This window comes from Equus przewalskii, chromosome 20 (assembly GCF_037783145.1).
Source record: "Equus przewalskii isolate Varuska chromosome 20, EquPr2, whole genome shotgun sequence".
Taxonomy (NCBI): domain Eukaryota; kingdom Metazoa; phylum Chordata; class Mammalia; order Perissodactyla; family Equidae; genus Equus; species Equus przewalskii.
The window spans coordinates 4413348-4474210 of record NC_091850.1 but is presented as its reverse complement, the minus strand read 5'-3'; the positions used below and the strand labels follow the sequence as shown (position 1 = coordinate 4474210).

At 44.7% G+C, this 60863-nt stretch overlaps 1 protein-coding gene and 2 non-coding genes across 3 annotated transcripts; 1 reads left to right on the top strand and 2 right to left on the bottom strand.

The window, feature by feature from the left end:
• Positions 1-33816: 33816 nt before the first annotated feature.
• Positions 33817-41369, top strand: LOC103567078 (L-amino-acid oxidase-like). The gene is made up of 7 exons (XM_008543678.2): positions 33817-33951; positions 34841-35070; positions 35295-35407; positions 36737-36938; positions 37375-37443; positions 38929-39065; positions 40297-41369. Exons 2-7 carry the CDS (start codon positions 34843-34845, stop codon positions 41138-41140), a joined length of 1593 nt encoding a protein of 530 aa, XP_008541900.2. The 5' UTR covers positions 33817-33951; positions 34841-34842; the 3' UTR covers positions 41141-41369.
• Positions 41370-46150: 4781 nt separating this feature from the next.
• On the bottom strand, positions 46151-46222 carry TRNAE-CUC (transfer RNA glutamic acid (anticodon CUC)). The gene has a single exon. It is a non-coding gene; the product is annotated as a tRNA-Glu (tRNA).
• A 270-nt stretch (positions 46223-46492) lies between these two features.
• TRNAL-CAA (transfer RNA leucine (anticodon CAA)) lies at positions 46493-46598 on the bottom strand. The gene is made up of 2 exons: positions 46561-46598; positions 46493-46538 (listed from the first exon to the last, which is right to left on the bottom strand). It is a non-coding gene; the product is annotated as a tRNA-Leu (tRNA).
• Between the last annotated feature and the right edge of the window lie 14265 nt (positions 46599-60863).

Below are 60863 nucleotides of genomic sequence, written 5' to 3'. Positions count from 1 at the left end.
CTTCAACAAATGGTGCTGGGAAAACTGGACAGCCACCTGCAAAAGATTGAAAATTGACCATTCTTTTTCGCCACACACCAAAATAAACTCAAAATGGATCAAAGACCTAAAGATTAGGCCTGAGACAATAAGTCTTTTGGAAGAGAATATAGGCAGTACACTCTTTGACATCAGTTTCAAAAGAATCTTTTCGGACACTATAACTCCTCAGTTGAGGGAAACAACAGAAAGAATAAACAAATGGGACTTCATCAGACTAAAGAGCTTCTTCAAGGCAAGGGAAAACAGGATTGAAACAAAAAAACAGCTCACTAATTGGGAAAAAATATTTACAAGCCACTTATCTGACAAAGGGTTAATCTCCATAATATACAAAGAACTCACACTGATTAACAACAAAAAAACAAACAACCCGATCAAAAAATGGGCAGAGGACATGAACAGACATTTCTCAAAAGAAGATATGAATATGGCCAATAGACACATGAAAAGATGTTCATCATCGCTAATCATCAGGGAAATGCAAATCAAAACTACACTAAGATATCACCTTACACCCGTTAGATTGGCAAAAACATCCAAAACCAAGAGTGACAAATGTTGGAGAGGTTGTGGAGAAAAAGGAACCCTCATACACTGTTGGTGGGAATGCAAACTGGTACAGCCACTATGGAAAACAGTATGGAGATTTCTCAAAAAGTTAAAAATAGAAATACCCTATGACCCAGCCATCCCATTACTGGGTATCTATCCTAAGAACCTGATATCAGAAATCTCAAGAGTCCGTTGCACCCCTATGTTCATCGCAGCATTATTTACAATAGCCAAGACGTGGAACCAGCCTACATGCCCAGAAACTGATGATTGGATAAAGAAGATGTGGTATATATACACAATGGAATACTACTCAGCCATAAAAAAAGACAAAATTGGCCCATTCACAACAACGTGGATGGACCTCGAGGGTATTATGTTAAGCGAAATAAGCCAGTCAGAGAAAGACGAACTCTATATGACTCCACTCATAGGTGGAAGTTAGTATATTGATAAGGAGATCTGATCGGTGGTTACCAGGGAAAAGGGGGGATGGGGGGAGGGCACAGAGGGGGAAGTGGTGTACCCACAACATGACTAACAAAAATGTACAACTGAAATCTCACAAGGTTGTAATCTATCATAACATTAATAAAAAAATATATTAAAATTGACTTTATTATCTTGTGAGTAAATTTCATATAAGCCTTATGATAGCTTATTTATAAATACTGTCTTGCTTTTAAGGGGTTGACAAAATTTTTTTAAAAAGGTGCTTATAAAAATGCAGTTAGAGGTATTTAAGGAGCAAAAGGGGTTTGGGTAATTAAACTTATACCTTTATTTATTTATCTATGCCATGATTTTGTTTATTTCGTGTGTGCATGTATGTGTACATGTGTACATGTGTATATGTGGGGTGAAATTTTATGTATAAAAATTCTCATGTCCATCAAGCATTGGCTAAATAACACTTTATGGTTGATGATATTTGTAATATTCAATTAAACCTCCGATATAAGTTACTTTTTTTTTAAGATTGGCACCTGAGCTAACAACCGTTGCCAATTTTTTTTCCTTTTCTGCTTTTTCTCCCCAAATCCCCCCAGTACACAGTTGTATATCTTAGTTGTGGGTCCTTCTAGTTGTGGCATGTGGGATGCTGCCCCAGAATGGCCTGATGAGTGGTGCCATGTATGCGCCCAGGATCCGAACCAGTGAAACCCCAGGCCGCCAAAGCGGTGCCCACAAACTTAACCACTCGGCCACGGTGCTGGCCACTGATATGTTTCTTGACTACATCAAGGCCTTTGACAGCCATAAACAAAATCGCAATCTATCTAATAATTAAGACTGCCACATGCATGACACTACAATTGTGTGGGATTATGAGCATATTAGTCATCTGTTCATTGAGATGTCTTACTTATGGGAATGAGAGGAGATTTTAGGTGAGATGGCTCTGAAGAAAGAACTAGATGCCAAATAGAGTGTCAGGCTAGGGGCTTCTGCTATGAATGGGCTCAGGGCAAGAAGAGGGACATCAATGAAGAGGCTGCTGGTTTCTCAAAGCTTGCTTGTTAAGGAATGATACTGGAGGTGAGATGCATGCTGACAAGAGTTGAATTGATTGGATGCACTACATACAATTAAGGATTTAATGTCTTATATAAAGTTAAGAATTACAATCCGTAAAGAATATCTGTGGGGACAATAAATGTATGCATGACTAAACATAATATGTATTATCTAATATCAAGAATACAATGTACATGCTTATATTAATGTACTCCATGATATTTATGTACAATAATACACAGTATATACTGTGTAAAATTAAAAATATAAAGTATTGATACAAATATAAATGGGGAAAGGTACTGAAATGCAGTGTTCAAAGGAGTAAATTATTCATTTCCATGTCTTCAATACAGACATCAAAGAGTTGCAATGACTATAAAGAACTCATTCCTTTGATTTTTTTTAGTATATGTCGCTTATATCAAAAGAACATTCATTATCCAAAATTCAAATTGGGAGTCCTACAACCCATAGTATACAGTGCTCTTACCTTTAGGTAAAGATGTGAAGGAAACAGGATCTCCAGCTGCTGTGTTGACACTAGACAGAGAAAGACAGTAGATGCATGGAGAGAAGGAGAGAAGCTGGAAGGCTATGGAGATATCCAGAAAAGTGAGGAAGGTAGATGGGACCAGGGTGGGAGCAATGGAGGTGCTACCAAGTGGTGGGTTTAAGTTACATTTTGAAGGTAGAGAAATTGCTGATGTAAGTGCAAGAGAGGTATTCAGGGTGACCCTCCAGGTTTTGTCTTGAGCAAGTAGAAATGTGGAGGTAGCATTAGTTAAGAGCAGGAAGATGGTAATGGGAGGAGCATGTCAGGGCTGGGGTGGGAGAGATCAGGGGTTCAGTTTGACCTCTTCCACGTGAGGTGCCTGTTAGACGTGCCAATAGACCCATCTAGAGGTCAGGGAGGAGATCCTTCCTAGAGAGAGAAATTGGCCAGAACATAAATGGTATTTAAAGCTGCAAGGCTGGATGAGAGCATCAGCCATGAGGGTGAGTGGATTGGTTTGCAGGGAGGAGTGGAGCCCCTTCCAGGCTGCCTGTCCTCCCCACTAGGGTGGCTGAACTAGGTAAATCTGGATCCCTAAGCCAGCTCATGCATGCAGCCGGATCTCCACTGCCAAGCTGGAGAGGACAAGACACAAACCTCCTAACCTGGCCTGGGAGCCCAGGCAATTCAGACAAATCTCAAGGAAGGAGCACAGAGTTCTGTATTCAACTCAAGTTTCTGTTACACGGAGATAAGACAGAAACTTCTGGTTGAACTCTTCCTGAAACACATTAATCTGTTTAGAGTACAGTGACTATCAGTAAGTTACTTTTGAATAATTTATTTTTAATATAACAGGGCCCTTGAACTTGGACCCCCTCAATGGAAGCCAGGCTGCCTCAGGCTACAGTTCCCTAATCCCTAAATTAGCCCATTTCCCTGTAATTTAACTCCCTGTTCCCAGAGGAATATCAGAAAGCAATTTACCAATTAGTTGAGAGTTCCGATTAATGGAGTTCTGAGAAAGCAAGCCTTGACTTTGTTTCTCCTGGTCCACCAAGGGCAGAGCAGAGCCTTTCTCTGCCCTTGTCCCTATGCTCCTGTGTCTCTCTCAGCTGCTTTCTTGGGGTCAGAGCTCTTCAGTCATGATGTCCCTAAAGGCAGTCTTGCCACAACTTGGCTCCCTTGAGTAGCAGACCCCTGCCTGCTCACACTCACCTCCTCATTGCCCCAGTATGTATCCAGCTGGGCTAGTGGTGTGGACTCCACGTTTATGGGGGCCACTAATCACCATGGAGTAGGCCTAACTGCATAGGCAGAACTGACATCCATGGAGGCAAGGCAAAACCAGACAGCAGCCATGGTCACATTCCTCTTAATTCTTTCTGTTTGTTAAGTTCCCAAACATTGGCCTATTAGGGGGGTTCCCAAGACCACCCTAAGTTTCTTTTTTTTTTCCACCATAAGTTTCAATAGAAGGACTCATAAAACTCTGAAAAGCTGTTATACTCAAGGTTATGGTCTGTTACAGTGAAAGGATTCAGATTAAAATCAGCAAGGGTAAAATATACACGGTCCAGGAAAGACCAGGTGCAGGCTTCCAATTGTTCTCTCCCAGAGGAGTCATACTGACAGCACTTAGTTCTCCCAGTGCTGATGTGTGATCAACACACACGGAGTACTCTCAGTCAAGGAAGTTCACCTGAGCCTTGGTGTGCAGGGTGTTTATTGAGAGCCAGTCACATGCATATGACTGACTGCCTGGGTAGCCGACCGTAGTCTCCAGTCCCTCCAGAGGTAAAGCTGATTCCACATGGCTCAAGGCCTCCAAGATGAGTCAAATTGTTGGCATAGACTATCTGGGGTGGCCCAAGCTGTGGGTAAACAAAGACACTCTTATCAGGCAGGATATTCAAGGGCTTATAGATTATTTCCCAGGAGCCAGGCAAAGCCTTTTTTGGAATGTGCAGGGTTTGGACACTCCAGACCTGCTGAGTCAACTCTCTGCTACAAAGACCTCACAAAGGGCTTAGGAATTTTCATTTTGTTGGTCATTGCTTAGAAAAGTACAAATTAGCTATAAAGACTTTGGTTACAAGGGATTGGACTTTTCTTCAAAACATTTTTTAGAGGTATCTTAGGCCATCCTCCTGTGACTCTCCATCCAAGTACATATTTCTTATTAAGCAAAAGAGATGATAAATCACTGAATCAAGCATCTTCAAAACTTACATGGGGAAATTCAAAAAGTGTAACCCATGTTCCACACTCATAATTGCAGATTTTCTCAAACTTGTCTGTGGCACAGCTAGTCCACACTGTCCTCATCATCGGGGTCCCTCTGCTATCTTGCCCCATGTTGACACATAAAGTAGAAGATAGTGTGAGCATCTCTCAGGCTAGTGGGGTGCAGGCAGGGTTTTCCCACCTTTTAGCAAATGATTCATATAGCAGCAAAGTCTAGCCTTTGTAAATGAAATGGAAGAAAACTCAAAATTTCTGTCACACCTGGTGCAAGTTTTGTTTCAGTTCTGTGACTATGTGAGTGTGTGTAACTGTGGATGTGACTGGTTTTGTAAGTGTGTGTGAGAGAGTGTGGTTGTGTGTGTGTGGTGTGTGTATGGTATGTGTAGTGTGTGGTGTGTGTGGTGTATTTGAGTGGACTAGGTCTTTTCACGACATAGATTACTCTTACGGTCTTTCAGCTGATTGGAGGCAGTATAGTGTGTGGTGAAGGGTCAAACTCTAGGGCCCAGTGGCCTGGACTCAGATCCTGGTCCTCCCTCTTAGGAGCTTTGTGACCTTGGGCAAATTTCTGATCTCATTGGGTCTCAATTTCTTTATGTAAGAATTATGAACATAATAATACTACCTACCACATAAAGTTGTCATAAGAAGTGAATAAAAAATATTAAATGTAAAACATTTAGTACCATGCCTGGCTCAGTAAGTGTCATTTATTTTGTTATTGTCATCATTCTTGTTATTGTTGTTATTATAGGTCATGGTCAAACATTTGAGAACACTAACTTAAAGGACAGGATTCGTGAAGCCAAAGTCACTGCCTTCCATCATTCTTTAGCCCCTGAAGAAAGGATGGTGGTTTTGCGCAGCCTAGGCCCTACAGAAGGAAATCCTCTTAAGGTGTAAGGCCCCTGCTGGCAGTGAGTGGACAGACACCTCCCAAAGCAATGGCCAGCCACTTTTCCAGTCTGGAACATTCTGCTTGTTGTTACGTGTTTTTCTCCTACCATCTCCCAGCTCAAAACTTGTCTTTGCTAATCAAGCTTAACATCATCATTAACCAGACAGATTGACATCAGGTATTCCCTGGTATGATGCTCTGGGTAAGACACAAAATCCCTTCTGTGGCATTCTTGCCAAAAATGCATGACCTCCATCTAATAATGAGAAAACAGCCAACAAACCCAAGCCGAAGGCCATTCAGCAAGACAATTGAGTGGTACTCTCAACATGTATCAAAGTTAGAAAAGATTGGGGCACCGTCAGAGATGGAAAGAGACCAAGAGGACATAGCAATCAAACGCAATATGAGATCCTGGCTGGACATCAGTGAAAAAGTACGTGAAATTTGAGTAAGCCCTACCCATAGTTTACTTAATTTCCTGGTTTTGATAATTGTACTATGCTTCTGTAAAATGTTAGCATTAGTAGAAGTTGGGTGAAGGATATACTCCTTTTACTATTTTTGTAACTTTTCTGTAAGTATAAAGTACATTCTAAATAAATAGTAAACGTGTGTATACATACATACATATATATATATGTCTGCATATAAACATAATAAATATGATCTATCTTGAGTGAATTGGCTGCCAGCAAGCCGCGGGGTTTTACCCTCCTGAGATTTTCTGATTTGCCTGCTCCTTGAAAAAGTATGATTCTTCCACTCTAAGGTCCCTGCTGACTGCTTTCATTTTCTCAGAAAAGTAGGCATCCTTTTTTTTTTTAAGTTTCCTACTGAACCCTCCAGGGAGGACTCCAAGCTGCACTGGTAAACGAGGACTTATTCTCATTTTCCCTCAGCCCCTCCCAACATTCCCTGTCCCCAGAAGGCCAGGCTCAGGCCACACAGCCACACCTCCTTTCACGAAGCGCTGCCTCCCCAAGGAGAGGAAGTGGGTGGGAAGAGGTGAGGATGGGCCTGCAGGAAGCTGGGCACTTTTTAACTCCATGAATACACTTCCCCAACACGGGCACCAGATCCTTCAACCCCCATCTCCCATCCCAACACCTGAGAAGACAGTTTTCCTCTCTTTAGTTGCTCTGTTTGTTCAACACCTGAGTCTGTATAACTTGTGACAAATAAAAAATAGCAAGCAATAGGATATATTGGAGTATATGAGGAAGCCATTTGGTATAAACCTAATTCAGCCTGACTTTGTTTTTTCCAAAAGGGCCTGACTGTAGCCATTGAGCATGCATTGTATATCTTCTTAGACATTTTGAGATAAAAATGCAACTTCTCTCCCCCTCCCAACGTTGGCATCTCCTTAAAGATTAAGCATCTTTCCTTAGACTGAGAACTGATTGCAGCACTCATCTGTGACCACCCAGCTCGAGGCAACACACCTGCCACCCTGCGATGTTCACCGAGACAGCAGACCTGTCTGCCGTTTCCATCAATTGCTGTGCCGACAGAGCAGCCTCGTGACTATTGTAAAAGGGACATTTCAATCATATGTGAAGCACCCTCTTCGAGGGTATATAACCATCCTGTATACCCCCACTTCTTTGGAGTGCTCTGTTCCTTTGTGGAAAGACTCTCCCGGGTTATAATCCTCACATTTTAGCTCAGAATAAACTCACCCAAGTTTTCATTTATAGATTGGTTATGGATTATTTTCATTGACACTTGAATTCAAAGAGATAAAACTTTCAGAGGAAGCAGAAACAATCCCTGAGGGATCCCTGACAATAATGAATCCCTTGGTACTAAATCAAGAGCCACCCTCATTTCTCAGCACAAAAGATTAGTCCCGGAGGTGAGAGCTCATTTAGGTGATCACATTAGGGTTGATAGAGACAACACTATTGCTTTTTGCTTTCCTTTTTTTTTTTTTTTTTGAGGAAGATTTGCCCCAAGCTAACATTTGCCACCCATCCTCCTCTTTTTGCTGAGGAAGACTGGCCCTGAGCTAACAACCATGCCCATCTTCCTCTACTTTATATGTGGGATGCCTGCCACAGTATAGCTTGACAAGTGGTGTGTAGGACCACACTCGGGATCTGGGATCCGAACCAGTGAACCCCAGCCTGCCAAAGCAGAACGTGCGAACTTAACCACTGTGCCACTGGACTGGCCCCAACACTATTTCTATTTAACAGAAGTACATTCACCTATCAGGCTGATATTGATAATAATAATCCATACATGCATATTATTGAAAACTCTATGTCTTTTATATTTATGCTAATAAACTGTAAGCACTCCTAAAGAAACCTGGCACATGGCAGCTGCCATGAGCTCTGTCTTCATTGCTTTGCCAGTTTGGACATGGGGCAAGTTGGTACAAACTGGAGGTAACCTCAGCAAGACCTTTTACAACCATTGTCTGCACAAAATACCTTAAGACAGATTATCAAAGAGGACGCATTAATCTCGATGTACACATACAGGATAGCAAAGCTTGCTGGGAAGAGATCAGTTTCTAAGAAAAATTAAGAACAGAAGCTTCATGGGGACCTGACAAGAAGAACTTGTGACACTACTTGCTGAGCAAGGACTTTGCACAATGGAGAAAATGTGCTCTAATGGGAGATCTGATATATAGAAGAGTCTCAAGGGTGGCACATGTTTATGTAGCAACTATTATTTTCATCTATAGCAGGATATTAAAAGAGATTCTTTCTGCTTCAATTTGAACTGAGTTACTAATCTGAGAGACATCAGATACCACACTGATTGTAAGACAGATCTCTGAATGCAGAATCTAGGAAAGGAGAAGTCAGGAAATTGGTCCCTGACACTTCTCTCTTTTCATCAGCTTCAAATATACAATGATTGGGGTGGGGATAGGTGCACCAGGACTGCCGAGATTGTCATAGTCAAGCACTGTTGCTCCCTGAGAGTCCCACACTCACATCCCAAAATGGGGAGGAATGTGGTGGGGTGCCTTCATTAGTCCCAAGTCTAATAATGTGAAAGGGGTTTGTTTCTGAACTGAGGCTAGGTTTGGGAATTCAAACGATGGTAGGCCTGTCAGCTACTGTATTGATTTTCTATTGCTGCTGTAACAAATTAACATAAATCTAGTGAGTTAAAACAACATGAATTTTTTTTAATGAGAAAAAATTTTCCTTTCTTTTTTAAAGAGTGGCCCTGAGCTAACACCTGTTGCCAATCTTCTTCTTCTTCTTCTTCTTCTTCTTCTTCTTCTTCTTCTTCTTCTTCTTCTTCTTCTTCTTCTTCTTCTTCTTCTTCTTCCTTCCTTCCTCTTCTTCTTCCTCTTCTTCTTCCTCTTCTTCTTCCTCTTCTTCTTCCTCCTCTTCTTCTTCCTCTTCCTCTTCCTCTTCTTCTCCTCCTTCTCCTTCTCCCCCTCCTCCTCCTCCTCCTCCTCCCCAAAGCTGGCCAGTACATAGTTGCATGTTCTAGTTGGGAGTGCCTCTGGTTGTGCTACGTGGGACACCGCTTCAGCATGGCCTGATGCGTCCAGGATCTGAACAAACAAAACCCTGGGCCGCCGGAGTGCAGTGCACGAACTTAATCACTTGGCCATGGGGCCAGCCCTGAATTTTTTATCTTACCACTCTACAAGTCAGAAGTCTGACACAGCTCTCGCTAGGCTAAAGCCAAGATGCTGGCAGGACTGTGTTCCTTTTGGAGTCTCTAAGGGGCAATATGTTTTCCTGCCTTTTCCAACTTCTTAAAGGCCATCTGCATTCCTTGGCTCATGGTTCCTTCCTCCATGTTCAAAGGGTCAACATTGAATGGAGTCCTTTTCACACTGCATCACTCTAAGCTGCTCTTCTGCCTCCTTCCACATTTAAGAATCCTTGTTATTACATTGGGCTCACCCAGATAATCCAGGATAGTCTCCCTATTGTAAATTCCACTGATTAGCAACCTTATTTCAGGTGCAACCTTAATTCCCCTTTTACTATGTTGTGTACATACTCATAGGTTCTGGGAATTAGGATGTGGACATCACTATTGTGCCCTTAACGGGTACCAAAGAGTGAGTGTAAGCGGTTTAGGCCTCTCCAAATTTTCCCTCATGGAGAGAGGCCGACTATCCCTCTGAACACATTTTTAAGGAACTGTAGGAGACATGTAAATCTGGGTTTAACCTTTTCACAAATGGTGATTGATTATCATACTGCTTCCAATGCAAAAGAAGCAGAAAGACAATCTTACGTTTTGGAGAGCTTGTGTTGAAAGTGGGTGAGACTTGAGTAACGCTCGCAAAATCATTAGCGAATAATACATGACTAAGGCATATGATTAAGTCTTCAATTTTGTGGTGGATACTGCAGGCTGCAAATGTGAGTTCAGGAAAGGGAGTGGATAAATCAGACCTCGTAATTAGAGAAAATGGCTTTGTAAATTATTTTTTTCCTCATAAGTTTTTAATGGAATATTTTTTCAGATTATAAATATAATACACAGTCATTTTATATAATTTTTTCTGGATGTTAACCCATACCACATACTTATATTTTAAACAAGAAATGTGTTCATATTACCACACTATAATGGCTGTTTTAAAAATTTTCGATTTTTCACTTAATATGTCATTGACTTCTCACCATGTCGATAAATTTAGCTCTACCTCATCATTTGCAATGACTGAGAAGTAGCCATTATTTTCATTTACAATTATTTATTTTACAAATCCCCCAATGGATGAGCCACATTTAGATTTTTTTCCAACTTCCTCATAAATATAATGCTTTTACAGATCTTTGTAACATTTGAATGGTTATTTCCCCAGGATAAATTCCTAGAAGTGTTATTGCTGGGTAGGAAGGAATGCATTTTTAAGGGTTTTACATGTATATTACATATATATTAATACCAAATTGCCCTCCAGAAAAGTTATGCCAATTTACTAACTGTGTAAATCTTATGCTGTTAAAATGGTTTTCATTTTAATTTACATTTTTTATATGTTTGTTGCCCATTTATTTCTTTTTTATGAATTGGTAGTTCATTTTTAACATAATTTGTATGGGCAGATATGTTAAGAATATTATTTATTTATTGTGAATTACATATTTCCTCCTATTTATGCTTTGTCTTTTATTTTGTTTATGCTGGTGTTTGTATACAGATGTCTAATTTTTGTTTAGTCAACTATATTAATTTTTCTCTTTGGTAACAACTCACCTATATTTTTAACTAGCACTTTTACAGTTTCCTCTTTTTTTTTTTGCATTTAAAATTTTAGTCTAGAGGATTCTGGGAAGTTGGTGTTGGTGGTAGAGTTTTTATTCTACTCAAATCTCCTCATAGAAAAAGCCAGAGCAATGAGATAGCAAAATCTTGTCAACATATTTATGACAAAATTAAGTCACAAGATAATGCCACAAACCCAAAATACCAGAGAGTGAGGGCAAAATACCAGGTCACAACACTAGCATGGTATCAGCATATTTGTGGGGGAGCAAAGGGCAGCAAGAGGATATCTGACAACCTGAAAACAGAGGAACCATAAAATTTCCAATAGATATTCACTGGAAAGTTTGGAAGACGAATTTAAGCACAGCAGATAAAACTGGGAGGGATTTTGCCCAATCCAACAATGATTGTGCTTTGAAAGAGCAGGGACAGAGCAGGAAATGTCAGAGAGCAAGCCTCTGCTTTTCCAAATGCTTCACAGAAACCATGGAAGAGGGAGCTCCATGCAGTTAGAAAAGCTATCCTGAACCATGACTCCTTCTAATGTACAGGAAAACTAATTTCAGAGGAAAATGAGCAACAGAAAGCAATCAATGTCAAATTCCATACAATACTATTATAAGAAAAAAATAGAATGGGAGTGGAATAAAATCTCTACAAACAATGGAAACATGCCAGAAAGCCATGCCCACAAAACAGATCACCTATGAGTTTAAAAACAACTAAAATACATTAATAAAATAAGACATAAAAGAACAACATAAATCAAAAATACAAAAACTCAAAGTGAGGTTTTTATTCATGAAAGAATTAGAAGAACAGAAAAATTCCTATTACAAATGAAGACTAAACTAGAAAGTATACAAGAATAAATTACCATACCACAAAATGCCTTAATAGAAATAGAAAAAGAAAAGAAATAAAAATTTTTAAATAAAAAAATGAAGAAAGAAGAGTGACATCAGCAAAATGGCCAAGTCCCTCTCCCTCTGAATTACAACTAAATGGACATTCACTGACCAACAGAGGATACCCACACAGCACAACAGGATGCCTGAGAGACCCATGCAGCAATACATCTGAAGGTGGATGGACTGGATGCCCAGGATGCAGTGGAGATAGGTGAGTGCAGGCCTGCACGTGTGCATGAACACTAACTCAGCCTTCAGGAGCACCCACCAAGCTTCCACAGCCCTGCCAGTGGGAACGCACCCCAGCACAACTGTAAGGGGAAGCGGCAGCAGCCCTAGATGCATGTACCAACAATATCCCAGCCTGCAGGAGCACCAACTGTGCCACCATGGACCCAATGAGTGGCCATGGTTCGGACCCAGTGAAGAAGCCCCACCCACCAAGCAAAGCAGCTGGCCCAACCATAAGCAGAGGTGGCAGGAGCCCAGCACACACACAAGCACTATCCCAGCCTGCAGGAGCTGCCATCATATCCACACAATTTCCAGCAGACAGGGTGAGATCAGAAACACAGATCCTGTTTTCCTACAGTGGTAGCAAGGGAAAATTGTGACCTGATAATGCCACAAATGCACCAGCAAAGGATCATCAAACACCATGAAAAACTACAGTAACACTTCACAGTAGAAGGAAAACAACAAGTCTCCAGAAACTAACCCTGAAGTCATAAAAAATTACAATGTAAAGGACAAGAAATTCAAAATAGCTGTCATAAAGAAACTCAATGAGCTACAACAAAACTCAGAAAGACAGTTCAATGAGCTCAGGAACAAAATTAATGAGCAGAAGGAATACTTCACCGGAGACTGAAACTATAAAAAAAAAAAAAACAGAATACACAGAAATTCGTGATATGAAGAACACAATTAATGAGATAACAATCTATATTCCTAAAAAAATAGAGCTGGCATTATGAAGGACAGAATTAATGATTTAGAGGATGGAAATGTAGAAACGCTACAGGTGGAGGAGAAGAGAGAACTAAGATGTTTTAAAAATGAAGGAATCTTTAAGAAATATCTGACTCAATTAGGAAAAGCAACATAAGGATTATAGGTTTTCAAGGGGGAGAAAGAAGCAGAGAGCTTGTTCAAAGAAATAATAGCTGAGACCTTCCCAAACCTGGGGAAAGAAGTGGATTTACAAGTACATGAAGTCAATAGAATGCCTAATTACATCAATGCAAAAAGAAGTCTCCAAGGCATATAATAGTAAAACTGGCAAAAGTCAACAACAAAGAAAAATCCTCAAGGGTAGAAATGCAGAAGAAAATAATCTATAAAGGAACCCCATCAGGCTTTCAGTGAATTTCTCAGCAGAAATCTTACAGGGTAGGAGAGAGTGGAATGATATATTCAAAATACCAAAAGACAAAAACTTTCAGCCAAGAGTACTGTATCCAGTGAAACTATCCTTCAGATACCAAGGAGAAATAAAAGCTTTCCCAGATAAACAAAAGCTGAGGGAGTTCATCACCACTGGACCACGCTTTCAAGAAATGATGAAGGCAGCCACCATACCTGAAACAAAAGGGCAAGGTCTACAAAGCTTTGAGCAAGGAGATAAATAGACAGCACAAATCAGAAAACTGCAGCTGTCTATCAGAACAGGTTAGCAAACACTTAATTATAACATAAAAGGTAAAGGGAATGAAAGCATCAAAAATAACTATAAAGATTTCAACTTAGTCACAAACTCACAATACAAAAAACAGAATAATTTGTGACAACAATAACTTAGAAGGCTAAGAGGAAAGATATGGAACCTGCTTAGGCTAATGGAGAGAAGAGGCTATCAGAAAATGGACTATCTCATCTAGGAGATCTTTTATACAAACCTCACAGTAACCACTAAACAGAAAAATCAGAGCAGAGCCACAATTCAGAAATAAAGAGAAAACTGAGAAAACCATCACAGAAAACCATCAAACAGAAATGGGAGTCAGAAATGCAAGGGAAGAGAAACAATGGAAATATAGAAACAGAAAACAGGTGAGTGGGACCACCTCAGTAGGGCAGGCCATATGTGAGGAGTGGATGGAGAGTGTAGGGTATTGATGGAGTGCGTGGAGCATCTGGGTCCGCTTCAGGGGAAGTGTGCAAGGGCCAAGACTGTGTTGACAGTGGGTGTGGACCTGTGGGCTGTGGGGCTTATCAGCAGCAGAAGACCTGTGCTTCTCAAACAGCCACATAGGGGATTGGCCCCACCTCACAAAGCCTGAAACAATTGGGGTCTCCTGTCCCAGGGGCAAGCCCCACACATCTTCAAATCCTGAGAAAGCTGACAACAGCCTTGCAGGCCAGAGGCCTACAGCAATTGTAAGCCCCTGAGCCTCACAACCAGCCATGCTGGGGGCAGACTCACTTAACAGAAAAACTGCAACAGGAACGTGCTATTAGAACTTGCAGCAAACTGTGCTGGGGCTCCCCAAACCTGATGAACTTAAGGGTCCATAGAAGCCACATGCAGATGAGCACTACAACCAGCAAGTTAGGGGGACAGCCTAACCTCCCTGGGCACCTGCAGCACGAGCAACCCTGCCACAACAGAAGGACACAGGTAGCCCACACAGGGGTCACTCCTGAAACATGTGGAACTGGTGACAAGAGGGAAGTACACTGCTGGACCTCAAAAGGTGTCTCCTACATAAAGCCACTTCTCCCATATCAGGAGATGTAACTGACTCACCTAATACATAGATATAAGCATAGAGAAAGAAGCAAAATGAGGAGGCAAAGGAATACATTCCAAGAAGGAAACAGGACAAAACCCCAGAAAAAGAACTAAATGAAACAGAAATAAGCAATCTACTGGACAAAGAGTTCAAGCAAAAAGTCATAAGGGTGCTCACTGATCTTGGGAGAAGTCTGGATGAACACTGTGAGAACGTCAACAAAGAATTGGAAAATATAAAAAAGAACCAATCAGAAATGAAGAATACAATACTGGAAATGAAAAATTCACTAGTGGGGCTCAATAGCAGAGTAGATGATACAGAATGGATCAGCGAGCTGGATGAAAGACTAGAGGAAATCACCCAAGCTGAACAGATAAGAGAAAAAAGAATTTAATGGAATGAGAACAGTGTAAGGGAACTCTGGGACAACATCAAGTGCACTAACATTCATATTATAGCTGTTGCAGAAGGAAAAGAGAGACAGACAAAGGGGCAGAGAGTTTATTTGAAGAAAAATAGCTGAAAACTTTCCTAACCTAAGGAAAGAAACAGACATCCAAGTACAGGAAGCACAAAGAACACCAAACAAGATAAACCCAGGGAGGCCCACACCAAGACACATTATAATTAAAATGTCCGAAATTAAAGATAAAGAGAGAATCCTTAAAGGTGCAAGAGAAAAGCAACAAGTTACATACAAAGAAAACTCCATGAGTCTATCAGCTGACTGCTCAGCAGAAACCTTTCAAGATAGAAGGGAGTGGCACAATATATTTAAAGTGCTGAAGGGAAAAACCCTACAGCCAAGAATACTCTACCTGGCAAGTTTATCATCCAGAATGGAAAGAGAGATAAAAAGTTTCCCAGACAAGGAAAAATTAAGGGAGTTTATTACCAAGAACCAGTTTTACAAGAAATGCTAAAGGGACTTATTTAAGTGGGGAAAAAAAAGACCACAGATAGGAATAAGAAAATTATAAAAAAAAAAAAAAACAGTCAATAAAATCACTGGTAAAGGCAAAAGTACAGTAAAAGTAGCAGATCAAACACCTATGAAGATAATAGGAAGGTCAAAAGACAAAAGTACTAAAGTTACCTATTTCAATGACAAGAGGGTAATGGAAACACACACACAAAAGAGGCTAGATATGATATGAAAAACATAATATTTGGGAAGATAGGAGTAAAACAGTAGAGCTTTTAGAAAGAGGTCAAACTAAAGAGACCATCAACTCAATATAGATTGCCATATATGTAGACTATTATATATTAACCTCAGGGTAATCACAAACCAGAAACCTACAATAAATACACAAATAATTAAGAGAAAGGAACCCAAACATAATACTAAAGAAAGCCATCAAACTACAAGGGAAGAGAGGAAGAGAAGAAGAAAGGAACATAGAAGAACTAATAAAACACCCAGAAAAAAGTAATAAAATGGCCATAAGTACATATTTATCAATAGCTACTGTAAATGTCAATGGGCTAAATGCTCCAATCAAGTGGCACACCCAATTGGATAAAACACAGGATCCATATATGTGCTGCATACAAGAGACACACTTCAGACCTAAAGACACTCACACACTAAAAGTGAAGGGATGGAAAAAGATACTCCATGCAAAGGGCAAAGAAAAGAAAGCTGGGGTAGCAATACTTATATCAGATAAAATAGACTGTAAAACAAAAACAGTAACAAGAGGAAAGGAGAGAACTACAGAATGATAAAGGGAACAATCCAACAAGAAAATATAACACCTGTAAATATCTATGCACCCAACATAGAAGCACCTAAATATATAAAGCAATTATTAACAGACATAAAAAGAGAAATAGCCAGTAACACAATAATAGTAGAGAACTTTAACACACCACTTACACCAATAGATAGATCATCCAAACAGAAGATCAGTAAAGAAACATTGGTCTTAAATGACACATTAGACCAGATGGACTTAGTAGATATATATAGAACATTCCATCCAAAACTAGCAGAATACACATTCTTTTCAAATGCACATGAAACATTCTTCTAATAGGATCACATATTAGATCACAAAACAAGTCTCAATAAATTTAAGAAGAGTGAAATAATACCAAGCATCTTTTCGGACCAAAAGGGTACGACACTAGAAATCAACTGGAAGAAAACCAGAAAAGCCACAAGTAAGTGGAGATTGAACAAAATTCTACTGAACCAGAAGGACCTACAACTAGAATATACAACTATGTACTGGGGGGCCTTGGGGAGGAGAAGAAAAAAAACACAAGAAGAAGATTGGCAACAGATGTTAGCTCAGGTGCCAATCTTTAAAAACAAAAGTTGTGTTTCTATACACTAACAACGAAGTAGCAGAAAGAGAAATTAAGAATACAATCCCACTTACGACTGAAACAAAAAGAATAAATATCTAGGAATAAACTTAACCAAAGAGGTGAAAGACCTGTACATTGAAAGGTATAAAACATTGAACAAAATTGATGCCAACACAAAGAAATGGAAAGACATTCCATGCTCTTGGATTGGAAGAATTAACATAGTTAAAATGTCCATATTTCCTAAAGCAATCACAGATTCAATGCAATCCCTTTCAAATTTCCAACAACATTTTCCACAGAAATAGAACAAAAAACCCTCAAATTTATATGGAACAACAAAAGACCCTGAATAGCGAAAGGAATTCTGAGAAAAAAAGAGGAAATCTGGAGGTATCACAGTCCCTGATTTCAAAATATAGTACAAAGCTATAGTAACCAAAACAGCGTGGTACTGGCACAAAAACAGACACACACATCAATGGAACAGAAGTGAGAGCTCAGAAATAAAACCAGACATCTATGGACAGCTAATTTTCGACTAGGGAGCCAAGAACATACAATGGAGAAAGGAAAGTCTCTTCAATAAATGGTGCGGGGAAAACTGGACAGCCACATGCAAAAGAATGAAACTAAACCATGCACAAAAATTAACTCAAAATGATTAAAGACTTGAATGTAAGACCTGGAACTATTAGACTTCTAGAAGAAAACATAGGCAGTACACAATTCGACATCAGTCTTAGCAGCCTATTTGGAAGTACCATGTCTGACCAGGCAAGGGAAACAAAAGAAAAGTAAACAAATTGGATTTCATCAGACTAAAAATCTTCTGCAAGGCAAAGGAAACCATCACAAAATGAAAAGACCACCTACCAAATCAGAGAAAATATTTGCAAATCACATATCTGACAGGGAGTTAATTTCCAAAATATATAAAGAACTCATACAACTCAACAACAGAAAACAAACAACTCAATCAAAAAATGGGCAGAGGATAGGGGCTGGCCCTGTGGCCGAGTGGTTAAGTTCGCATGCTCTGCTGCAGGCGGCCCAGTGTTTCCTCAGTTCGAATCCTAGGCACGGACATGGCACTGCTCATCAAACCACGCTGAGGCAGCGTCCCACATGCCACAACTAGAAGGACCCACAACTAAGAATATACAACTATGTACCAGGGGGCTTTGGGGAGAAAAAGGAAAAAAATAAAATCTAAAAAAAAGAAAAATGGGCAGAGGATATAAACAGACATTTTTCCAAAGAAGATATACAGATGACCAACAGGCACATGAAAGGATGTTCAACATCACTAGTTATTAGGGAAATGCGATCCAAACTACAATGAGATATCACCTTACACCTGTCAGAATGGCTATAATTAACAAGACAAAAAATAACAAATACTGGAGAGGATTTGGAGAAAAGGGAACCCTCATACACTGCTGGTGGGAACACAAACTGGTGCAACTACTAAGGAAAACAGTATGGATATTTCTCAAAAAAAATAAAATAGAAATACCATACGATCCAGCTATCCCACTGCTGAATATTTATCCAAAGATCTTGAAATCAATAATTCAAAGAGATGTATGCACCCCTATGTTCACTGCAGCATTATTCGCAATAGCCAAGACATGGAAGCAACCCAGGTGCCTATCAACTGATGAATGGATAAAGAAGATGTGATGGATATATATACAATGGAATACTACTCAACCATAAAAAAAGACAAAGTCCTCCCATTCTCGACAACATGGATGAACCTTGAGGGTATGATGTTAAGCGAGATAAGCCCGACAGAGAAACACAAACACTGCAAGATTTCAGTCATATGTGGAAGATAAACAAACACACAGACAAAGAGACAAGGTTAGTGGTTACCAGAGGGGAAGGGGGTTGAGGGTGGGCAAAATGGTTAAAGGGGCACACATGTATGGTAACAGATAAAAATTAGACTATATGTGGTGAGCATGATGCAGTCTATATAGAAACTGATAAATAATAACGTACACCTGAAATTACACAATGTTACAAAGCATTATGACCTCAATAAAATAATTTTTAAAAAAAGAAATGATGAAAAGAGACGAAAAAGATTCAAGAGAAAGTAAAAAATATTTAACATAGATAAGGAAAATCCACAATATGGATAAAACGAGTCCATGATAAAGAAAAATAAAGCAGAGTAACAGAACAAATTCTAAAAACTATAATTCAAGAAAATTTTCAAGAAAAGATTTGAAATTACGTTTGAAAGAGTGCACCAAATACCTAAGTACATCAACCTAGAATGAGTGATACCAAGATACAAACTAGTAAAACTGTTGGGCCTGAAAGAAAAAGAAAAATATCATTTGGGCATGCAGGCAAAAAGAGCAAGTGACTTGTAAAGGAAATAAATTAGACTATCATCAAACTTTTGAACAGCAACACTTCATGCCAAAGGAAATCAAGTAACATTAAGATAGTCAAGGAAAGAAAATATGGGTCAATGATTTTATGACCAGCAAAACTGATATATGTTGTGACAAAAGAATAGACAAACTGTCAACATCATGCAAGAGCTCAAAGGTTGTTCCCATGAGCCGTTTGTATGTATCTACTAGAGAACAGTCTTCAGGCAAACAAAATGATAAGATACTGACATAAAAAGTGGTGGTTAGGGGCCAGGCTGTTGGCATAGTGGTTAAGTTTGCACTCTGCTTGGGTGGCCTGGGGTTCACGGGTTTGGATCCCAGTGTGCACCTACACACCACTCATCAAGCCATGCCGTCATGGCATCCCACGTACAAAATAGAGGAAGATTCTCACAAGCTTCATCAAGAAAAAAAAAAAAATAGTGGTTAGCATTACATGCAGAGCTACTTGTAGAACTGAGTGAATGTACTTGTAATGCTAAGTGAAGACTGAGAGACAGAGAATATAGTTTGGAATGGCTATATGGTCCAACCATGCAGATATAGTACAAATGTATTTTAAATGGGAGGACAATGGATAGAACAAAAACAACAAAAAACATTTAACCTATTTTCAGTAACTATATAGTTGATGGCAGTATTCGTATTATTTTTGTTGAAACTGTATGTGATGTGGGAAAAAGCAAATAGTAATAAAATATGCTAATTCTAGTCCCCATTTCCTTTAGAACCAGGGTTCTCAGAGTTTACGAAAGGAGATAAAGATGCAGTATAGAAGAGATTCAGTTTAAAAAATCTGTGGCCCTGAATTTGATTTTGAAGTATGACTTCATGAGGTGTTTAATGTTTCAGCTTTGTCCACTGACAAGGCTTAGAAATTATGACCAACCTAATAGTATTGAGTATTCCTAGCCCCTAGAACAGATTGAGTTCTGAAGTTTCATTTCCCTGTTAAAGAAACCAAAGAAGTTGAACAAATGACTGATTCCAGGTCTGGCACAAGAAATATGCAAGATGAGCCTGTAACATCTTGTCACACCAAATAGCCAGGAATTGAGCAGGACTACTAGTGTTATGGCTAAAAGACTCAAAGGTCAACTTTAAAGGGCTCCCACTGGCCAAAGATGGGACAATTTGAACTTCAACAAGAAGAATCATTGCAATGGATTAAAAACCATCATATATACTTAAAAATCATAATTTCATAATGATACAAAAAAGTGGCTACATTTGGAGAATAAAATAGGATACATTTATCATTTTGAAAACTAGTAAATTAAAGAGGAAAATCAGGCATTTACCCTGAATTTCTTGTGTGACTTATACCAATGAGTAAACAAAAAGTAAAGAAAGGGAAATGTCTTTTCTTAAAAGTATTTCAACTAATTAAAAAAAATGATAGTTCCAGAATATCACATTTTTAACCCCCAATAAATTGATGGACTTAATGGGTTTAGGCATTGAGCATCAACAGCTGCTAATATCACAAAAGACAAATTAGACACAAGCTGCCTCCTGATGAAGGAACACACCACCATCCATCCATATTCCTGTCCAAGAGACCAAACCTGGATCTGACCAAGCCTCTAAACCAGTTTGCAGGAAACTCTGAGGGCAGAGAAGCAGACTAAGCAGCACCATGAATACTTCAACAGCAACATCCAGACTAGGAGAAACCACAGGGCAAAAGCCCAGGACCTTTAACAGATAAATTATAAGGGAAAGAAGCGATGGAGGGAGAACCCACAAATTAAAAGAGACAAAACATTTTGAATTGTAACAAGCATGAAGGATGAGACTAAATCATAGCATCCAAGGAAGCTCCTTGGGTGATAAATCTATTTAAAAAATGCAGAAGTGATCGTTATAAAGTCAGTTGGAGGTCACTCTGGTGAGGGAGGCAGGTGTGACTAAGGTGGGCATGTGAGGGGTTGCCGGGTGACTGGCAACATTCTATTTTTCACCTGGGTGGTGGTTACACAGGTGGCACCTCATAAAATGCATTAAGTCATATGTCGGTTTCTGTATTTGTGCTTTATTTTACAATAAAAGTGATTTCAAAAATTTATTCTATCTGGAATTTATTTTGCAGTTTGACATGGTAGCAAGCTAACTTTATTTTTATCCTCCAAATGGCTAGTGAACTTGTAGAATTTAATTAGGGGCAAAGACCCAAGTGACAACTCATATAACACATTCACAAGATGATTATTTGTTTTTAAAACAATTGTTGATGAAGTTGGACATGAAGGACAGGCCTTCATGACGTAGGCTTTAAAATTCAGGTGGAATGAGCATATGCCCAATGGAAATAAGTGCTAAGTATGTACTAGGATGTTCTTAGCAGTTTTATTCTCAAAAGCCAAAAGGTGGAAACCACCCAAATGTCCATTAACAGTGGAATGGGTCAATAAATTGCACAGTATCATGTTCAATAAATATGCACTCTTATTACACCAACAACACAGAGGGATCCCATAGACACAGTGCTGAGCGAATGAAGTTGTGCAAGGCTGTTTAAATGAGGTTCAGGAATAGGCCAGACTAGCAGGATTTAATGTATGCCTCCATTAAAAAGTAAATACCAAGGGAAAAAATAGACAGAAGAGTCGGTAGAAAGCAGGACACCACAGTAAAATGTTAAGTGTAGGAGATACTTGATGCCAGTTGAGCAGCCCTCAGCCAGTGTAGAAAGGAGCCTGGAATCCAGGGCCCAGGGAAGAGGCCAGGGGTGGCCTGGCCATCACTCTCCTTGGGTTGAGGCTAGTGGGGGCGATTGGACTGAGCCACAGAGTGCACAGCTGGAACGGGACCTTAGCAATCATCTTGCACAGGATCTCCAAACCCAGTGCTGCTAGGGTAGGGAGCCATGAGCCCCAAACATTCTCCAATAGAGGTAGGAGGAGTAAGGAAGAAGGAGACGGTTCACTTGCTTCCTGTAGAGCTGTTAGTAGGCTCTACCCAACCCTGAGCAGAGGCAAGCCCTGCCATTTCCTCTCTCCTTTTCCACTGCCCAGCACCACCCAGCCCTGGGCAGCCAAGACTGCGGCTGCAGCTTCTGCCCCTGAGAGGCGGATATTTATTGAGCACTTAGTACGTATCAAGAACTGGGGTAAAGCAGTGACCAAAACAGCATTCCTTGACCTCAAGGAGTTTCTATTTTCTGTAGGGGGAGACTATAAATATATAGGCTCTTAGAAGATGACAAGAACTATGGGGAGAATAAAGCAGAAAGAGGTGAGGGACGGGGCAGGTGTGTGGTCATAGAAGGTGTGACTGGGAAAATAACATTTGAGCAAAGACTGCAGGAGATGATGGTCACAAGGAAGACCATTCCATGCAAAAAGAACAGCTTGTGCAAAGGCCCTGAGCCTGGAGCCAGCCTGAGCTATTGAGTGACATGCAGGAGGCCAGTGTGCTTGAAGCTGAAGGTAAGAAGGGGAGAATAGTACAGACCTGGTTGAAGAGCAACAGGGGCAGAGCCTGGTGGGGGCTTGGAGGTCTCTGAATGCCCTTGGCTTTTCCTATGATCAAAATAAAGAGACATTGGGTTGGGGAGGCAAACAGAGGGGCCCCTGATTTGACATTTTTGAAAAGATCCCTCTGGCAGCCCTGAGGCTTAATCTCAATACTGGGCCCAACCCCAGGGCAGCTCTCCTGAAGCATAGGAAGGTGGACAAGCCTGATATGAGCCTGGGGAAAAGCTGATCAGGGCCTACTTGGAGCAGCAGGCAGGAAGGTGGGAAGGATATCCTCAGGTTCTGCTCAGGCCTGAGCTGGCTGAGCCCAAGGTCCCTGATACAGGATGGGGACAGCCGCCAGAGGCACTGGGATGGATGCCTGTGGTAGGGGTACCCCAGTACCACAAATACAACAACATCATCACACACCTTCACCATCACACACACCTTCACCACTACACAACTCCACCACACACACACATACACACATACACATCCTCCACACACGTCTTCATCACCACACACCTCCACCACACACACCAGATAGCCAACCAATATTGCCACTTCATTTAAAATTGCAATTACTCTAACACTCCTTGTCCTCTTTTGCTTTTTGTAACCCTTAGCACTATTACCATTGAACAAGTGGTAGGTATACTTTACTCTTTTATCTCGCCTGTCCTTAGATTGTAAATTCCACAGGAGCCGGGCTCTGTCTGCCTCATTCGCCACTGTATAGTCGGGGTCTGTACTCCACAGGTACACGGGCATGTTTCACAGTGACTAAGTGAATGAGTGTGAATGAGGGATTGACTGAATGGTCAAGTTATTGTTCAGTAGAGCTATTTAGTGTATGCAGACAGGAACTACTCAAAGATTTTTTATTGTTCTTTTCAGCGATTTAACAAACACTATTATCTGTCTACTCTTTAATTGACCCTATGTCTATAAGTCAGGAAAGTACTTGGCACCAATTTTGCCACTTCTTCCCTCCCTCCATCCCTACCTCATCCCCTCTTCCCCTCCTCCCTCCCTCTCCCCCTCCTTCCCTTTCCTCCTCCCTTCTTGCCTCCCTCACAGGCTCCTTTCTTTCCTAACTTCCCTCCTTTCTTCACTTCAATTTGACCTTGTTCCAAGACGCATTTAAGATAACAGAGCCTGGGATTTATTAATGATCTGCTCAATCAAACCTTAACTGTGAATAAAGGAATGAGGGTGGGAAGAGGGCAGGTCCAGGAAAGATGGCAATGCCTCCTTCAGGCCTGTCTCCAGCCTACCAGAAGAAAGGACAAGAACTTTTCCTGTCTTCCCCGAGTTAATTGGTCCTTCAAGAACTCCAAAGGACAGCATCTGAGGCCAGGAGGAGTCAGTGGAGATGAGAGATGGGGAGTTATCTTCCTAATAAGAACAGTTATCTTGCTAATAAGAGCTTGAGTCAGTGTCCCACATCATTCTTCCCAGTCCTTTCCTCCCATCACCTGTCTGGGCAGGGAGGCCCACCTCTCCACTCACACTGATGTTATCTCCAGGGAAGGAGCCCTCACAACTCCCTGGGCTGCCCCTGCTGAGAGGCCAAGGGCCAGCTGGTCCTACCACCCACCTGTATGGCTGCAGTGTCTCTCTAGAGCCTGTCTCCCAATGGAACTCTAGCTTTCCTGTCTTGCGGATACCTGGAGGTGCCCTTCCTTCTTTTCAAAGAAGGGCCTTGAAAGGGGAAGGGTACCCTGCACCCCCCACCCCATCCTTGCTAGTGATGATGGGGGCCTGGGGGCACAGCCTCATTTCTGAAGAGGTTCAAGGAGTAAGAGAGGGATTGGTTAGACAGCTGGGGTCTGCCAGGGCAGCACTTCCCCACATACCATCCCATCACCATCCTCAGAAGCAGCTCTAGCCCCCACCTCAAGAACAGTGACACAAGCCAGCCCTAATGGTCTAGTGGTTAAAGTTCAGTGCTCTCACTGCTTCAGTGGCCTGGGTTTGTTTCCTGGTCACAGAACCACACCACCCAACTGGCAGTTGCCATGATGTGGTGGGGGCTCACATAGAAGAACTAGAAGGACTTACAGCTGGGATATACAACCATGCTCTGGGGCTTTGGGGAGAAAAAAAAAGGAAGCTTGGCAACAGTGACACATTTTCACCCTCATTCCTGGGATCTGCAATCAACAGCTTTGCTGACTTACTAATCCAAAGGAGAAATTGAATATTTATCAACAACGAAAGGCTAAACAAAAGTGGTATATCCATATAACGAAATATGCTTCAGCCTTAAAAAGGAATGAAATTCTGACACTTGCTACAAAATGGATGAAACTTAAAGATACTATGCTAAGTAAAATAAGCAAGATGCAAAAAGACAAATACTATATGATTTCCCTTATATGAGAAACCTAGAACAGTCAAATTCATAGAGACAGAAAGTAGAATGGTGGTTGCCAGGGGCTTGGAGAAGGAGGAATGGGGAGTTAGTGTTTAATAGGTACAGAGTGTCAGATTAGGAAGATGATAAAGTTCTGGAATGGTGGTAATGGTCATACAACAATGTGAAAGTACTTAATGCTACTGAACTATACACTTACAAATGATTAAGATGGTAAATTTTGTTATGAGTCAGAGGCCACATGAGGGGTTTTCCCCAAAATATGCTCATTTCTCCCACTACTGGGCAAAGTGGGAAATGTTGCTGCAAAAACTGATGACACTGGATGACACTGGATGAAACAGGATGACACTGGCCCCAGATGTGCAGGTGGGGTGGAAGAGGTTGACCTCCAGGAAGAAGAAAGCTGCCTAGAAACACATGGGCGAGGGTGGAGTGGGGTCTGGGCCACAGATACGACCCAACTGTCAGACCCTCTGCTGTGCCCCCTTGTCCCCTTGAGGGGAACCTAAAAGTTATTGGTCAAGCCAGAATTTTCTCTCCACATGCAGCTCTTGGGATAAGGAAGACCGGGTTTCAAGGTGGAGAGATGAGTCATACATGGAGCTACCTCATGTCACCCTGGCCCACCCCTGGCGGGATTTGCTGGGAGACAAACACAGGAGCTAGGTGGAGGGAGGTGGTGGGAGGTAGAAACCGAGAGCCTGCCCCATCCACCCAGTCCCAGGTTGCCTGGTCCTGCTGGGCCACTGACTGGAATGCTCTTGCACAAGCACCTATTGTATCAGGGAGAGGATTTCTCCCTGGACATCTGATGAGGGAAAGAGAGCAAGCCTTAGCATTTGGTTTTGGCTAATAGCCTCTTCTTCCTGCATTCCTGCAGGGCCTGTCATCAGAGACCTGGAAAGCAGAGGGAACCAAGGCCAGGAAGCCCAATGACATGGGGACAGGAGCACAATGAGCACATCTTTGTGCAAGACTCTGACAGATGCTGAAGGCTTGGCATTGTGTACATGCCCTACCCCAAGGCAGGTTCTCAGGTAAGTGGTCCCTCACCTTCTGTCACATCACAGCCTTTTAGGATGAATTTTTCAGACCCTGTAAGTGATGCCTCGTCTTACCAGCCTGCCACCCCCGAAGGGGTGCATTCGCCTCCCCCTGGTCCAAGACCACGTCCCCTTCCACTTGGACCAGGACCCTTCCCCTGGCCACATCTTCCCGGGGGTTGGTTCTTGGTGAGCAACCAGCCAGGGTTCCAGTGAGACGAAATGGTATGAGGTCTGAGGTGAAGTGGGGGCAGAGTCCCCCATCTGTGTGTCCAAAGGAGAGACCCCCTCCACTTGCCCTCTGTGGTTACATCCTCTCATAAGGGTGAGATGGTCCTGGGGTGGCCCAAAGGACAGCCTGTCTCCCATTTTCCTGGGAGCTGATGCAGACAGAGGAGGACATGTCTTGGGGAAGTAGGCTCTGCATGATGCGTAGGCCAGTCAGCCCCCGTGGGGGTCTGAGATGGAGCAGTTCAAAGTCAGGGTGTGGGCTGCATGTCTCCTACTCCTCCTGGGTCCCTATTCTCTCCTCCTATCCCTGCCTTGCATGCCCTCCCCCTTAGAGGCCTCCATGCAATTTTTGAGGTTCTGTTTTATGCTTGCTAGGGAGAGTAGGGAGAGGCAGAGGCAGTGGTGGTGTGCCTGGTGCCCCTGCCCTGTCCTCAACCCATTGGGGGCCGGGAAGAGGCAGCAAGACCCACATAGCACATCTGCTGTGTTTGTTTGACTCTATTTGACACCTGTGCCAAGAGGACAGTGCCAGGGCATGGCTCAGTAATCATCTGCTTCTGTGTGGGATGCAGAGAGCTTGAGCAGGCTGGGTTCTGGGCAGCTTTTACACTCTGAGGCATGGATATGGAGGAGGGACAGAGAAGGTGAAAAAGAGGAGGGCAAGGGTACAGGTGAGGGCCAGTGACGGGCCACATAGGGCTCAGGGCCCCTTCATGGGGTCTCACCCTCACTGGCCCAGAGTCTTGCACCTTCTATGTCCTAGATCCTTCCTGTCCTACTCTCATCGCCTCCCAGCCTCTACCCACCCTCAGTGAGCAGACTCAATCCTGGGGGACTAGAGGACAACTCATTGTCAACCCAAGCTTGCAGAGTCTCTTTCCCCAGCTCACACCTCCCAGCAGAGAACCTCCTTGAGGAGAGAACGCCCCAGCACAAAACCCCCCATCACAGACTCCCCCCAGGGAAGGCTCCCCCAGGCTAGACCCTCCCAGCACAGGACCCCCAGCACAGGCTTTCCCAGGACAGGCTTCCCAGGACAGTTCCCCCTACCTCCAACAGGACAGACTCCCCAGGACAAGCTTCCCTAGCACAGGCTGGAGGTCTTGCCAGACTCTCCCTTGGCCAAGGTCTCCACATCCAGGCAGTCTGAGTACTCCCCTCTCCTGGCTCTGAGTAGATTGGGCAACAGGTCTAGGCTGCGTGACCTCTCGCTGCCCCGAGCAGAGCTTACCACTCATCAAGACACAAGCCGCAGCCTACATAGTCAGGACTCGGCACTTGGAATGTTGGTCCCAAGACACACTTGGCGGGCCAGGTCCCCACCTTCCTGAAGGGTTGTCCACTTTGCAGGCTACAGGTTCCTGGGGCAGCCCTGCTCTGGCAGCTCACCACCCACCCTTGAAAGCTGCTCCGCTTGCTGGGCCTCCGGTGTGTGCCTGTGTGTGGTGTCCGTGTGCACACTTGTGTAGCCAGTGCAGCGCCAGAGCTTGAGCCAGATGTTGGTCAGGTCTTTCCTAGTCTGTAGCCCTGTGGTAGTTACCCCCAGGAGGCACTGCACAATGCGTCCTTGGAAGCCAGGCAGAGCAGGACTCACTCTTAGCTCAAACACATGCATGCAAGGTGATCAGGGCTTCTTAGCAAGTCCTGACTTCCTTGAACCTTGGTTTCCTCATCAGGAAACAGCATAAGACAACCTTCCTTTAGGCATGTGGGTGAGGAATGAGTGAAGTTAACATCAGAACTAGATTAGCAGAAGTGATGTCAAATCCAAAACCTGGCCCTGGCAACCCAGAGGCAGCCTCCAAAAAAGGACAAGGACTCCCTAGCAATTCTGTATTGGATATTTTTAAAGCACAAACAAAAATCAGAACTTGGTTGAACTTTCTTCTAGTGGAGTTTGGCAACCTTTTACTGAGAATTTTGCTTGCCAGTGCTTAGGCTTCTAAGGCTGTATTTGAGTCCTAGAAGCCATGCAGGCAGTGGATAGAATGGGGAGATCTCAGCAGACGTCAGCCTCAGTCCTGTTCAGCCTCACACCTGGCTTTTCCTCTGGGGCCCAGCCCCCGCCTACCTCTCTCCAAGCCCTGTGACCACTTCTGTTTCTCCACAGAGCTGTTCATCACCTGATATACTGTACAGTTGTTTTGTTGGCTTTCTCTCTCCTCCATAGTATCTCCCTTTCTCCCTTTTTTAACCTGAAAAAAAGCTATTTTAATTTTAGCACATGGGTACTTTCTTATGATTTAGAATTTGTTTTTAAATTTTTACTAAGATACAGTTCATATAGAGTATCGTTCAGATATCTTAATTAACGAAATTTTGTACATTCAGTATTTATACACTCGAGTGGCCACCACCCAGATGAAGATATAAAACATTTCCATCATCCCAGAGAGGTCTCCTATGCTCCTTTCAAGGCAACACCCTCAGGAGATAATCCCTACTATGACTTTTATCCCCATTGGTTAATTCTGCCTGTTTTTAACATCATGTAAATGAAATAATACAGTATGTATCCTTTGGTTTCTTTTGCTCAACTGTGTGTCTGTGACATTCATCCATGTCGTGGTGTGTTATCAGCGATTAGTTTCGTTTTTCCTGTTTAATTGCTTTTTTTTCTGCTGGGTAGTATTGTATGAATATACACTTTATATACATTGTTCATCCATGTGAGTTCAAGTTTGGGGCCATTATGAACATTCTTGTCCATGTCTCTGGTGGACATATGTACTCAATTAATATGTGGGTCTGTATGAAGGAGTGGAATTTCTGGATCATAGGGTATATATATATGTAGCATTAGTAGATAGTGACAAACAATTTTCCAAAGTGATTGTACCAAGCTACACACTTACCAAGACTGTATGAGAATTCTATTTGCTCCACATGCTGGCCAGCACTTCCTACTGTCACTTGTTTAGTTTTAGCCATTCTCTAAAGGCTAATGGATGTGAAGAGGAATCTCATGGGGGTTTTAATCTGCATTTCCCTGATGACTAATGATGATGCCCACCATTTGCACATCCTCTCATGGAAATTCTGTGTGTTTTGTCCCCTAAGGGATTCGAAGCACCTGGAATAGTACCTGGTCTGTATAGGGTATTCAGTAAAGATGTGCTGAATGAATGAATAATAAATGAATAAACAAATCAATGAGGTCCATCAGAATAAGAGATAACTGAGCTTACTCTCACCTCTTATATTAGGGGTCCATAGCTGGTATATTAAATTTAAGAAGATGCAGATTATGACCTGCTGAGTGAGGATGTACAAGCCATCCACAGAGGGTGAGCAGGTAGCTCCCTCAGCATCCAAGCCTTCCTCAACCTTGGGGAAGTGAAAACCCTGGGGTCATTTTGATTGAAGGCACATTTCAATACACTCATACAAAGGAAGTAGAGTTACAAGGTTTATTATTCACAAATCCTAGAAGCGGTGAGGGAGCAATGAGTCAGAGAAAGGAGGATCCTCTGTCTCAGGTCAGGAGCCAGCAGGAGATAGAGAGCAGGGTTGAAAGCACCTATTAATTATAAGGTGATTGGGGCAGAGGTTACTAACTTTTCACGGGCTCAACCGTAAGTGCTTATTTTAAAAGGTGGCCTGGGAAAAGCAAAGCAGGAACTTGGGCAGGAATCCTAAACTCAGATCCTTATCCAAATGTCCAGATTCTGGGTGTGAGCAGGGTTGTCAGATGTAAAATGCCTAGGCAGCAACTCAGAAAAACAAAAGTTGTTTTTCTCATCACATCCCTAGCTGGCACTATGCCTATCTCCAAAGATCTCCAGCACTTTGAAGCTCTGTCGTCTCTGGTTACTGTGCATGAGTTTGGTGGTGAAGTTGGGGCACTTTGGGAGGTGATTAGAAAGGTCTGAAACAGGATGCCAGCATCCCTCCTGAATATCTGGGCTAGCGCATTGGTGAACGCTGCCAAGATTGAGGAACCTCTTCTGGCTCTGGGTTGCAGAGAGCGAGGCTGTTGTGCCAGGAAGGGGTGCTGACATAATTTTTTTTTTTTAAAGATTTTATTTTTTTCCTTTTTCTCCCCAAAGCCCCCCAGTACATAGTTGTATATTCTTCGTTGTGGGTCCTTCTAGTTGTGGCACGTGGGACGCTGCCTCAGCGTGGTTTGATGAGCAGTGCCATGCCCGCGCCCAGGATTCGAACCAACGAAACACTGGGCCACCTGCAGTGGAGCACGCGAACTTAACCACTCGGCCACGAGGCCAGGGGTGCTGACACATTTACACATTTACTCTCTCTCATCAACCTCTGCTTTCTCTTCAGCCCAGCCTGCACCTGGCCTCCATGCTCCCCACCCCATGCCCCTAGAAACTCCAAACCCTCCCCACCCAGCAAAGAGAGAGACAGAGGAGGGTAATATTTCCCAGAATCAGAGGGCTGTAGGGAGTACAGCAGGCTTGAGTCCGGGAAGTGGGAGGTGTGCACAGAGAACAAAAATGCTGTGGGAAGCTGGATGAGAAAGTGTGAGGCTCGCATCCAGAATGAAGCCACAGGTGGAGAAATCTGTCCTGAACATCCTAAAGAACAGGAGGAAGGAGTGAGAAGCGGGCCCCTGTGGGAGGAGCCAAGTCTAAGAAGAGGCGAAGGGAAGAGCAAAACGCTGCCTGAATTCAGAAAAGCAGCTGTGTCATCGTCCTCTGGCTTCACTTCTGGCTGAGATGGGAGCACAGCCCCACACCTCATTCCTGCATTCACTGATGGAGCATTCTTTGAGCACCACTGCATGCCTGGCCCTCCACTAGGCCTGCTACTTAAGAAGCAAGTGCCCTGATATCGTTCAGTTCACAGCCCCGAAGAGTAAATGAAAGCATAATCATGCAAAGATAGAGCTTTAGTAGAGAGGAGAGTGAAGTAGCTCAGAAGCCAAGGGGGTTTAAATCAGGGGGCTGCCATAACCCAACTTGCATTTAGAACCATCACTCTGATGGTAGCCAAGGGAGAAAAGGGCCAACAGGGAAAGGCCAGAGGCAGTGACCTTTGTGGAGAAAGTGAAGGGAGCACCTACGCCAGGTAAGGGAGGGAGCCTTAGTGCAGAAGGGGTGGGGGCTGGTGTGAGAGGCCCTAGGGAGGCAGAGCTGAGGGGGCTAGAAACCCCGGATGTGGAAACTCAGGGGAAGGAGAACACAAATCTACTTCAGGGTTTCTAGCCAAGGAAACTAGTGAGGGAAGGGTCCACTCGATCCAGGTAGGGGGAGGCAAGAAAGGAGAGGTCTGGAAGCAAGTGGAGAAGAGAGCACTGGATTCCATCTGCTTACCTCCCACCCCGAGCTTTCCCTCTCCAGGGCCTGCTCCCCAGCAGACCTGCCGAACCGAATGTATTTGAAGGCTGGAAGCTGGGAAGTTCATAGGCAGGACAGAATACATCTCCTGACTCTGCCCATATCTCTCAGACAGAACTTGGACACCAACAAGACCAGCCTGTTGGAACAAGCTCTCTCCTGGGGACCCAAGAACCACGTCTGTGAGTACCCACAGGGAGCCTGCCTGTCTAGGGCTTTGGGCTGGGCCTCCCCCATACCTTGGGCCTACTATGACCCTGCTTTTCAAACCAAAAATGGAGACGTATCATCTGACGTATGTATTTTGGAGAGGACAAGGGAAAGAATTTCTTGAAGATGAAGATTTAGGATGTGTGGTTTCCATATCTAATCCTCACTCATTTGTTCATTCATCCAGCAGATAGTCACTAAGTAGTCATAATGGAGCTGCAGCTGTGCCAGGCATGGGCAAAACCAAGGTGGACAAGGAAGACCGGGTCCCTGGCTCAAAGGGCAGACATCTGGGTTGCTTAGCGGTGCCCTACCCCAGAGACAAGATACAGTGATTCTTTAAGGCAGTGGTTGATTAGCTCAGGAGGGTAAAGGGTGGATGGAGGGGCTCAGAGCTGTGGGTCTGGTGTCAACTTTGCTTTGCAAATAATGAATACCTGTGTGGCACCAGGGCCAACTCAGGCTCCCTGGGTCTGGTTTCTTCTGTGTGAAATCAAGGGCTGTACTGCATTGTTTTGACAGCTCCTTCAGCTCAAAGGTATTTTGTTCCGCTTTCCTCTTAACTAGGGAGGAGCCCTCTGCCCTAATGAGCTGACCCCCCAGGGCTGCAGCAGATGAGAGAGTGTGAGTAACTCCATGCAAATCTCCTCCACCCAAAGCACTTGTGTTTCCTGGAAGGCTCAACCGTGCATCTTCTCGTCGCTTTAAGGGCTGAGCAATATGCTGGAAATGCTCACAGTTTCAAACACCATTTTCTAGCAATAAGCTCTGTGGTTAAAAAAGAAACATCATAAAAGGGTGAATAGATAAACGGACAAGACCTATGACTTCAGGATGCGTCAGATTTCACTTTCTTGCTTTGAGGGAGGGGAGAAGGATAAGCCCCACTCCTCTTCCTTGAAGAAAGAAGAGTTGGATGAATTCAGATGGTGGAGAAAGGCTGAATTCTGAAATGTGTGTGCATACAGTAAAAGGAATTAGAGAGCCAGATACACAAGTTCTCGGAGGGAGGCTGGAGAAGTACAGGAGGCCCCTAGGAGAGTGGCCAGGGTCAGGGCAAAGGTGAACTAAAGGACAGAGAGGAACAGTCTGGGCCGGGCACTGCCCCCAAGCCTGGACTCTGTGATGAAATGCAGATACCAGAGGGGGGCATTGCAGCAGGCCCTGAAGTGTCTGGCCACTCATCATTCCTTTCCTCTGTCCATCCATCCACTTATTTATTTGTCCACTCATCCTTCCATCCACCTGTCCGTCCATCTGTCCATCCCTCCACCCCTATATTCCATAAATGTGTCGAGAACTCGCCAAGAGCCAGGCTCTGTGTAGAAGGGATTGATTTCTGGTCCAAAATGGAGAAGACAGGCTATTGAGCAACAGTCTTATATCTTACTCTTTGCAAGAATTGAAGGGATTGCAGCCAACTGTTGATGGTGATGAGTGGAATGGGGTGGAAGAATGAGGCAGGAGAGGTACAAATGATTTGTCCCTCTGTGTTTTCTTTTTCTGAATGCCACTATGCTGTCTCAGTCATAAAAGAAGGAGAAAAGGTGGCTTGAATTAAACATAAATCCTGAGATTGGAATCAAGAGTGCATCCAAGCTTTGCCTGTGAGGATACACATAAAAAGTGAATACACATTTTTTAAAGGCTTTGGGGAGGTGGGTCTGACCTGAGAGCCCTGGGCCAGAACCAGGCCCTCTGTTCTCCTCTGCTGTGGGGAAAGATGCAGAGGGAAACACGGTGACAGGTTGTACTAGTCTGCTTGGGCTGCCAAAACAAAATGCCACAGACAGGGTGGCTTAACTAACAGAAAGTTATTTCTCACAGTTCTGGAGGCTAGAAAGCCAAAATCTGGCTGTCAGCAGAGTTGGTTCCTCCTGAGGACTCTCTCCTTGGCTTGTACATGGCTGCCTTCTTGCTGTATCCTCAGAGGGTCTTTCCTCTGTGCCCACATCCCTGGTTCTCTCTGTGAGTCCAAATTTTCTCTTCTTATAAGGACACCAGTCAGCTTGCATAGGGTCCACCCTAACAGCCTCATTTTAACTTAATCACCTCTTTAAAGACCCTATCTCCAAACACAGTCACATTCTAAGGTAATTTGGGTTAGGATTTCAACACATGAATTTTGGGGAGGTACAATTCAGCCCATAACACAGATAACAGCTTCAACAATAACAACAATAAGAAAATGACAATCATATAATGTACACCTTTCACAGGCTCCTAGAGGGAAGGTATGACCCATCCGTTCCAGGAGCTGAGCCAGAATGGGTGCCAACTTCCCTGTCCTAGCCAGGTGTGGAAATGGAGGCTCACAGTCTGGCAAAGTCTTTAACCCTGATGAACCTTGGCTATGTCTGGGAAATGACCTCAGAATGTCTCTCTGGGGCTTAGGAAGCTGGTAGCCTGCCATGTACATCTCAGAGACTGTTGGCATTATTAAACAATGCCTTTATACTCTTCATCCTCACCCCATCCTTCCACAGCCACAGTGAATCAGGTCTTCTCACTGCAACAAACATTCTATCAACCCCAAGCGGGGAATGGGGCACCCAACGTGGTGGGCAGGTCCACTCCACTCATCCCCCATTGGGCTGAGGGTAGTCCAGCTGGCCCAGTCTCCATCATTCCTTGAGTGGGAGCTGTGAGGGAGCAGCACCGATGAGTGGGGGGAAAGGAGGAGGTTTGGCAGGCTCCATGACTAAGGCACCCTCTGGTTGGGAAGGAAGTATATAGGTGTTCAGGAGTGCTGGGATGTTGCATCACAGGTCTGGTGATACAACCACTCCTCAAGCAAGTGTTAAGACAAGCTGGACTTCTTGGTCCCCAACCATTTGCCTGACTGCCATCTCCACAGCCATGTGCCCAGGCTGGCTGGCCCTCGGCCTCCTGTCCATGCTCAGCCTGAGTACCCAGGCCTTCAACAGCCAACTTCTCAAGTGCTTGGAGGACCCCCAGTATGAAGAGCTGGTGCGGCTGGCCCAAGATGGGCTGAGGCAGACAGCAGAAAGGAAACAGGTAGTGGTGATTGGCGCAGGTATGGCTGGGCTCACTGCTGCCAAGACCCTGCAGGACGCTGGCCACCAGGTACATGACGGGGGACTTGGGAGAGAGAGAAGTGGATGGCCTCAAAGAGCGGGGTTGGGGAGCCAGGTCTAGAGCTCTAGGCAGGGGTAGAAATACAGGGAGAGGTGAGTGATCTGACCCAATAACGGAGGGAGACCTGGGGAAGAGGCAGGAGGGCTGTGGGAGCTGTGCCAGGAAAGGAAGTGGCTGGCTTCATTGAGGCCAGGAAAGGGCTGTCTTTCTAGGTGACTGTCCTGGAGGCCTCAGGGCGTGTGGGTGGCAGAATAGAGACCCACAGAGTGCCTGGAGCACAGTGGTACGTGGAGCTGGGCGCCATGAGGATCCCTGCCCACCACAGGTATGTTTGGGGGAAGTAGGGGATGGGTGAGGAAGGCTGGGGTTTGGACAGCTATCTCATTTGTACCCTTGGGATTTTAATTTATGGAGGTGATGAGTAGCCACAGACAGCCTAATGCCATTGAAAGAAGAATTTCTTACATTTCCAGAGAGAAAGGAACACTCCATGTCACACAGGGCCCCTGGGATGCATTGGGATGCTCAGGAGGCAGAAGACAGGAGTGAGGGGAAGTCACAGAACACGGCCTTTATTGGGGTTTCCAAGGAAAAGGCAAGGCAGGGCACAGTAAACAGCGTAGGACTGGCTAGTTTGGATAATTGTGGTGGGCTTTGGCCGACGGGAGTGGTCTCTAGCTGCCTGGTACGTGGTCCTGGGTGATTTAGAGCAGGGGAAATATTGGCATGATGTGTGGATGGGGCCGTGCATGGCCTTGGATCAGCCAGTCTGCACACGAAAGGAGAGTTCTAGGCAAGCTGATGTGCAGGAGAGAGGTAAACACTTTGGCGATGGTTCAGCCCTATGATTAATGGATGCCAAATAGAATCTAAGAACATACAGTTAGAACACATTCTTAGAACAGCAATCAGCACTGAGGCCAAGAGGGACAGAGACGGGTGGGAGTCCTCTCCTGGAAGCCAGCAGGGCTGGATTGCCCCAACTCATTTTGGTGGCTTCAGACCTGTCCCAGAACCTCTCCAAGCTTCAGTGTTTTAATCTACCATAATGGGCATAATGGCTCCTGCCCTGCCTGCCTAAAAGGTGATGTGGAGGATCCCAAAAGACAATTGAGATGGAAGAGCACCTTGAAAAGTCAAGTTACCTGCTAGATTTGCTAAAGATGGAAATAATGAGCGTCCTTCTAGGAAGGTGTGGAGTCTGGTGGGAGCCCAGGGATCAGAAGCTAGCACCAGGTGTCCTCATGGAGTGCCATCCTGAAGGAGGACTCGGCCTGTGGAGCAAGCAGGGGTGTGGAGGATGCTGCCTGGAGGCTGGGGAGGGATGAGCATGGCCTCCAGGGAGGATGAATCCAGAAGACATTTCCAGTGTGCTCTCATGGCACCTCCAAGACCTGGAGGACAGAGGTCTCAGGCAAAGTGAGAGATCTCAGCCAGCATGGAGGCCCTGGTGTAGTGTGACCACTACAGTGGCCCCATTCCCTCATGGCCCTGCCACCATTAGCACAGTGAGGGAGAGGCCTGGTGTCTTGTCTTTGGATAGAGGCCAGGGGTGGCCTCTGTGAATCCGTAGGGAGTGTGGAATGAACCCCGGGAGCAAGGAGGGCTGGCATCTTCCTTGTCCCTGCTGAGCCGTCCCTTACTTACTCCACAGGCTCTCTCGTGAGCTCATCAGGAAGTATGGACTGAAGCTCAACGAGTTTTATCCCTCTAACAACCAGACCTGGGTGCTGGTCAATGGGGTGCGGCGGCGAATGGGGGAGGTGCAGGCCGACCCCCGACTGCTGGGCTATCCAGTCAGGGCTGACGAGGAGCGGAAGACGGCAGAACAGCTCTTCGAAGACTCGCTGCGGAAGGTGAGCAGAGGGCGAGCATATACATGCCCAGCCCTCCTACCTCACCTAGCCTCACTGAGCGGTTCTTTGGCGCCAGGCTCTCCAGCATGCCCACGCAGTTCACAGTGGCCCCAGAGGCCAACAGAAACGTGTCCAACAGCAGACAAGGAAGTAGACTTGCCACCTCCGGTACTCCCAGGCTGACCGCACAGCCCTGGCCCCTACCCGTACACGCTCCGTAGTCTGTCTAATAGTGGAGGTGAAGTTTCCGCCATGGGGACACTCAGACTAGCTGTGGGACGCAGTCCTGGAACCTGGGACGCACATAAAGCAAGGCTGGGAGCCACATAGAAGCTGAAGCTAAGGAGCTGGAGCATGGGGGGCTGGACCGGGCTGAGGCGAGGGCGTGGGGCGGAGTTTGCTTCTCACCGAGCGCCCCTCCTTCCTCCGTGCCCAGATAATGGAGGAGCTGAAAACCAGCAGCTGCAGCCAGGTGCTGGAGAAGTACGACTCCTTCTCTACCAAGGTCAGTCTCGAGACCCCTCGCTTCTTGTGGCCCACACCTCACCCTGTCATGCCTCCACGGAAACCACAGCAGGACCACTTGCCCACTTCCCAGCTTGAGAAGTGATATTAACATTTGACCTGCCGTCCCCAACCAGCAGCCAGCGGGCACCTGAGCCAGGTCCTGTGGCTCAGGGTTGCCAGAGAGGAAGAAGGAGTCCTTCCTCGCCCACCTACCCCAGCCCCTTACTGTTTCTTACTCTGTCAAGCGCACCCTCTGGGCTTTGGCTGGCTGTTCCCTCTGCCTGGAACGCTCTTCCCCCAGATGTCCACATAGCTGTTCTGTTACCCCTGCAAGAATGTAAGCTCCTGGAGGGCGAGAGAGGGTGGGGATGGATGGAGCAGAAAAAAGGGAAGGAACGGAGGAAGAGAAGGAGGGACGTGGGGAGGGAGGAGAGATAAAAGGTTCGAAAATAAGGCAAGCTACAGCAAATTGCCAGTACCTCCTCCCACCCACCCCACACCCCACTCCAGAGGCAGAGAGCCCAGCAACCTCTCTTGGTCCTGGTTGTCCACACTGTAGGTCTTACAGTCCCATGTGTCTCCAAGAACTTTTCAGTGATGTTTTCCCTGAGATGGTGGGGCCCTGTAGTCTTATTTCTAGTTTAAACCAGCATGTTTGATAGAGGCATTTTGCCCAGGTTAATGCTAGGCCAGCTGTGCCCTGCCATCCTGGCAGCCTGTAATAGGCCTGTTCCCCAAGTGCCAAGCCTCCAGGGCTGCCTGTACTGGTAACAAGGGGACCAACTCGGCCCTGGACACCCCTCAGACCTGTGCACACAGGTAGTTGGCACCGTAACTGACGGATCCCTCCTGGCCAGCTCTGTTGAGTCCACTCTGGCCTTGCCCGAGAGAAGGAAGCAGCAGTGAAGCATGGGGCACATTCTCGCCTGGCGGGCGCACCAGAAGCAGAACCTCAGGGTCATTTGCTGTTGGGCTAGCCCAGACTGCGACAGGGTGGTGGGGGGTTAAAGCAGAGTAAGAAAAAAATACTCAGTACCCAGATTTCCTCCTGCTCATCATAAGGGCCCAGACCTTACAGGGAGGTCAGCAAAGCCAGACTGGGCCCAAAACACTTGAGGTAGACATGAAGACCTGGCCTCAGTTTCCCAGTCTGTAAAAGGGGAGTGATAAGCTACTTCTTAACATTATATATGGGGGTGATACAAGTGAAAGGCTCATAAAAATGTGTGCATGTGGGGAGAGGCACTTAGTGTCAGCTGCTTTCCCATTATTAGGACCAGGGAGAGCAATGTGAGCACTGTCAGAGCCTAGCGTGCCAGGGCGAGCCTTCGCAGCCGCCCGGGGCCAGGCTGAGTATGTACCTCCCATTCTACCATGCCCAATTCTGTTCCTTGCTGTCCCTAGGCAGGAATCAAGGGCTCTCCTGTCTGTTCGCAGACGTTCTGACCCCCCTACCTTCTCTCTCTACACTCGGTCGGTGCAGGAGTACCTGATCAAGGTGGGGAACCTGAGCCTCGGGGCCGTGCAGATGATCGGGGACCTGCTCAACACAGATGCTGGCTACTATGAGGCCTTCGTGGAAACCCTGCGAGGCATCATCTCCTTCTTCCAGGAGCCCCGGTGGGAAGTGGGGTAGGGAGGTGGGAAAATGGGCATGGGTTAGCCAGTTACTAAGCAGAAAAGTGATAGAAAGATAGATTAGACAAATCAGGTGGAAAATTTCAAAAGAAATGGGGAAGGGGGGAAAGCAGCGTTCTCCAAACCCCATTGAGCCTCAGCATCACAGGTGGCCGGGGCCCACCCCGAGTCCCAGATTCAGTAGATCTGGGCCAGGGCCTCAGAATCTTTGTTTCTGACATGTTCCCAAGGCCGCTGCTGCTTTCTGTCTAGGAGACCCACTTTGAGACCCTCTGGCTAAGAGGCAGTCACATCCGGAGGCTACAGGCCTGCTTTGCTGTGGGCCTTACCTCTCCTGTTACACAGACAGGGATCCTTACACTGGGCACTTACTGTCTTTCAGCCCAGGAAGTTGTATCAGGGGTGTTAACTCCAGACTTCAGCCACCAAACTCCTGGCTCCTGTGCAAATGGTCTGGGGCTGCAAAGATAAAATAAACTAGGATTTACTCTCCCTGTGGGTTCTATGATCCAACTCCAAAAAAACAGCCTACAGACATTTCCAAGAGAGCAACAGACACTGCGAGCCCACAGTGGCTGAGGGGACTGGCTTAGTTATTTGAGCATCCAGGCCTCTTCTTTTCCCAGTAGCATCTTCTCCCTTCCTTCCAGAATTTTTATTCAGGGTGAATCCATTTAAATTCAAGCCAAAGACTGTCTTAAAGGGAAATGGAAGGAAAAGGGGGGATCTTAAGCAAGGCCAGGTGGAGGATCTTAATGGTGCTGCATGTGTCGAGGGTCACGCTGTGCTGGGCTCTCTCGAAGGACATTATGGAAGGGGCTGAGAGGACCTGTAAGAAACCTGGGTCTTTGTTGGCCCCATAGCCAGGAATCCTGCATGGAAGTGACCACCCAAGGGGGCAGGAGGGGAGTATCTGAGAGCCAGCATGATCCAGCTCCAAGACCGGGGCTCCGGCAAGGGATTGTATTTGCCCAGATGGGATGCATTATTCTGATTTGTTGGCGCAAAGTGGTGCCTTTCTCTAATTCCCCGGTGCTAAGGGCCACCCTGCCTAGCATGTCTTCCTTTTGCCAGTGACTTATCTCCCTAGCACACAGGACCAGAGCAGGTCCATTAGAGGGCTCAGCCTCTGTCCAGTCTAAACAGCCCATCCTCAGTATGGCCTTGTCCATCAACCTACTTCTGTCTCCCTCCTTTGCTTGCTCACTCTCAGGTTCCATGAAATCGTTGGGGGCTTTGACCAGCTCCCCCAGGCCCTGCATGCTGCCCTCTTGCCAGGGACGGTCTGGCTCCACTCACCAGCGGAGGAGGTAGAGACAAATGGAGACCGAGTCCATATCACCTACCGGACCCCAGACCCACTGCAGCCCAGGGCACGTCTAACCGCAGATTATGTGATCGTGGCCAGCACAGCTAAGGCTGCCCGGCTTCTCCATTTCCAGCCACCTCTTTCCCCTGGCAAGCAGGATGCACTGCGATCCGTTCACTATAACAGCGCCACCAAAGTGATTCTGGCCTGCACGCAGCGTTTCTGGGAAGATGAAGGCATCTTTGGAGGCAAGTCCAGCACTGATCGACCTTCCCGCTTCATCTACTATCCCAGCCACATCTTTCCCAATGGCACAGGGGTCATCCTGGCCTCCTATACCGTTGATGACGACTCCTCTTTCTTTGCTGCCATGGACCACACCCGGGCAGTCGATGTCGTCCTGGATGACCTGGCCGCAGTCCATGACCGCCCCAAGGAGGAGCTGCGGACCCTGTGCCCCTACTCTATGGTAAAGCACTGGGGCCAGGACCCCTATTCCATGGGCGGCTTCGCCTTCTTCACCCCCTACCAATATGTGGACTATGCCCGGGAACTCTGTAAACCCGAAGGGAGGGTCTATTTTGCTGGCGAGCACACAACCCTGCCCCACGGCTGGATTGACACGGCCATCAAGTCAGGGCTCAGGGTGGCACAGAGCATCCAAGAGTCTGCAGACTTGGCTTTGACGAAAGGCCCCAGAGACTCAAAAGAGCCCCACTCTAAAACTGAGCTACAGCCAACTTCATGACACCCAGGAATTGGGGTGATCTCCAGTCAGGAAAAGTCTCAAAATCCACTATCTCACTTTATCTTCACATTTTCCCAAAGATGCCAGACCAAAAGTGGCCACATAAGGCCAAGGAATGGAGTCCATCCAACATTTGGCTACCCATGACTTTGGATTTATTAGCAATGTCTCGACAACAACATGTGACTCAGTGATTAAAACAATAAAACATTGATTGAGTTTAAGGCTATCACTAAGTGTTTTATCTACACTCTGGGTAGTGACTGAGTAATTATAGAATTGAGTGCTGAGGGCTAGGGAGGCCATTGACTTCCAAGGACCTTCTCTGGGGTCCTTGGCTCCTCTCTTGTTCCTGTAATCTGAGTCCAGGACTAGCTCCCCTCCCCATCTCGACTCCTCCACCTCCCACGACTGTGAATTTTGAGAGAAGTTGGGAACTTAGGTCCTTAGATGGAGGCAACTTTGTGGCCAGCAATATGCTGAATGCTTTTCCATGTTATTAAAGCAATCCCCAATGTATATATTCGAATATTACTTCATTTTACAGATAAGAAAAGCTGATTCTCCAAGAGGTTAACTAACTTGCCTGAGGTCACAAATGCTGGTCCAGAGGAGTCAAAATCTAAGTCATCTAACCCCAAATCGTCTGGCTTCTTCTATGCTCAGTGGCTCTGTCTTATTCTTTTTTGTGTTCCTGAAAGAATTAGTGGTTCACTTTGGAGACATTCAGCAATGAATATGTTGAATGTTTGAATAAATAGAAGTTCTCAGAATGTACAAAGTCAGGGCTACATGCTCTGCCCCCTGTCCCTTTCCTGTGCCCCTGGATCGTCTTTGCCTGGCAGCCCTGAGGGGTGAGGAGACAGATAGATGGAGTCAATACTTCTGAGAACTGTCAGGCAGACAGATGCATGAGATCTAAAGAGGCCCATCATTTGACAGTGACTTGGCCTGAATTTAATCCCCAAGGGACCTCTTGGGCATATGACTAATCACCCAAAGAGCCACAGGAAGGGTCCAGGTGGCTACCAGGTGAAAGGACAGTTCATCACCAAAGGCAACAAGGTGCCTTCAGGAAGACCGTCAGAACCCAGCTGAGATAGTGCCATTCCCTTTAGAGTCTGAGGCTAGGTCAGAACAATAGGCTGCCCAGGAACCTCACTCCAGCAGGGTCTTGGGATTTTATCATACTTGCAAGCTAACAAGTTAGCCTGCCGCAGTTCCATGGATGCTGGCAGAAGACATGAGACGTATGGGTCAGAGACAAAGGACTTGATTGCTCATGACACAGCAAGCAGCATGAGCACCCCAAGTCCCAAGAGGGCATACAAAGGGGCCCAGGTGGACAGTATGCATGCAGTGGGCTTGCATTGCAACTGAGAAACACTGAGCTCAGAGCATTTACCAATTGTACAGCAGGTAGTAAGCAAGCCTGCTCTTTGTTTGGAGGGAACACATTACCTCATCCCTCAAGGGTTTGTCCGCTAAAACACAACTCTGAGAAGCTGCCCAAGCAAAGAGCAGTCAGGGCCTTGGATACTGGGTACACCCAGCAAGAACATATAGGGACACTCAGGCCGCTTGGCAATTGCCTCTCCCAACACTGACCCACAGAAACCCCAACTAAGTCCCTACAGAGCGTGGTTATCTGTCTCCTTCCTCACTTGCAGCCCAGCCCCATAGAGGCCATTGGCGCCCTCAGTCTCAGTGAGTCACCATTCTATCTCACTGCACACATGAAGTTCACATGGATTAAACAACCACTCTGATAGCGGCTCTGAAATCTGGTGAATCAGACCCAAGTCCTGCCCTCAGTGAACTTGGAGACAAGTTTAGGGACTGTCTTAGTCTGTCCAGACTGCTATAACAAAAATACCATAAACTGGGTGGCTTATAAACTACAGAAATTTATTTCTTGCTGTCCTGGAGGCTGGGAAGTCCAAGGTCAAGGTGCCAGGAGATTTAGCAGATTTGGGCCCTCTTCCTGATTCACAGACTGCCAACTTCTTGCTGTGTCCTCACATGGCAGCAGGGGCAAGGGAGCTTTCTTGGGTCTCTTTTATAAGGCGCTAATCTCATTCACAAGGGCTCCACCCTTGTGACCCAATCACCTCCCAAAGGGCCCACCACAAATACCAACATATTGGAGATTAGGTTTCAATATATGAATTTGGGTGGGGGACACAAACATTCAATCTATAAGCAAAGACTTTGACATATGTCCAAATAAGTATGATAGTTGATAGATGATGGTATGTGTCAGGAGTAAAACGGGAAGAACCTTAGGATGCCGGAGGTGGGCTTCTTCCTGGATTATATCTGCTGGGGGTTAATGTCACTTACTATCTAGGGAGCGAGTAATTTTTTGAAAAATAATTATAGATTCAAAGGAAGTTGCGGAGAGAGTATAGACAGGTCCCAGTATACCTTTAACCCAATTTCCACCAATGGTTACATCTTACATAATTATAATATAACAACAAAACCAGGAATTTGACATTGGTACAATGTGTGTATGTAGTTCTACGTGATTTTATCACATGTGTAGATTCCCATAACCCCCCACAATCAAGATACAGAACTATTACACCAACACAAAGACCTACCTCTTGCTACCTCTCTATAGTTACCCCCACCCCACTCCCTACCTCCCAACATCTCCAACCCCTGGCAGTCACTAATCTGTTTGCATCACTACAATTTCGTCATTCTAGAATGTTATATAAATGGAATCATATAGTATGTGACCTGTCAAGATTGACTTTTCACTGTGCATAATTCCCTGGGAACTATCCAAACTGTTGCCTGTATCAATAGTTCATTTCTTTTTATTGCTGAATAGCATTCTGTGGTATGGCGGTACCACATTTTGTTTAACCATTCACCCACTGAAGGGCATTTCAGTTATTTCCTGTTTTGGGCTGTTACAAATAAATGTGCTATGAACATTTGTGTATAGTTTTTGTGTCAACATAAGTTTCCATATTTCTGGGATAAACGCCTGAGAATGTAATTGTTCAGTCATATGATAAGTGTATGTATAGTTTTGTAAAGAATTGCCAGAGTCTTTCGAGAGTGGCTGTACCATTTTGCATCCGCACCAGCAATGCATAAGTGATCCAGTTTCTCTGCATCCTCACCGGCATTGTGCTATCGTTATTTTTTATTTTAGCCATTCTGATAAGTGTGTGATGATATCTCATTGTGGTTTTATTTTGCATTTCAACAACGTTGAACACCGATTTTTTTTCATGTCTTTGGCTCATTTTCTAATTGGATTGGTTGCTTTCTTACCACTGAATTTTGAGAGTTCTCTACATGTCCTGGATATGAGTCCTTTGTCAGCTATGCGGCTTGCAAATATTTTTTTTGGTCTATAGGTTGTCTTTTCATCCTCTTAACAGGGTCTTTAGCAGAATAAGTTTTTTATTTTGATGAGGTCTGATTTAATGATGCTTTCTTTTATGGATTGTGCTTTCATTGTAATTTCCAAGAACTCTTCACTAAGCTCTAGGTCCTGAAGGTTTTCTCCTAGAAGTTTTATAGTTTTAAGTGGTACATTTAAATCTATGATTCAGTTTGAGTTGATTTTTGTCTAAGGTGTGAGCAGTTTTTCAAATAAAGTGTATTATTCTTCAACTACTAAATTCTATATACCCATGGTAGAAAAATCAGCATATGCATGAAGTTACAACAAAGGAAATTAAAAATTTTCATAATCCTGCCACTTGTAGAAAATTGCAGTTCCATTTAAATGTCTTTCCAGCTTTTTTGCCCCTTTGTTCTTATGTGTGTTTAGATTTCTTCTAATTTCTTTTGAAGATGAGTGAAGATTTCAAACTGAAACTTAAAGACTGGATAGAATTTCATTCTCTTTTTTCTTCATCCTTTGGTTGACCAGTTTGAGGGATGAGAAAGTTAAGGCTTAGAGAGGATAAACAGCTTGCCTTTAGCTAAAAGGATACATCAGGACTTGAACTCAGCACAACTTGACCACTGACCGAGCCATCATTCACTAGGCTGTGCTCCACACTAGGCTGGATTACAGAAAAGCCAACTGCTAGGGCACAGTAAAGCAGTGGGAAAATTCTTTGTCCAAGGCCTGGGGTCGTCTGGAAAGTCAGCTTATAATTGGGAAGTAGAGTCTATCCTAAGGCATCCCCGGCCTGGAGGTCTAGAAAAGGTGCCCAGGGAGAAGTGAATACTTTGAAAAATAACAAATTAAGCATATAGGCTCAGAATATTATACAAATGTTAAGAAGATACAACTCAAATGTGCGATTTAAGTGTTATATTATTAAAATATGCTATTTTTAATAGGACCACAATAGAAAAATGGGCAATGAAAATTCCTAGAACAAAAACTTTTAAAAAGCAGCTATGAAAGATATTTGGGGAGCAACTGGGGGAAATTTTAATGTAGACTGGCATATGATGACACGATAATGCTGATTTTCTTAGGTGTGGCACAGGGTAGTGTAATGATGTCTGCAACTTTCAAACGGGTGGGAGGCTGGGGAAGCTCTCTGGACAAAGAGAAAATGCGGCAAAATAGTAACCAATGTTGCGTGTAGATAGAGAGAACACTAGTACTCGTTATGTCATTATTTTGATTGTTTCAATCTATTTTCAAAATAAAAAGGTAGATATTGGAGTGGGGGAAAATTACCTGACTTCTTTACATCGCGACAGCTGCCTGAGGCATTGTGAGAAGCTAAGACCCTCCTGAGCCATCCCTCTAGGTGGCATGTGCCGTTCTAATGGCCTTTTGGATTTTTGGGGCGACTTTTTAAACCCAGGCGTTAGAAGACCAGGCACTTGTGGCACCCTCAGGCTCCTCTTTTGGACCACTTAGTGCTGCCCGCATCGTCCTTACCTTTTTTGCAGGTATAGGACTACACCTAACACACAGCCGGCCCTCATTAACTGCAATAATGCTCGCCTCTCATACTTTCCAAAGTTATCAAACACGTGACTATTTCAAATCGGAAGAGAAAAAAAAAAACCTGTTTCCCTGACCGGGAATCGAACCCGGGCCGCGGCGGTGAGAGCGCCGAATCCTAACCACTAGACCACCAGGGAACTGAGGAAACAAGCGTCCTGTAACAAACTAGACTAAGCGTTTGACGCCTGACGTACTTTGCACGCATGAATATGATTGGATGAACGTCGGGTAAACCGCCTTCCTCTCTATTCAGGCAGCTGCTCAGCCATTGTAAATCCGGAAAAATGGGCAGCGGAGGACAGTGGCAAAGGGTAGAGTCTGAGTACGGCCGCCTTCTCGGGAAAGAGAAGAAAACGCCAGGCGCCCTCGAGGTTTTGGGGTCCCTGAGAGGGAGAAAAAAACGCACGTGTCAGGAGTGGGATTCGAACCCACGCCTCCATTCGGAGACCAGAAAGCCCGTAGGCAAGGTGAGCACCTTGAGTCTGGCGCCTTAGACCACTCGGCCATCCTGACACCCGCCCCTACCGCCCTCTTTGTAAAGCCTGCTTCCTGTGCCGGCTGGCCGCGTTGCCCTACCCAACCGCCGAGACAGGCTGTCGTCCAACCTACCTAGCCAGGGTCGTGAAGAAGCGCCAATTGCGCGCCTGGCTCTCCTGAGGAGCTCTAGAGGACGCTGCATCTACATTGCACCCGGGACCGTTCAGCCTGGCTCTCCCAGGCCGGGAATCGAACCGAGCCTCCAGAGGCAAGCACAATCCCCTTTAGAACACCAGAGGGGTTAGTGACCACGGCGCAGGCGCCCGCCCTGCAAAGACAGGAAACTGTAGCAGCAAAGGGAGAGAAAAAGCGCCAGGCAGCTACCCACCTGGGTCACCCTCCACTGCCAGACCCCTGGCTCCCGCCGCATGTCCCCTCCCCTCGCTGAGGAAACGCCAACTACTTGAGTTAATACGTGGAAAGCACGTGGAAATACACTTGCCACAGACTTAAGTGGCAAGTGATTGCTGTTGTTGTTTTCATTGTTATTAGGACTTTCTGCCTTACTGTCCCGGGCATACTCGTCCTTCAAGGTCTACCCCTCTTCCTCTGCCAAGTCACGCAGCCGTGGTTAGAAATAATGGGGCACCAGTGTTAAAGAGAAATATTATTCGTTTATGACAGTTGTTAAAGCATTGTAAGGAAGACTTTATTCAAAGGGAGCTCTCAGGATAGGTGTAGAGACTACTGCAATGGGATCTTGCAGGGAGGGAGAGAGAGATTGAACTCAACTCCGGATACAAGAAAAAGTGGGAATTTATAGCTAAGGAGCAGCGTGGCAGTCAGTGGATGGAAAATTAGTAAGAGAAAATATCATCAAGGGTAAGGGAGGAGTTCCATCTACCAACCTGACAGGATTCTTGCTGAAGGCAGACCACCGTGATGAAACATCACTTGGTGGGGCAGAGGGCAGGTGGAGGGTGAGGAACCCCATTAGATATCAAGGGCGATCAGATATCAAGGATGGGAGATTCTGGCTAAAACTGGACAACACAGAGACAAACACAGAAATCCGAGTCAGGCCTAATTGAAAAAGAATTCAGGGGAGCAGTTAACAAGAGTGGAAAGACAGCAACTGTGCTTTAGCATCAAAGGGGAAGGCCCAGCTCCTCTGCTCCAGACCACATACCATTCATTCATTCATTCATTCATTCATTCTTTCTTTCTTTATTGAGGATTCACTGAAGATACGGCAGTGAACAAACACAGTAGCCCTTGCCCTGGCAAGCTGACTGCTCAGGAGGCAGACAATCAGCACAAACAAATATCTGCAAACTGCGAAGACAAAACAAAAGCAGGGCAATGAAATGGTGGAGTTCTTTTTTTAGACTGGGGTGGTCAAGTAAGCCCTCACTGAGGTGAATTTTGCTAAAATAATTTTCAAAAAATAAAACACATGACTCTCACACAAACATATGATGCACATGTATCCAGATTTTATTCAACTCATTGATGAGGAGCCCTGTACTATGTTATAACCAATTCAAAGGAGATTTTGTAGAGATTTTTAAAATAATCAGTCAGCCAAAGGAATACTGAAAAGAGATTGCTAACAAACAAATGGCAGATTAATATCCTAAGTGTAATAAAATGTGATGTTTAAGATTATGGTTTTTACTTTGAGGTTATTTTTTTTTCCTACCAGAGAGAAATCAGGTGCATCTCTTGCCAAATTTTATTCGTATTGCTGGAAACAGGAATTTTTGGCCTTGCTCTCAGACAGAAACCATTGGCATTCCTATCAATTTTCTACAAGTTAACCTCTACTCCTATAGAATTGTAAAATAGTCAAGTCAATAGAAGTCAGTCAAAGGTGCCCAGGAATCAGATAATCCCCAAGGGGCTGCTAGACAATGCTAAGCACTCCACTGTAAGGACACCTACTGTCCAAGAGAACCAGAACCAGACAGCAGTTAAAATGATAAAAACAGATTTTATCCAGGAACTATTATAATAAGTGATAAGAGACCTCATATGCAACTGAGATCAATTCCAAATACAGCAAAGACAAGTGAGCATTTACAGCCAAGGAGCTGGGTGCGGGTCAACGGATGGAAAATGACTAAGAGGACACATTAAGGGTAGGGAGATTTCTTGCTACACTGACCTAACAGGATTTCTGCTGAAGGCGAGTCAGGGTCATCAGATATGACCTGGAGGATGGTGGGGGATGAGAAATTTGATTAGATATGAGGGGTGATCAGATATCAAAGGTTGGGAGATTCTTGCTAAACTGACCTAGCAGGATTCTTATTAAAACTAGACTCGGCAAGGATGGACATGGAAGCCCGAGGTTGAAAAGAGGGCCCTAGTTGAAAAGAGGGCTCAGAGGAACCTGGCTAAAGTTTGATCAAGGAGAGAGTCTTTGTCACTAGTAATCTCTTTTCTGTTTCCCAGTTTTGGAAAATCATTTCTTACACATTGGAGCCATAACTGAAGGGAGGACATGAGCATTGTCAGAATGGGAGGTATGCTTTCTATAACCCTTGCGATAATATCCTAATTCCTCTGGTGGCCTACTTGACCCTCAGGACCTTCTGACCCCCCTGACCTCACCTCACAGTCTCCCCTGTGCCCCAGTGAGCTAGCTGCCTTTTGCTCAACGTGCTTTATTTGCCTTTATTACCTCTAGCTTGCCCAGAAAATGCCCTGGCTCTACCTGAGCCCTTGGAGGACAAGGACTGGGATACAGCAGAGAAGAAAACAAAAGATCTGTGCTGAAAAGCTCACATTCCAGCCTAGAAAGATCTAGAATAAACAAAATAATTATATGTGCAAGTGATAAGTACTGTGAAGAACAATAAAGCAGAGAAAGGAGGGTAGAGGGAGATGCAGGTGGTTCAGAAGGCCTCTCGGGATGTTCCCTTTGAGCAAACATTTGAGGAGAGTCAAGGGGTGACCAGATAAAATATCTGAGGGGAGAGGGAAGAGCAGATCAAGGGGCAGCAAGGAATGCGAAACAGACAATATGTCTGGAACTGAGTAAGAGGGCCATGTGTCAGCCTGTAGATTGACACTCAGTGAAGAGGAGAGTTCTGAGCTGAGGTGTGGTAAGATATGGCCTAATTTCACAGGATTGTCTACCTGCCATATGGAGAGTAGACTGTAGAGTGCAAGAGTGAAGCAGGGAGAGCAACTGAGAGGCTACTGCAGGCTCCCTTGGACTGGACTGGGTGGCAGCAGGCCAGGTGATGAGGGATATTTGAATTCTGGACATATTTTGAAGGTGGAGCCAACAGGATTGATTTATGTGCAAGAAGTAAAGAAATGGCTTGTAACTCTTGGATTTGAGGCCTGAGCATTTGGCCGTTAGGGAAGGCTGGGAGGAGGCAGATTGTGGAGGAGGGAGAGTATGGTTTTCTATCTTCAGGTTTAAGATGCCTGTTAGAAGAGTCAAGTAGACAGCTGCAAGCATCTGGAATACAAGGGAGAGGTCCAGTGGGAGATGTAAAGTAGAAGGTCGTTGGCCAATAGATTGTATTTAAAGCCATGAAACAGGCTGAGTTCACTAGTAAGTGGGGATAGGGGTCAAGGACTGGGCCCTGGGACATTCCAATAAGTTAAGAAAGAAGAGGGAAAAGCAGCATAGTAGGCTGAGAAAGAATGGCCAGTGGGGAAGAGAGAAAAAGTGGAGAGTCTGGTATTGTGGAGAAAGAGTGTGGAGGAGAGCATCCAATGCTGCAGAAGATGAGGACCCAGCGTAGCAGGGTTCTGGTGAGGATGGAGGACAGATTGGAGGGGGTCACAGCGCACAGTGATGTCCTTTGAGAAGCATTCTGCTGTGAAGGGGATCAGCAAAATGGAATGCTAGCTACAGGAGACCATGGAATCCAAAAAGGATTTGGGTTTGTTTGAAAACAAGTGTTACGTGGTGTGGCATACTGATGGAGTGATCCAGTGTTGCTGGACTTCTCAACATTCCTTGAACTCCTCTGGCCACGTGATGAAGCCCACAGAAAATTTCTCATGTTTTTTGTTTGTTTGTTTTAAAAACACGAAGGTGAAAGGGACATAACGTAAAATTAACCATTCAGAGTAGCACTTTGCACATTCACAATGTTGTACAACCACTGTCTCTTATTTAATTTCTGAAATAGTCTCATTATCCCAAAAGGACACCTTGTACCGGTCAAGCAGTTACTCCTTATCTTAGTCAGCTTGCGCTGCCATCACAAAATACCATAGACTGGGTGCCTTAATTAACAGGAATTTATTTTCTCACAGTTCTGAGGGCCCTACCTTCGTGACCTCATCTAAACCTGATTAGCTCCTAAAGGCCCCAACTTAAAATACCATCAACACCTAAGCCTTCAACTTTGGGGATTAGGACTTCAACACCTAAATTTGAAGGGTCAAAATTCAGTCTATAGCACTCCCTGTTCCACCCTCCCTAACCCCTGGCAACCACCAATCTGCTATGTTTATGAATGTATCTATTCTGAATATTTCATATAAATGGAGTCATATAATATGTGACCTTTTGTGTGTGCCTTCTTTTTCTTAGCACACACACAAGTGTGCATCCATATTGTAGCATGTATTAGTATTTCATCCCTTTTTATGGGTGAACAATATTCCATTGTATCAATATACCACAATTTGTCCATTGGTGGACATTCGGGCAACTTTAGCTATTGTGAATAGTGCTCCTATGAACATGTGTGTACATACACTTAAGTGCCTGTTGTCAACTTAAAAAAGAAAATTCACCAGTTATTTTACTCTCAAGACAAGTTTATTTGGGAATAGCCAAAAGAATTGCAATTCAGGATGTAAATACTATGGTGAACCATAGGGAAATCCAGAGAACAAAGGAAGAGAGCTTGCTTTTATAGAGAAAAAGGGGGAGTAGGGAGCAGATGTTCTAACTCAAAGTCCATTGGAGGAAAATAACAGTTCAGGGCAGAAATGGCTTTTCATTCGCTGAGCTGCAGTAATTCTCATTGGCTGGGCTGTTGCCAGGTGGGGAGAAAAATCTTCCTTTAGTGATAAAGTAGTTGTACTTTCTGTTTGAGATGCAAGCCTAGGTCTTTTCCTGTTTGGAGTAATTGAAGATGTATGATATGGCATGAGAGCTCCCCCTACAGGCCTTCCCACCTCCAATTTAGTTGAGGTTTCTCTTACTCGCTTCTCACTGCTTTCAATTCTTTGGGGTATATACCTAGGAACGGAATTGGTGGGTCGTTGGAATATAGATTGCAGGTTCCTCAAAAAGTTAAACATAGAATTACCAATCTATTTTCCACAGGAGCTGAACTACTTTACGTTTCCACCAGCAATGTATGAGGCTTCCAACTTCTCCTATTTTCCTTTTATTTTTTATTACAGCCACCCCAGTGGGTGTGCAGTGGTGCCTCATTGTAGTTTTGATTTGCATTTCCCTAAAAACTAGTATCTTTTCTTGTGCTTGTTGGCCATTTGTATATCTTCTTTGGAAAAATGTCTATTCCTTTGTTCATTTCTTAAATTGGGTTGTCTTCTTGTTCTTGAGTTGTAAGTGTTCTTTATATATTGTGGATCCTAGATCTTTATTAGCTAGAAGACTTGCAAATATTTTCTGCCATTCTGTAGCTTGTCTTTTCACTTTCTTCATAATGTTCTTGATGAATAAAAGTTTTGAATTTTAATTATAATTTATCTATTCTTCTTTTCTTGCTCATGCTTTTGGTGTCATATCTAAGAATCCAAATCAAAGATCATGAAGATTTACCCCTATTTTTTCCTAATAGTTTTATGATTTTTAGCTCTTATATTTAGGTCATTGATCCATTTGGGGTTGATTTCTGTATGTGGTATGAGGTAGAGGTCAAATTCCACCCTGCATATGATATCCAGTTGTCTTCACACCATTTGTTGAAGAGATATTCTTTCCCCATTGTTCCAAATCAGTTGACCATAGATATGTGGGCTTATTTCTGGACTCTCAATTCTACTCCAGTGGTCTATATGTCTGTCTTTATGCCAGTACCACACTGTTTTGATGACTTTTGTTGTAGCTTTGTAGTAAGTTTTGAAATCAGGACATGTGATTCCCCCAACTTTGTTCTTTTTCTTCAAGATTATTTTGGCTATTTGAGGGCCTTTGCAATTCCAGATGCATTTGAGAATTGGCTTTTCCATTTCTGCAAAAGAAAAAAAGGCCATTGTGATTTTATTGAAGATTACATCGAATCTGTACATTACTTTGGGTAGTATTGATTCAACAATATTAAGGGTTCCAGGCCATGAACATGGGATATCTTTCCATTTATTTGGGTGTTTATTTCAGCAATGTTTTATAGTTTTCAATGTGTAAGTCTTTCACTTTCTTGGTTATATTTATGCATAGGTATTTTATTCTTTGGGGGCTATTGTAAATGGAATTGTTTTCTATTGTAAATGGAATTATTGGTGTATAGAAATACGACAGAATTTTGTGTTTTGATCTTGTACCCTGCAACTTTGCTAAACTTGTTTATTAGCTCTAGTAGTTTTTTTGTGTGGATTCTTGGGTATTTTTTATATATAGGATAATCATGTCATCTGCAACTAAAACTTATACTTATTCCCTTCCAATTTGGATGTGTTCTATTTGCCTAATCGCCTAATTGCTTTGGCTAGAACTTCTTGCTACAATATTGAATAACAGTGGTGAAAGTGGACATCTTTGTCTTGTTTCTGATCTTATAGGCAAAGCCTTCAGTCTTTCCCTTTGATGATAATGTTAGCTGTAGGATTTTCATATATATCCTTTATCATGTTGAGGAAGTTCCTTCATAATGTTTTTAAATGCATAAGACAAAATACATAGGATTACAAAGGAAACTATGCTGAAATTCTGTTATCAAAATGCTAAAATTAATTTCTGATATAGTAATATGTGTGCTTATTTATTAACACATTAAATAATAAGATATAGTAGCATTTTGAATTAGTGATAAGTATAAATGACATTCTGAAATATCTGCAACAACTGTAATGTGATATAAAAATATCTATGATTTTTATTCATGACACTGGGTCCTGCTCATACTACTGTGGTTTGCTGTCTCCGTTGTTAATGGAAGGAGATACTCAATTTCAGCTAGAGGTTAGTGAAGATAATGATGTAAATTGTTTCCCACCCAAATTCATGGGCCCCTGAAGTCTATCCACTGGGATCCCAGGCTAAGAACCCCTGAAGTCAAGAGAAAATTGATGATTGAAAAGATGGACATGCTAGGGTGGAGGTGTGGGGAGTGGGAAAGCTGTTGTGCCTAGGAACGACTTGGCCTCAGATTGCCACCTGAGTGCTATAGGGACAGTAGCAAAGGCTTCTTGCCAAGCGATTAAGGCTCAGGGAGAGGGGCCAGGACATAAGGGTGTGTGCCAGAGGAGTGACTACAATGGTAGAACCCGGAGTAGAAGCTGGGCAAGGAGGGGAGGGAGGACAGAGGTAGAGTGAGTCAGTTATGAAGTGACAGACTGGAATCCCAGTGGGATCAAGAGTGGATCAGAGGGGCCGGCTCCGTGGCCGAGTGGTTAAGTTCACGCGCTCCGCTGCGGCGGCCCAGGGTTCGGATCCTGGGCGTGGACATGGCACCGCTCCTCAGGCCACGTTGAGGCGGCGTCCCACAACCCACAACTAGAAGAACCTGCAACTAGGATATACAACTATATGCGGGGGGTTGGGAGATAAAGCAGAAAAGAAAAAAAAAGAAAGATTGGCAACAGTTGTTAGCCCAGGTGCCAATCTTTAAAAAAAAAAAACAAAACAAAACAGTGGATCAGAAGGAGCGAACTAGAAAGACAGATGGTGTTAGAGAGCAAGATGCTTGAAATAGCTGGAATAATCTCTGAGAGGTGCTGAAATGTTGCCAGGTATCAAGAAGATACAGCTTTTAGAACTGCCTGGGAAGGACTGTGGAAAGCTTTAAAGAAGATGACGTTTGAGTAACATGTTTCATATTCTAGAGACATTCACTCTAGATTTTTCAATATTATTTTATTTTCTTTCTCTTTTTTTTTTTTTGAGGAAGATTAGCCCTGAGCTAACATCTGCTGCCAATCCTCCTCTTTTCACTGAGGAAGACTGGCCCTGAGCTAACATCCATGCCCATCTTCCTCCACTTTATACGTGGGACGCCTACAACAGCATGGCTCGCCAAGCGGTGCCATGTCCGCACCGGATCCGACCGGTGAACCCCAGGCAGCCGAAGCAGAACGTGCGCACTTAACCGCTGCGCCCTCGGGCTGGGGCCCCTCAGATTTTTCAATTTTAAAAAATGTTCAAATTCAGTAAAATATTTCATGCCTAAACTAAAATTTGTACTTACCAAACAAATATCTTACACTTTGCAGTTCACACTGTTTTACTGTTTTAGCTTCCAAGCTAGCGGCTATGTAGAGTGACAGAATTGTTTAACTCAAGTTGATTCTCCATCTTTACAACCACTGTGCTATTGTGTATTTCTAATCCACCGTTTAAATACAGGTATATGTGGTCCCTTAGGCCATGGAGAGGTCGTCTGTGCCCAAAGTGAGCATAAATGGTTCCAAACCAAACTGTTAAGAACTTACTTTGGAAGTGAGCATGTGTAGCTGAGTGGGCCTCTGTCCTGAGCTGACACAGTAATGTAAATTCTCCATATTAATTTCCATGTAGAATATAATGTTTACTAAAAGATAAATAACAAGAATGTGCTGGGGGCCGGCCCCGTGGCTGAGCAGTTAAGTTCACGTGCTCTGCTTCCACAGCCCAGGGTTTCGCTGGTTCGGATCCTGGGCGTGGACACGGCACCACTCATCAAGCCATGCTGAGGCGGTGTCCCACATGCCACAACTAGAAGGACCCACAAGTAAAAATACACAACTGTGTACTGGGGAGCTTTGGGGAGAAAAAGGAAAAATAAAATATTTAAAGAAAAAAAGAATGTTCTAATTGAAGCATTAGGATCTTGAGATAGACAAACTAATTCAACCTACAACTGTAAGTCTACAATTGTTTAGAACTTAGACCACCAGAAGATTTTACCCAGAGGTATTTTATCACTGACATTGTTTATGATTGACAGGGTGGGTGGTAATAAAAATCACACTGACTTGTTTGGTTTTGTTTTTTTATTTAAATTCTTTGTGGGCCATGCCCCTGACTCTGCCCCTGGTTCTGATTTTTTTTTTTTTTTAAAGATTTTATTTTTTTTCCTTTTTCTCCCCAAAGCCCCTCCAGTACATAGTTGTACATTCTTCGTTGTGGATCCTTCTAGTTGTGGCATGTGGGACGCCACCCCAGCGTGGTCCGACGAGGAGTGCCATGTCCGCGCCCAGGATTCGAACCAACGAAACACTGGGCCGCCTGCAGCAGAGAGCACGATCTTAACCACTCTGGCCACGGGGCCAGCCCCTGCCCCTGGTTATGATTCTAACTCCACTGGGCTGTCTTCTTGCTCCATTTCACCTCCTAGAAGTAGTTGCCATGTTGCACATGTGCGAGGTGACAGTGCCCGTGGACTTGTGTTAAGGAATCTTCTTACCTTGTTATAGGGAGTTGGGTGGAGGGGAGAAGACAAACAGGGGAAGAAGTCTGGGCAGGCTGAGGAGGAGGTGACACCAGGCTAGGGCAGGGTAGAGTTGTAGGGTGGAAGATGGAATAATAATGAAGAGGATGCACTTGGACAGCATCATCTGATTTAAATTTAGGGGAAGTCTTTTCTTCTTGCTCTTGGACCTTTTGCCCTATGTCTTCTTAGTGCCTTGGGCCCTTCCCTCAAGCTTCCAAGTTGTTTCTCTGTTCTCCTTTGAACTTCCCCCTCCCCTGTCCTGCCCTCTTCCAAGATGAGAATCCTCCAAGATAAACTTTGAACTTTGATAAGTCAGCAAGGCCTAGATTCCCAGCTCGTGGTGGCCTTGGCGAACCTGAAAAACTCACACAGCATCATCACTGCCATCTCCTAGGCTCCACTGTATGGTGTTGGTGGTTGAAGGGAGGGGACTCAGGAGGTCTAGATGCTCTGGTTACACAAAGAGGGTCTTACTGTAGCTTCTAAAAAGCCTCCTACAGTGCTCTGTCACCCCTCCTCCTCTCTCCATGCTGGATTGCAGTAGTGCATATGGCAGGGGAGATGCTATTTCCTCCAAGCCATTTGCCATAACCACCTCCATTTCATTTTTCATTCTGTTATCATCTTAAAGCCCTCCAGGGAAAAATAGCCTCATTTAGATCATCAGTGGAGATGTGAACCACCTCACTTCTCTGCAACAATTTTCTTGTATGCCCCTTGAACATCATCCACTTCCTGCTACCAAGCAACTTTCAGATCCCATCTCCTTTTCCCAGTATCTACCCAGACCTCAGTTCTGTTTTCTATTCTGAAATTACTGCCTTCAGAGTATCAAGACTTGAGTTAATAAGCTTGAAATACTGGGTAGTGTTGCAGTCATCTCAATAGATGTAGTAGCCAGATTTAGGTTTTCCTGGTGGAGAGGGCTGAGGGGCAGGCATTTATGTGTTGGGCATCATGCTGGGTGTCTTTACAGGTCAGGGAGAGGGTTGGCATAACCAGAGGCAAGCCTCACAACACAAGTTCTTCCCAGCACATGTCCTCAACCCACTGGTTTTCTCACCTTATTTTACTGCTGGGGCTGTTAGCAGCCTACGTCTTTTTCTCCGTTCCCAGGCCTTCTAAACAAATAGAGCAATGAGAGGGACACTGATGGGGACCATTTTTACACACAGCTATAGCAATCTTCAGAGATTCTTAGAGATGCTTTGTGATCAAGTCCTGTCCATTTAGCTCTTAAGGCAGAGCATCTTTCACAAGGGTTTTCACTTAGGAGAAAGGGGATGGTGTGGCTAGCCTCTTTATGAGTTTAGGAGAAAGCCTAAAGGGTGTCAAGGCTGATGAAGCCCAACACTCTAATCCAGTAGACTACAGTCTCTGCTCAGGGTTACAAATGGGAAGTTTAACCACAAGCTGTTGTGGTGCTTCTGGAAAAAGTAACCTGAAGACTGACAATAGGGGAATACAGCCATGTTTCCCAGTTCTCACCAGCTGAATGGGCAGTCTGAGGATGACAAGATTCACCAGGTCCTGGTAGATGGAAGCAAGGAGAGATGGAACCATGTTTTTTTGAGAACCATCCAAATGTGATCTGGTGAGTGGACCAGAGGGGAATGCAACAAGAACAGAATTAGGAGAAAGGATTTCAAAACGGTGGTAGTTCACAAATTCTTCTGAAGTCTGACGCTGGAAGATGGCAGAAGAGAATTGGTTGCATCTATTTTGGGCCCAAATGTAAAACTTTCTACGTACAGAGAAAAATGAAATGTGGCAAGGAAAAGGGGAGAAGACAAAAGGAAAGAAAAAGAGGACAATATGCAATAAGGGCTAGAAAGGAGGAAAAAGGGTAGTTAGAAGTAAAACGAGAAAAGAAACGTCAGTAAATGGAGAGAATAAAACAGGAATGAGAGAAAACAAAGATGAGAGGAAAAGAATAAACACAGGAAGCAGAGCCGAATGAGAGGAAAGCAGCAAATTCTAAAATTGAGTGCTAGCTCCAAGATGTAGCAGGAGAAAAATATAGGGGGTGTGCGTGGTGGTGGGAGGGCTCTTTCTTACCCTTTATCTTTCATCTTAGGCTCCTTTCCCCCTAATAAGCCTGGCTTATATGACTAGTATTCTCTCAGCACCTTCTACTTGCCCGTCTGGCTTCACATCCTACTTCATTTGAACGCACAGAGGCCCAACAGTGCAAAGGCCTGGTACAGGAGATGAAGATGACTAAACGAGAAATAGGAAAGGAAAGAGTCCGGGGCGTGGCTGGGGGTGGGGGGGGCGCGGGGGGGAACGTCAGAACACTCCATCTATCAGAGGAACCTCATCTTTGAGCTCTCCTTACCCAGCACACCCACCCAGTGAAGACTTCCACCCGACAAAGCAGCACACAAGCCAGCTTCTACTGAAAGTGAATCAGATTTTATTTCTGACTTCGCCAGGGAGTGAGGCAGCAGGAGTGGTCCAGGTGCCTGGATTCTAACCTCCCACAACTGCTTGGACCTTTTCCTGCGCCCATGACTTCCCTGGCTTTCTCAAATGTTTTCTCCTTCCCTGAGCCTTTACTCTGGAAACACCATTTCGTCTGCAACACATCCAAGGCCCAGGTGCTCGGATCTCTGCTATAGCCTGGATGATAACCGAGCTATATCTGTAAATCTGCGATTTTCCGCAATTATTCGGCAGCGCCGCCTATCCCGGAGCCTCCCACGCAAGGCCCGCCCCTCTAACTAGAGCGTGTGGCGCGCCACCCACACCCGCCATCCACCTGCCGGGATGGGGGATGCATGGACAGAAAGCGCCGCTCAGGGAGCAGGAGGGACAGGAGAGCGGCGCTGGTCTTGGCAGAACCCACGGCCTGGCGCTCACCGCGCTCATCAGCGCTCTCCCGCCTAAGCTGGGTCGCCTCGCGCACGATGTGGTCAAAGAGGTCCCGCTCCACCACGTGCAGCATGACGACGGCGTCGCTGGGCAGCTGTTCCTTCAGTACCTGGAACATAATGTTGCCCTGCGGCCAGAGTCGCGTGCTCCGCCGTGCCCACGGCCGCAGCCGCGGAGAGCACCCCTGCTGCTGCAACATTCCGGCTGGCGAATCTCTTGGTTGCCGGCTTCCTCTGAATCTGCAGCCGAAGAACACAAACGCGACGGGAGTGGCGCGGCTAGCCACAGCAGAGCACAGTCCTGCATCTCTTACAGACCGTCGCAGCCTGCCCACATGCCATCGTAGAGGGCACTGGCCGGTCACGGTCGGGTGTGATTGGCCGCAGCGCGCGGCACCGCCCACTGAATGTCAAGGGACGAGGGCAAATTAGGAATTAGGTTGCTCCCAGCGATGCTGATTGGCTGGAGGGAAGAGACGCTGAACGCTGATTGGATGAGGGCGGAGACAAAGGGCCTCCTACTGGGCCTGAGCAAGGCTGAGAGTGTCTGCGGGTTTCGCGAAAATTAGGGCTGAAATTTCCTGCGGATTGCTCCTTCTCCAGCCCAAATGAGTCTTCTGAGGATTTCAGATCAGCGGGTTGATTCCAACTCTGTAGCAATTTGTCTCTTCCCTTCTTTGGACCAGAGAAGTGGAAAATGTTTTTTGTGTTTAGGGAGAAGATTTTGAGAACTCAGTGGGTACAGCAACAGAAATATTAGATGTGGCTTTTCCCAAGGGAGGAGATAAAAAGGGGGCTACGGTGCCATGTAAAGTACAGGAAAAATAAATGTCATGAGGACAAATATAATGTCCTCCACATGGACTCCCTACAGCTTGTTACACGAGTTCATCATGGGGAGATTTAGGAACTTCTATGTGAAAAAGAATTGGCAGTTTCAGCATGCGGAAAATTCCATGTAACTCAAAGAGATAAAGCTAAGAAAAGCTCAAATTTAGCCTTTGTAAGAGGATGATAAAATGGAACTCTATAATCTCATATTGGGCTGAGGAAGCAGTAAAGGCAGAGGACAAATATAAAGAATCCCCCTTCTCCTCCGTGCCAAAGAACTTAATGCTCCTCTTCAGAATTTACAAAGAAGGGAGCTGGTGACTATTTTAAGAGACTTGGCTCATCTCTTACTTCAATAACGTAAAAAATTGAAGAGAGGTTGACAGAGAAAAAAGGATTTCTTTGGAGAGGTTTATTGGAGGGTTAAGGAGTTTAAAGTTTTATTATTTTGAGTAGTATCAAACCCAGAGAACCAAGAATGTTCTTGGGTTCTCAAAGTGAGTAAAGGACTTTAATGATCTAAGAGTAACCAAGGTTATGGAACTGCTTGTGATTTCATCCACAAGACCGAGAAGCTAGGATTTTGCAGATGCCTATTAAAGGACTATGAGGGGAAAGAATAAAGCTTTTTTCTCTTTTTCCCCTATAGAGTCCTGCGCTTTTCATGTAAGTGTTACACCTTCATTAATGAGTAAATTATCTGGAACAAGGTGGGAAATCTTCCTTCCTACTGTATACTAGGTAGACAAGTATGTTGAGTCATTGGTACCTCAAATCAAGACGACAGTATGAGCAGGGCATACAGGGCTTATCCTAAGGGTGGTTCATGATGGGACACCATGTCATTTAGTCTGTTTAAGTACAGAGAATCCTGGGATAGACAACAATCATACATCAACAACAAACATACAAGTAAACAAGTCCCTGAAATGATGTCCGAGAATGGTGAGTCCTAGGAGGGAGAAAGAATAGGGCACAGTGGGGCAGAGAATGACAAAAAGGATCTTTCTGAGTGGGTG

Bases quoted from the DNA above. Each gene is read 5' to 3' on its own strand.
- LOC103567078 (XM_008543678.2), top strand. From the start codon at position 34,843: ATGTGCCCAGGCTGGCTGGCCCTCGGCCTCCTGTCCATGCTCAGCCTG. The intron at 35,071-35,294 runs GTACATGACGGG...CTGTCTTTCTAG, and splicing joins TGCAGGACGCTGGCCACCAG to GTGACTGTCCTGGAGGCCTC. The intron at 39,066-40,296 runs GTGGGAAGTGGG...GCTCACTCTCAG, and splicing joins TCCTTCTTCCAGGAGCCCCG to GTTCCATGAAATCGTTGGGG.